The sequence below is a fragment of the Ceratotherium simum genome, chromosome 25 (genome assembly GCF_057802395.1).
Source record: "Ceratotherium simum simum isolate JZ-2026a chromosome 25, ASM5780239v1, whole genome shotgun sequence".
NCBI classification, from domain to species: Eukaryota; Metazoa; Chordata; class Mammalia; order Perissodactyla; family Rhinocerotidae; genus Ceratotherium; species Ceratotherium simum.
The window spans coordinates 12,041,545-12,102,492 of NC_141924.1; the positions used below are offsets into that span (position 1 = coordinate 12,041,545).

Here is a 60,948-nt window from a genome sequence, read left to right on the forward strand (position 1 = left end):
CCCCAAAGACAGAGCTGCAGTCGGGCAAGGCAGACCCCAAGCGGGATGGGCGCTCCATGGGGGAGGGTGGGAAGCCTCACATCGACTTCGGCAACGTAGACATTGGTGAGATCAGCCACGAGGTAATGTCCAACATGGAGACCTTTGATGTGGCTGAGTTGGACCAGTACCTGCCGCCCAATGGGCACCCAGGCCACGTGGGCAGCTACTCAGCAGCTGGCTATGGGCTGGGCAGCGCCCTGGCTGTGGCTAGTGGACACTCCGCCTGGATCTCCAAGCCGCCAGGCGTGGCTCTGCCCACAGTCTCACCACCTGGGGTAGATGCCAAAGCCCAGGTGAAAACGGAGACCGCGGGGCCCCAGGGTCCCCCACACTACCCCGACCAGCCGTCCACCTCGCAGATCGCCTACACCTCCCTCAGTTTGCCCCACTATGGCTCCGCCTTCCCCTCCATCTCCCGCCCCCAGTTTGACTACTCTGACCATCAGCCCTCAGGACCCTATTATGGCCATTCGGGCCAGGCCTCTGGCCTCTACTCGGCCTTCTCCTACATGGGGCCCTCACAGCGGCCCCTCTACACGGCCATCTCTGATCCCAGCCCCTCAGGGCCCCAGTCCCACAGCCCTACACACTGGGAGCAGCCAGTATATACGACGCTGTCCCGGCCTTAAAGGGGGCCCTGCCACCACTGCCCCCTGGCCCCTCTGGGTAGCGCATCCCTCCCCCCAGCCCTTGCGCCCTGTTCCTCGCCCATCTCAGGCCTGGTGGTGGCTGTGGAGGAGGCTGCAGAGGCTGACAGCTGAGGGAAGGCTTTCTGTCTGGCTCACTGCCTTTGATGACCCCAACCCATCCTATCCAGGCTCCAACCCAGGCAAAGCCCTGAGCTACTAGGCTGGGCAGAGGAGAAGGAGGTTGATTGTTGCCCCTAGACTGAAAGATGAGGGGCTGTACCTAATCCCCAGGAATGACCCTCGATCCCAGGACCTGAGAAGGACCCGCTCACCCTCCTCTGGGAGGAGGGGAAAGCATCCAGGGTCGGATGGGAATCGGAGGCCTTGCCACTCCTGTGCCCGTCTGCTCTCTCGTGGAGAATGAGGGGTCTGAGAAAATCGTGCCACCTGTGCCATGTGCCTAAGAGCAAGGCCAACCAGAGACCTGCATCAGTGCCTGGAGTGGGCTATGTCTGGCCCTCGGGGGCTGAGGACAGCTTTGAACAGCTTCGGGGGGCGTGGGGTGGGGTGGGGGCTCAGAAGGAGGTCTCCTCATCCCCTCAGTGCCCCCTCTCCTGAACACAGGAAGGAATTGGCACAGGGGCCCCAGGACCAATTCTGTGCCAATAACCTCATTCTTTGTCTTATTGAGAAAGAGAGCCCCTGTCTTACTCCACTACAACCTCCCAGACCTAGAGGGGCATCCCAGGAAGCAAGGAGGCAGGGGCTCCGGGAAAGGATTCGGAGACAATTCACAGAGCCTTTCTCCCAGGATCCTGGCCAACTCCCTCTCCCCTCACCAGGCTCTGTGGCCCCTGCTCTGTCAGCCCCAGCCCCTTGGGCTTCCCAGAGAGTTATAGCTGCTCAGGCCCAAACCCTCGGCTCCAGGAGGACACACAGGGCCCAGCCCCCAGGTTGCTGACAGCAGGCTGAAGACACTAAACTCCTGACATGTACATTCTGCCCTGGCCTTTCGCCCTTTGCCTCCCAGTGGTATCTGAATAAAGTATGTAGCTCTATTCTGCCCCTATTTTCCTGTTCTGCATCCCCCTCAACCCACATGTAACTCATTACTGCCCCCCTTTATTTATCTCGGTAGCTCCCTCTCCCCTCTCCCTCCCCTAGCTACTTCAGCCCCTACTAACTCTGCATTAAGCATTCCACATAATAAAATTAAAGGTTCCAGTTACCACTTGGTGGGCCTGACCTGGCCTGTCTCTTGGTCTCTTATCCCTGTACCTGGGCTTCCTCAAACATTTTCTGGAAGTAGCTAGGGGGGGAATGCAAAGGATAGATAATCCAAAGGTCTCCTCTCTCCCCTAAGAAGGTGGAGGTGATGCAGTGGGTTAGGACAACTGGCATCGCAGTGCGGTCAGTCTGTGCTCATGAGTGAGGCCTCAGATGGCAGCTCCCTCCCCCACTGTGTGCCCACACCGCAGGTGGGCCACTCGCTGGCAAGCGGGAACTCAGTGAGAGCGCCTTTCAAGCAGCCCCTGTGCTCGCCCAGCAGAGAGGGGACCTTGCAAAGAGTTCAAGGGACTGGTCCACTCCAGGATCTAGCTGAGACCTCAGAGCAGCTGCCAGTGTCTAGGTGTAAAGCAAGGATGACAGACGAGCAATCTAATCCTTCATTGCTTCCTCCCCAAGAGCTCTTTCCTAGGCAGAACTCCAACCTGCATTCGGGGGCCACAGGCCACTCCACCTCAGGGACAGGGTCAATCTCCATGGATGGACGGCTCTGGTTGTTGGACATCCTTCCTTATACCCGGCTCAATAACAGTAATAGCTGCCATGTACCGAGTGCTCCCTGGCCAAGGGCTTCATGTCATCAGGCCTGTGAGGGAGTGGGTCAGACCGTCAGCCCCAATTTCCAGATGCGGAAGTGACGCTTTCAGAGGTTGATGCTAAGTGCTGGTGCCGGAATTCGAAGCCAGCTCTGATGCCAAAGCTCGTGCTCTTAACCATCATCTCTTCCACCTGCCCATCGTTTGCCAGCCCTACTTATGCTTTTAATCTGAAGTGATGCCTCCTTCACTGCTCCAGATCAGCCTTGCCAGCTCCCTTACCCGTTTCTTCTATCTGTGGGCTCCCACCCCTCACTTCCTAGTCAGGACCTGGGGTGGGGTGGGGTGGGGTGGGGAGCACCAAGAACCAGCTGCGTCCTCCAGGGTGGCCAAACTCCCATCTGGAAGCTGCATCACGTGGGCTCTTCAGGCAACCTCGCCAACACTGCTGGCTGCCATGAAGCTTAGTGGTAACTGCAAACCCCTGCTCTTGTAGACGATATCTCTGCCAAGTCAGATCACCCTAAACTGTATATAAGCTGTTTTCTGGTGTTTTGTTTATTTTGTTGTGTTGTAGATAAATGCAGGATTTTATACTGATCTTTAACAGATTTCATCTTGTTGGATTTGACCATTTCCTCACCTGTATTAAATCTTTTGGAATTCTGAATCCAACTTATTAGCTCTCCTTCTGAGCTTTATGTATCTGCAAACTTGAATATCCTCATTCAAGTCACTAATAAAAAAGGTTGAATGAAGAGACAGACCCTGTGTACACCACTAAATACCTCTCCATCATCAATTCTATTATCTACACTCTTAGGAAAAACTGTCCAATCAATTATGAATCTATCTAATTATATCACCACAAAGTGCAAACTTCTCCATCAGAGCCAGATGGAAAGCCTGCCATCAAGATTCACTCCATCTGTGGCATTCCTCTGACCTACCAGACCACTAGCCATTGAAAAAAGGAAATTTGGTTCATTTGGCCCCATTCTTAGAAAGCCTATGCTAGCTCCTGGATCTCCTGTTTATTATTTTAAAATATGCAATAACCTATTCTGGAATTTTGTTAGGGATCAATCAGTACTAATCTTATTTGCTCATGATTGCTACAACCCAGCCTTTCCCCTCTACTGAAAAGCAGGACATTAGTCCATTTCCAGTCTGTTCACTGCTCCTGCTCTCAGTGGGATTGTGGACACGGAGCCAGCAGGGCAGGGGGAAGGGGCTACATCAAGATGAAACCACCACCTCCAGGATCCTGCACCTCATGAGACCCACTGGGATGTCACAGGGGATACAGGAGAAGGGGAAATGCCCCCGAGAGGACAAATGACCCCGGAGAAGTCAGAAGACCTGGCTTGTGCTCATCCCTTAGACCTAAGGTTCCGGATGTGCTCGGGCCTCAGTAAGGTAGTGGCTCCACGTGTAAAGAGAGAAGGGGCCAGGTGTTTCTGGAGAGGATTGAAGAGACTACGCCCAGGTCTGGCCAGCTGAGTAGCAAAGGACTGACCCCTGAAAAGGGAGCAGAATGGGAAGAGGGAGGTGAAAGGAAAACACCCCTTTCTCCCTCTCGTACACCCAATCCCCTAAGGGTTAACCCCTACGCCTCTCCAGCCCCTTCTCTCCTCCCCCGCCCAAACCCCATCTCCCTTTAATCACATCTGATACTGAGCAGCCCAGCAGGAACAAAGAGACCATTTAGAGAAACGGGGCCGAGAAAGTGACCCCCGCACTCTGGGGCGGCCGCCTGGATGCCAGCACAAAGGCGGCATTTCAGAGCTGAAATTTCAGCACCCAACTTGATTAAAGGATTCCACAGGCTTGGAGGAGGGTGGAAGGGGGTACGAAGTCCACTGCTCCCTGAATTAACCCTTCTCCAGGCCAACAAACACCCCTCCCATTCCTATGGATGCTCATCACTCCCACCCTGTCCAGGGTGCACCCACCCCAGGGACCCTGCCTCTTGCAGAGGTCCAGCAAGCCCAGCTCCTCCTCTTCCTGGAAGGGGACCTGGCAGTGGAATGGAAGTCAAGGCTGGAACATTCAGGGAGCCAATATTCCCTCTATCTCTGTTGGTGTCTATATACACCCTCTCCCTGTCGCCCGAGGGAGGGAGGAACCGTGATTGGTCTTACTGCAGGTTGGGTAAGCGGGGTGGAGAAGACAACAGGACCTATTAGAACCTAGGGCAGAGGGAGGGGAGCTCCAGTCCTGATCTGATGTCACATCTTAGACTCAGGAGCCCTGCTTCCCTGCCCACCATCATCCCAGCACCCATGCCAGTCAAGGCCTCGGAGAATCACAAGCCCCACACAGAAGGGAAAGGAGATCTTCCAGAGGGTGGGAAGGAGAGGGTATGGGTGTGGCAGACCAGAGAGGTGGGCCACGGAGGACAGTGTGTGGGCAGTGGCCTGAGGAGTGGGGACTGAGCGGACCAGGGGTGGGCAGGTGCTCGGTCCTTGCTCCAGCTGCTAACTTATCCAGCAGGGCTCTGCTTGGGGAGGGCAGGAGATCACTGCATCCCCAAGCTTCCTGCTGGGGCACTGCTCCTGAAAGGGGATCTGAGCCCACGATAAGAGGCTCGAGGCAGGTCCTTAGGAAACAATGGGTGACTTGATGAGACCTGCTCTGTGATACTCCTGAGAAGGGAGAAGCCCCTGAAGCCAGTCCCCACTGGAAAGGAAATTGGGGGTTTCCGTGGCAACCAGTTCCCTGGGCACAAAGGCTCGTCTGTCTGCTGGGAAGGCAGCTGAGGTGTCTCCCTGCAGCAGCCTTTGCTCTGGTGAGCGGGGAGATGGAGGGAGGGATGCGGGGGATCCACAGGGGTAAGAGCCCCTGGTGCTTCTTAAAGAGCTGACGGTCATGGGGCCACCGAGATGGGTGCACACTCCAGGCAGCATGGCAGTGACAGGGAAGCAACAGGTGGGCATCTCGGATAGCTGGAGGCAGAGCGGGGTGAAAGGCTGACTAGTTTATTTACATGCATGAAGAATGTGAGAACAGAAACTGGGGATGAGGCGTAGTCAGGAAGAGGATCCCAGCTCAGTCGGTGATGATGAGCTCGTCTACCCCCCAGTCTTCATAGCTCCCGTCTGGCAGGTAGCGGCGAATGATGATGGGGATCTTTCGGGCCCTGTGGCAGGGGAGAAGTCACAAGTGCATGAGAGCTGGTAACCTCAGCTCTACAGCAGAAGGGACAGATTGTGTGCAGAACGCAAGGAAAGAGAAGTCTTAGGAGCATCCTCTTGGGACTGTGAGTGTACTCTGTAGGAAAGGAATTACAATAAGAAGCAAGTTCCTGCGCCCCTGAGTGGGTCTGGGTCTGGAAGGGCTCTGCCACCCCATGGCTGAAGGGAGGAGGGGGAACAGTGGAGGAATGCTGCTAAGGCCATCTGCAGCAGGAACAGGCAGGTTCTGACAGACAGGAGAGGTCCATGTCTCATCAGTGCTGCCCCCTTTGCCTGCCCTCCTCGCCCTCCCTCCTCCTTCCTGGTAGGCTGATTCCTGAACAAACTACGGATCTAAAGGAACAAGAACTACACTTCCCCAGCCAGGGAAGTGGGGGTCGGGATGTGCAGCAGAGAACCCAAGGGAGGCCTCCCAGGCTCTGGAGCAGTGAACCATGATCTGGGCGACTTACTTGAGCTCTTTCATGGCGATGAGCAAAGGATCTGTCTCCCCCTCCAGCTCCACCATCACGGGGGCACACATCCTGTAGGTATAGGGACAGGTATTGGGGGAACTACAAACACAAGGAGAATCAGCATCCGGGTCGTCATCTAGGAAGGTCACCTTCTAGGCAGGGAGGCAGACAGGCATGGTGGCTGGGGAGCAATGGCTCAGGGCACTGACAGCGAGGGTACACGAGTGGAAGCCAGTAAACTAGACTCAAATTTTGCCTCCCAAGACACTGAATTTCTCAGTATCCCCATTTGAAAATGAAGACAAAAAGCCCTGCCTCACCTACACGACGGTGAAGCTACAACACTACAGGCTAACGAGCAAAAGCACACCAAGTGCCTTACGCTGTTCTCAGCTCTTTACACAGATGATCTCATCTGAGGTGAGAACTATTGTTATTTCCATTTTACTGATGAGGAAACTGAGGCACAGAGAGGTCAGTAATTTGCCCAAGGTCACACAGCCAGTAAGTAGCAGAGCCAAGATTGGAACCCCGCACGTTCCCACCCACTGTACTATAACACCTCCCGTTAATAAGCTGAAGATTCATAAACTTAAAAAGCTATTGTGCTGGGCCGGCCCCGTGGCTTAGAGGTTAAGTGCGCGCACTCAGCTGCTGGCGGCCCGGGTTCGAATCCCAGGCGCGCACCAACGCACCGCTTCTCCGGCCATGCTGAGGCCGCGTCCCACATACAGCAACTAGAAGGATGTGCAGCTATGACATACAACTATCTACTGGGGCTTTGGGGGGAAAAAATAAATAAATAAAATCTTAAAAAAAAAAAAAAAAAGGTATTGTGAATGGGATAGGTGTAAGCTTTCATCACAAGGCCAAATGACATTCATCATGTCAGCTCCACTGCCAAGGACCTTCCCCAAGGCCTATCACCGACTCCTGAGCCGAGCAGCCATGGCAGAGTATTCGAGCACAAAAGAACAAAAGGAAGGGCAGGTGCAAAGGCTGGCCCTTCTGACCACTCTAACCCAACCTCTTGGCCCTGCCTCAGGGCCCAGCGCACCTCACTGTCCCTCAGGGGTCCTGCTCTTCCAGCCTCACACGGGGCCTGCAGCCAGGCGCTCACTTACTTACAATGCTTCCATGATGCCCCACGACCATCAGGCAGAACCCAGTCTGGCCCCTGCTCACCTTTCTAGCACCTTCTCACCCTACATGCCTATATTTACCCCACGTTCCCGCCATACCAAACTACTCTGGTTCCCTGGACATACCCCATTGTTTCCTTTGTGTCCTCTTACAAGCTCCTCCTCTCCCTACAGCCTGAGAGAGGCTCAAACGTCTCCACTCTGGAAATCATTTGCTGAGTCCTCAGTGCCCTGACTCATTTCACATACGCTTCCCCCTCTCACTGTACTGTAACTACAGGTCTGAAGTTTTCACACGGACCATGAGCACCTGGTGGCCCAGGACCACACGCCCTAGCACAACACCTGGCCCACAGAGAGGCTCTGAAAACAAACCAGGCACAGTGCCAGTTGTAGGCCCACCTCCTGCAGGAAGCCACCCTTCATGATTCCAGCTCAAGTTTACACTAATGGATCCCAAACCTGAGAATCATCAGAATTACTAGGAGAGCATGCTAAAAATACAGGTTCCCAGGTCCTGCCCCAGACCCTCTGAACAGACTTTCTAGCGAAGGAGCCTGAGAACCTGCATTTGCAAAGCTCCCCAGGTGATTCTGGTAATCAGCCAGTCTGAAATCCACCAGTTTACATCAAATAATTTACTAACTTTATTACTAAATATTTTTATTTCTGTTCCTCTCAAAAGCCTAAAAATTTCCCAAGGGCAGAGACCAAGAGTTTACCGTTCCCTATATCCTCTATCAGTAAGTAGTTAAATTTCTCCCAAATTTAAAGCTTTAAAGGATGTGGCAAAATGCTTTTCCTGATCTGCATATGCCTTATTTCTTTCAAGATGAATAATTCAAGAGCATTCACTCACCCAGCCCTACTATGTGCATGCGATGTGGGAACATGAGCATGCCCTCAGGTACTCTGTCTCACATCACGGCTACGAGCCTTAGGAAGTGGCCGCCAGGTGGTGCTAATGAACCAGAGTGAGACTTCATCCAAAAACTATCCAAGAAATGTTTGTTCAGCACCTACTAAGTGCAGGGGCGCATGCCTACTGCTAGAGATAAGATACAGCCCCAGCTGAGCAAGGGCTTACAGCAGGCGGGGAACCGCCAGACAGCGTCCTAGCCCTTAATCAAAGGAGCACTATAGACCCGAATAAGCCGGACCGAGCCTTGCTCCCAAAGAAAAGCGGGACACTGGGACTTGGTGGTGGTCTGAATGTCTGCCTCCAAACTTTTAAGTGCTCCACACTGCCCACCAAATGCAGGCTAATCTTCTGAACTTGTCCCTCAAGGCACTAGTGACACCTTTTCCAGTCTTGTGCCCCAAGCCACTTGCCATTCCCCCACCACAAGCCACACTTGCTTGCCTCCACCTGGACCTTTCCTTGTGCTGTTTCTGGCAACTGGGATACCCTTTCTCTGTCCCCGCGTGACGTCTAATCCCTTCGTGAGGCTCTCCCAGTCACCCCTGCTATTACCCGCTTCTGTCCTTTTTTGTCCCTCTTGTGAAGCACCAGTCCCATCTGCCTCAGGTTCTGGGTATTTGTGAACAGGTGCAATTCTCCCAGCAGACTGTAAACACCTGGAGGCCTGGGGAATCGTGTCTTTTACCATCTTCACATCCCCAACAGGTGCAAGCGCAGTATCTTATTCAAACTTGCAAGACTAACTTGCATACAGTCTATTTGCTTGAAAAATAACTTACGAGTTATTCTTTCTGCTGGGTCACTTTCAGCAGAAACGAGCGAGCGCTGCCCCACAGAATGCTCTGCAAAAATGGAACTGTCCTCTACCTGCACCATCCATTACAGTAACCCCTAGCCACCTGTGCCTACTGAGCATCTGAAATGTGCCGAACACACAATTTTCATTTAATTTTACTTCATTTAAATTTAACTGCCCACATGTATCTAGCAGCTACCATAATTGATGGTGCGGGCCTAGAGGACCCCGACCCCTGTGATACTAAAATTATCAGAGTGAGTGCAGCTCTAATTTCACCCAGACCAGCAAGGAGTACAGGCAGGCTGGTCAGAGGTCTACTGCTACAGAGTGGATGAGGAACAATGTTGCCTGCCTACAAAATCCTTTATGAGGTGGAGCCGGTGGTCATCTCTACCCCACAGGACTGCAAGAGATCAAGTCCAATGCTGACTGGAAACGAGTGAGGGAAGGCACGGACTGAGCATCACTGCCCCTCCAGCATGCATGACCCCACAAATCTGGCCCCAGCTTTTCTTTCTAGTCGATTTTACACTATTCCCTACTTGGAGCACCCCCTCCTCCAGATACCCACCCTTTCCCACCCCAGCTTGTAAGAAGTTTGGGGTGGGAGCTCACTTCCCCAGCCTCATGTTTCCCTGGAGAGGACGTTCCATTAGAGTGACAGTATCACGCCTGCCCTCTCTCTGTCCCCCTACTCCCTCCTCCCCAGGAAGGAGGAATAACTTATCTGACAGGGGAGACTAAGTGGAAAAGCAGGTATCCATGGCCCAGCATCTTCAAGAGTCCCTGCTTTCTCAAAGCCACCAGCCTGCAGAGAGGGCACTTTCCAGTCTGTTCTCCACGATGCCCACACATTAGGAGGCAGGCTTGTCCCTGCAGACACAGCCCCTGGACCCTGCACTGCCTGAAAATGCAACTATCAGACATTTTGATCTCCAGTTGTCTACTGGTTAGCTCCTGAATCTTGTTATTCTTCAACTGGTTCCAAACTCGGGAGAGAAAGCAAAGGTTGCAAATTTCGAATCCCCAAAACCCCCCCCACTGCTCTGTGCTGTCCCATCTCTAGTGGAGCCTCTACCTGGAGGGCCTCCCACTCCTCTGGGCTGGCCACAGTCTACCTCGAGTCAAGAATCACCTTAAGCCCAGTGGCTGCTGCAGCAGTGCCCCCAACTAACTGGCCCACAACGGTCAGGGAGCTCTGAAGCCACACTCTGTTTTTCTTTGCTTCATTAACCTGACAGGCAATCATCAAGTTCTGTATTTTTATTGTTATTCTTCCATGTACTGTTATTTGACTTCTCAGAGGTTCATGTCCTATTTCTCCTATTGGACCACAAACTCCCTGAGGGCAGGGGTCTAGCGCAGTGCCTGGCACACAGGGACCGCACCACCCTTTTTAGAACATGAGGGCAGGGAGGGGCCAGGCTGGGCTGGATCAGCAGCTCGAAGGCTTGCTGTGGCCTGACCGATGGAAAGATGGGGAAGGGGCATGCACTCACGCGATCTGGAGGGCTCGGGTGCCCAGCACGCGGGCTCGCTCATACTTGGTCATGTATGGGGTGGTGATTCGCTTCTGGTTGGCCTGCGGTCGCTCTCCAGAGGGGAGGATCTCAACGTTCTCCTGGCCCTCCTGGACACCAAGACAGAAAAGAGGGAAAAATCTCAGGGTGCATTTTTTGGGGTGAGGGGGAGGATAATGACGACAATGATTATCACCACCAGAAGTAGAGGGCCTGGAGATGGGGCAGTCCCAAGAAGTCCTTGAGCACAGGCAAAAAATCACCCTAAGCACGAAGTGAGAAACAAGCACTCCATCTTTCAGATAGGGTAACTGAGTCAATGGGTCAAGTGGCTAAAAAGTCAGAGTGAAGGCAGAAATATACAAGCACACATGCACATATATTCATATATTTAACAATTACTTATTAAACATCTGCCATGAGCCTGACATCATGATAGGTGCTGAGACAGAAAGCTAAGAGTTTCTGCTCTCAAAGAACTCACGTCTAGGGAGGAGACAAGAGTAAACAAAAGAGCAGGTACTAGGAAGGTGTGCAATACTGCAACACAGTTACTAAGAAGGGGGCCCATCTAACTCATACCGGGGGATAGGAAGACAGTCTAGAGATGAGACTTGAGCTTGTCTAGAAGGATGAGAGAGAATGTACTAGGTTTGGACAACTAACTGTGGAGTATAATTACAGCACAAGATGTATATAGGATCATAGGCAGGAGAATAAATTCTATAATAAAGAATTAAATCAACAAATATTTATTGAGTGCTTACTATATGTCAGATAATGTTCTAAGTGCTCGAGACAGAGCAGTAAGAAAGATAAAAATTCTTCCCCCTAGAGAGCTTACATCATGATGAGAAGATATAAACAATAAACAAAATTAATAAGTAAAATATGTAGTATAAAAACAGAGAAAAAAGACAGGGAGTGGCAGGGTGGTGGTGTGGGAGGAGGGGGAGAATGCGGCAATTTTAAATAGGATGGTCACGGAAGGCCTCGCTGAGGTGACACTTGGACAAAGACCTGAAGGAGGTGAGGGGCAGGTCCTGTGCATATCTAAGGGAAAAGTGTGCCTGGAAGAGGGAACAGCATGATCAAAGGTCCTGAGCAGGGGTCTGCCTGACATGACAGGGACAGCTAGAAGGGGTAAGGTCACAGAGGAAACAGGCAGCCAGATCATGGAGGATCTTGTACGTCTTTTTGGCATTTACTCTGAATGAGACGGGGAGCCATTGGATGAGGGTTCTAAGCAAAGGAGAGACACAGTTTCACTTAAGATTTAAAAGGATCATCCTCAATACTCTGTTGAGAATATCCTGTAGGGGGCAAGGGTGGAGGCAGAGAGACCATTTAGGGAGACCAATAGTAATCGATCAGGTAGGCAGGTAAGAAAGATGACTCTGGCAGCAGGAAGGCAAACGCAGCAGACTGAAGGCAGGAAAACCAGTAACACAATTTCTGCAGTCACGTGGGTGTAGAGCAATGAAGATCTAAACCGGACTGCGGCACTAGGAATGGAGAAACGGAACAGGGCTGAACCACATGTAGGAGGCAGAATCAACAGGACAGGCATGGAAGGGACCAGAGGGATGGAGGAGGTTTCTGACTCAGTGAATAGGGACCTGAGAGTGCCATGCAGACAGAGGAAATCCAAAAAGACAGCTTCAGCTTCCTAGACTAAAAAAATTGAGGGATCACTCTCTCTCCAGGAGACACAAAGCACCTCTTCCTCCATCAGTCACACAGGACAGAAAGCCCTATTTTATTCATGAAGCTGGTAACCCATCCACCTAAATGATCAAGCCAGAAGGCTTGGAATCATCTTTGCCATCTCCCACTTTCTCAGCCCCACACCCAATCCACCAAAATCTCTCTTTCATGTTTTCTCATCACTGACACTACCAGCATCCAAGTCCAAGCTACAGGTCTCTCACCTGGAGATCTATGCAAGTCCCCTAACTGGTCTCTCTCTTTTACTCTTGCTCCTCCCCAATTCACTCCTCACTCTGAGGCCAGAATGCTCTTTCTAAAGTGTAAACTGGATCATGCCACTCCCCGACTCAAAACTGGTCAGTGGCTTCCCGCTACCCTTAGGCTACAATAGCCTGCCTGATCTGGGCCCTAACCTGTCCAGCTTTATCCCAGGTCACTCTCCTCCTTGCTCCTTATGTAGCCCCACCCTGCAGAGCACCCGGCACCTAATAAACATTCAACAAGTGTTCACTGACTTGCTCACCCCTCAGTGAACTAATTGCCCCAGAAGCCATGGGCTGTGGTCCAAGTGGACAAAAGCCTTCAGGACCACCTGTAGGGCTTCTCCACTACCCAGGACTGGAACTCTGCTCTAACTGGGGGGGCTTGTGGCAGGGGCCCTGACCATGAACAGGAGGGAGATGCATTCAGGCAATTATCACCGCTGGGCTATCTGGCAGCTTGGGCTGCAGACGCAGGAGCCCACAGCTAAATACTGACCTCCTCGGCCTTCTCCAAGTCATCTAGCCCTTCATCCTCCTCCACATCATCAAAGTCGTCACCATCAAAACTGTACGAGAAGAAGAGGCCAGTTAGTTGAAGCATCACTTACTAGAATCCAAGAGGACAGGGATCTGTGTCTCACCCCATATGTTAGAGGCACTCAATAAACACCTACTTAATGAGTGAATCAAACTTCTGTTCCATTTACTCCTTCAACTTTTCCTCATCAGCCCCTAAATTTTGCTAGGAGTCACTCATCATCACTGTTTCTCTCTCTACTGGATCATTCCCATCAGCATGTAAACATGTAGTTATCTCCCCATCTTAATAAACAAAACTCATTTCTCTATTCCCTCTCCACGGAGCCCTATTTCCACGCTCTCCTTGAGAGCAAAATTCATGAAAGAGTCATCCACCTCCACTGTTTCCAATTCTTTTCTTCCCATTCTGTCATAATCTCACTCCAAGAAGACTTGCACCTCCCCGGCTCCGTCAAAACCACTCCTTTCAAGCTCGTTAATGATTTCCACGTGGCTACATCCAATGGACTATTCTTGTTCTCATTTGGCGTGACCTGTCAGTTGGCACACTAGGTCACTCACTCTCGCTCAGTACACTCTCCTCATGTGACTGCAAGGACACCTCACTCTCTTGGTGTTCCCCCACCTCCCTGGCTGCTCCTTCTCAGCCTCCTTTGCTGGTTTCTCCTCTTTTCCCCCCCAGCACTCCATGTTGGAATGCTCTGACGCTCAGTCATCTCCTCTTCTCTACTGACTCTCCCCTGATGAGCTCACCTGTTTCTTCCTTCTGACTAATATACTTAGGCTGATGATTGCCCTATTTTTATCTCCTCCAACCCCCCATGTCAGGAAATCTTTTTGGCTCTAGCTTCAAAATAAACCCAGAATTCAAAACCACTTCTCACGACCCCTAGTACGCCACCTTCTCCCACGTGGATACTTCACACCTCCCAGACCTCTACCACCTCCAGGCCTGGCCTGACCCTCCTCTGGATTACCTCTATACTACATCTACTACGTAATCTCACGCGACCCCGTATTATCTGTTTACGGGCCTGTCCCCTCTTCTAGAAAAGAAGCACCTGGAGAGCAGGGACTACGCCTAATTCACCTCAATACTCCCATTACAAGACACAGAGGCGGGGTCAGTGGAAGTCTGCTGAAAGACACCCTTCTCACTGATCCTTTCTGGTCGTCGAGCCTGGGGCTTTCTGTGTCCAGCCTCTGGCCCGGTCTATGCTCCCGGTTCTCCACCCTTCCCTTCTCCAGCTCCGCGGGCCCTCAGCACCCCTAGCCCCTCAGACACTGCCCCTCGACCTGGCTCCTCGGCCTCCTCTGACCCAGGCCCCCGCCTCACCCGCCCCTTCCGAGACACCGCAAAGGCCACTTCGCTCCCGCACTCACTTGTCCTCGTTGTCTGACATGACGCCCGCGCCGAGGCGACGCGGGTCCGCACCTCAGACCCACGCGGCGACCTGTCCACAACGCGCCTTCTCCTCCAGCGGCGCCACGCGTTACTCTGCGCCTGCGCCGTGACCCAGAGGCAATCACTTCCGGGAGGCAAGCAGGAGCGATATATGTGCGCATGCGCCCAGAGACGCGTGCTCGTTACCATGGTAGCCAGAGCGTTTAGCTGCCGGCTCTGGTGCCAAAGATCTCCAAGTATTTTTGCGGGGCCCCGGTGAGGGTGCCGCGGTGGTTACGGTCTCTGGAGCCCGCGCCGCTCTCTGTGGGGACAGGGGCACCCCGCCGGGGTCTTACTTTAGGGTGAGGTTTCAGTTTTGGCGTATCACCCAATGGGCTCTGTCGTAACCACCGCTATCCTAATGCCCCCTTCCTCCTAAGAGGACTTCCCTGCCACAGGCGCCGGGTTCGGCTAAGGTCTCGGTTCCCGTGTGTGTGCATCTGCTTGTGTATCTGTTCGGGGTAAGAGAATCGGGCACTGTCACAGTATTGACGGGCGGCGTCAGGAGTCTCTTGCGGCCCGAACCCCGCTCCCAGACTTGGGATGGTGTTGGGGGATGCGGGAGCAAAGATTGGACCTGGGAGACATGGATGTGTCATTGCGTTTTCCCTCCTCAAGGTCCTCCCATGGCTTCCCAGGTGAGGGTGGAGGCAGTGACCAAAGGAACAGGCTTCTGGCGCTGCCCCAAGCCGGCCACTTACTCCCGGAGGACCTGTGAGCTGCTCAGAGGTCAGTGCGCTGAAGGACACAAGAAGAGCAGTGGTAACAGTTACCCTGTGTAACTCACTTCTCCCCTACATGACCTATGTATGGCTTAGCGATTGCTATTTTCGTTTTACAGATAAGAAGCCTGGGGTTCAGAAAGGTTCAGAGATCCTACAACTTGCAAGTGGCCAAAAGTCAAAGAACTAAGAATTTTAGAGTTAACTCCTATGCATCCCTTAGATCACACTTTCAGGTACCCCAGGGAAGCCTTATTTCCTCCCTATCCACCACCACCACAGTGGAACCCACTGTTATGTGCCCTCATACTACCAAATACCTTTTCCTTCATTGGGCTTAGTGCAGCCTGTGATCAGATATTTAGTGTGTCCATTAGATTAATATCCTTCTAACCCTCTAGCTCGTGAAATCCATCAGGGCAGGGATTGTGCCTGTTTTGGCTCCCAATTGTAGCTCCAGCCGCTGGCATGTGCTTAATGAATAATTGTTCATTCATTCATTCACTCAAGAAAAAATTTTTAAAAGGCCATTGTGTGCTTTAGGCATTGTTCTAGGTGCTGAGGATACAGCAGTAAAAAATTTTTTTAAAAAAACAGCAAAAATTCTTGCTCTCCTGGAGCTAATATTCTACTAGGAAGGTAATACATGATACGTAAAATATATATAACTTAGGTGGTGATAAGTGCTACAGAAAAAAAATGAAGCAGGAAAGGGAGAGTGGGAGTAACGAGGTGCAGAATGGGGGTAGGAGGTGATACAGTTTTAACTTTAAATAGAGGGAGACGAGGGCATCTGCCTACAGCCCAGGAGGCCTCATAGAATGCTTTATTTTGCAGTGATGATGAAGGAATCCAGACTGACTAACTTCCAACAGCGCCACATCATGGACACCATGAAAAGTAAGAGGCAGTCCACAGAGGCTTCCTGGGCAGAGGGGTTCTGGGCCACATTTTTAATACTCCTCTACATAAGGGGCAGGGGACCTCTTTAAAAAGAGGTCATTTAAAAAGACCAAAAAAATAAAATTGAATAGTATTTCTGACCCTTGCTCCTGGGGAATTGACCTTGTGGGACCTTTGCCTCTTCCCCAGACATGGGTCCTGACACAGCAAGCCTCCTGCAGTCCAGCTCTAGCCGACCTTCCCAAGAGATCACAGCCCAATAGAGACTTCCTGCCCAGCCACATAGTCTCAACACTGTCAAGTCTGCAATCTGTCCCTCCCTCCTACACACACACCATGTGAGTCCTCCAGGGGAGAGGACTGTGTGTGTCTTATTCATCATTTTATTCATTCATAGCTTAGCTAGCACAAACAAGGTAATTGGCAGAATTCCAACTTAGGAAAAATATGCAAAACATTTCCACAGCTCACCTCTGACCACATGTTGTATTATTTATTTTTAAGGAAAACAAAAAGTGGAATTCCATGGGCACAATAGCAAGCTGCCCTCTACGATCTTGAAAACAACCTTGCTTTCTGAGATTTAACTGAATCAACATTTAGTGGATCAGAACAGAGATCTGTAAAGTTGTCTCTTTTTTTTATAATTTTTTTTTTTTTTTTGAGGAAGATCAGCCCTGAGCTAACCTCTGTTGCCAATCCTCCTCTTTTTGCCGAGGAAGACTGGCCCTGGGCTAACATCCCTGACCATCTTCCTCCACTTTATATGGGTGGCCGCCACAGCATGGCTTGACAAGCGGTGCGTAGGTGCGCGGCCGGGATCGAACCCTGCGCAGTCAAAGCGGAGCGCGCGCACTTAACCGCTAAGCCACTGGGCTGGCCCTGTAAAGTTGTCTTTAAGAGAGAGAATGTCAGAAGGTCCAAGCCTGCTGAGTTTTACTTGAATCTACTGAAAGCTATTGCCTTCTCTCAGGAAGGAATGTGCTTATCAGGAGAGCATCTGATCAACCAAAGAAGCATAGGGAAGGGAGAGTCAGAGAGGCAAATATTGGCAGTGCCTTCCCAGCACTGGCTGGGGGAGGGAGGCTCCGTCAGGCCAGTTCAGAAGTCAGATCTCCTTTCTCCTTGTGGACAAGGACAACTCAGGCTGCCAGAGCCACAACACAGCCGAATCACACAACTCAATCTCCACACTCAGTAATGTACTAATAATCTGGTGTCCCCTGTAGCATGACTACAAAGAGAATGTGCTAGAAAGTCCACTAAAAGTAAATAGCATGAGACCGAGGACTGTGTCGGCCTTGTTCACCACGGTAGCCCCAGCTCGTAGGTGCTCGACATTTATTGAAGGACTAATTACATTAGTGGTTAGGCCAACACAAGTTACGGGTTCACCTGGCAGTTTTAGTCTCCTTAGTTTTCTTTTTTAAAAATTGCCTCCAGGGGCCGGCCCGGTGGCACAAGTGGTTGGGTGTGCGCACTCCGCTGCGGCGGCCCGGGGTTCGCCGGTTCAGATCCCGGGCGTGCACCGACGCACCACTTGGCAAGCCATGCTGTGGCAGCGTCCCATATAAAGTAGAGGAAGATGGGCATGGATGTTAGCCCAGGGCCAGTCTTCCTCAGCAAAAAAAGAGGAGGATTGACAGATGTTAGCTCAGGGCCGATCTTCCTCACAAAAAAAAAAAAATTGCCTCCAAGCACTATGTTGAGTCTGCTTTCTTCTCCTAGAATCCCCTCTCTTCCTCTCTCCTCTTAACCAAATCCTACTTGTTGTTTTGAGGGCTGGTTCAAATTCTGTTGCAAGCCACAAATTCCTCTCCTTCACCTAAGCTTCCAGAATTCCTCGGGCCATAATTATTTGCCAAGAATGGGCCAAAGGAAGAGGTAGCATTTGGCACTGGACAGCCAGAAATAGGGAGTGGACGGAGCAGGAGGGACATTCTAGGAGGCATGGCATCTCCTCACAACAGAGAGAGAAAGCTGTGGTGTGGCTCCAGGTAGAGGGGTGAGAAGGGGATGGGAGTGGGAAATAATGGCAGCTCCATCCTCTCAGTTCCTCAGGACAGACACCCCAGAGTCTTCCTTGACTCCGTTCTCTTTCTCCCAGACCCACATCCGACCCATCAGCAGTCCTGTGTGCTTGACCTTCAGACCATATCCCGCCTCTGACGCCTCTGCCCCTGCCCTCAACACTGTATTTTCAGCAGCAGCCAAAGGGGTCATGCCACTCCTCCGCTCAAACCCTGTGGTGGCTTCCCACCTTACAAAGTAAGAGCCAGTCTTTCTGGAGGCCTACAAGGCCCTGTACTCCTCTTGCCCCCCGTAACCTCTGACCCCTACTTCCACTCTGCTCCATCTTCCTGGCCCCCTAGCCTTCTGGCTGTTCCTCAGACACTCCAGGCACATTCCCACCTCAGGGCCTTTGCTCTAGCCTTTCCCTCTGCCTGGAAAGCTCTTCCCCAAAATATCTGCACAGCTGGCTCTTAGCACTTTTGGGTCTTTTCTTAAACGTTACCCTCTTCATGAGGTCCTCCCTGGCTACCCTATTTAAAACTGTAAATCCTGCTCTGACACACTGCTCCATCCCTGTACTGTCACCATCTAACATACGATATGTTTTACTTATTTTCCACACCCCAAATGTAAGCGCCACGAGGGCAGGACTTTATCTTACTCACCACTTTACCCCCAGTGTCCTGGGCCTGGCACATATTTGCTAGGTGGATGACAGAAGGCAGCTGGAAAGGTCAACAAGGTAGACAGCGGTGGATCAAAACAGGGGGTGGGGCCTGCTCTGAGCTGGGCTTTAGGGCAACTGAGAGGAGGGGCCAGTTAGCCAGGTAGGAGGGGACACACTTGGCTGGCCTGGGGGAGGAGCCCCAGATCTGGGTCAAGGCAAGGGGGAGGGACAGGAGGAGGGATTGGTGTCTATCACCATCAAACCACCCCTCCCTGCCCGTGGACCAGGCAGGTTTCAAGAATCCATCTACAGAAACAAAAGCACCAGTAGGAAGGCTTGATGTACGAGAATGTTTATTGCAGCGTTGTTTAAAGTAGTAACAAAAATGGAAACAGCCTGAATCTCCGAAACTAGGAGACTAGTCGAATAAATAATGCATCCATTCTAAGAACTAGTATGCAGCTATAAAAAATAAGTTATATATAAATAGAGTGATCTGGAAAGATGTCCATGATAAATTGTTAAGTGAAGAGTCTATTATAGAATATAAGACAGTATGATCCAGTGTTTGAAAAATGAATCTCATATATGCACATCTATCTTTGAAGATGTTTGTAGACGCATCAAAAAGTATGGAAAGAGACCACCAAATTGTTATCATTAATCATTGTAGAGGCGGGGATTGGAGGGGAGAAAGGAAGACTTTTCTGTGCTGTTTGACTTGTTATAACAGGCAGGGATCACTTTTATAAATCAAAAAAAAAAAACGCCAGGTGGACCCCTGCCCCGACCCTTCCTTCCCCAGGAGGAGACGTTCTGCCCCTACAGTGCAGCCCAACATCCAGCCAGAGGGGCTTGCCCTCCAAGCAGCCGGCCCCAGCCACCTACCTGCCTCCCATCCTGGCAGCCCGTTCCCAGCTCCGGCCTGCCAGCATGTGCCAAGCCAACGGGGCCTACAGCCGCGAGCAGTTCAAGCCTCAAGCCACCCGTGAGTGAGAGGCCCTGATGAGAGCCCCTCCTCTACCTCCCTCCAGGAGGGGGGCGACAGGGGTGGGGGACAGGCAGCCCACAGGGCAGGTGTCTAATCAAATTGTTTACAGCAATGCTCTTGAGCTTTGGCACACGTTAGCTTGGGGATGTTCAGGGTACAGGGGAAACCATTAGGTGGTCCTTTTGAAAAATTTTCCCAGAACTCTCTAACAATTAACTGGATTCTGTCAATCTCTGAGGAATCTTTGGCTGTCAGGTCTCACGGCCGCTACTCGCTCAGGCTCACACGGGGCCTCGAACCCAGAGCTCCTCTGCACTCCAGCCTACTTCACGGAGCCATTCGTCCCCGTTTCCTACTTGGCACCTGACGTAAATCTTGGCCCCTCCTACAGCTGCATGCTGCCTCTACGCACGGGCTGCCACGGCGGCGATCACTGAGTTTCCTTAGCCTTGCTCAGCACCAAAGAAGTATGTGGATTTTGACCAAGCTCTCTTCTTGGCTTTCAACCCCTCCCCCTCTGGCCTATCTGGACGTGACAAGCTCAGGAGCACCCAGGGTAGAAGGTGCTGGGTTTGCAGAAGCCCCGTCCATGTTACCAGGCACCCTGGAGCAAGCGTGCCCAACTAGGGACACAGACCACGAATGGGGAGTGCCCTGCACACCTTAACTAGGCTATTTATGGGCCTTACAGGAGATCTGGAGAAGGAGAAGCGAAGACTCCAAAATATCTTTGCCACCGGGAAGGACCCAGAGGAACGGAAAAGAAAGCGCCCTCCTGTGCAACAGGAGGACCCAGCCCCTGAGCTGGACCGGTTTGAAGAACGTAAGTCACTGATGGGCCAGCGATGCTGGGGAGGGAGTACACGTGGAGGGGACCCAGAATCAGGGAGGGAGGGTAATCCCCAGGGGCCAAAGAGTGAAAAACACTGACCACAGAACTGCTTCCTCTCCCCAAGAGAGGCAACCCGCCGCCCCATCACCCCTCCCTGGAGCCTGTGGCCCCCACTGCCCTGTACACTGACGGCCCTTCTCCCTGTCCAGTGGTGAAAGAAATCCAGGAGAGGAAAGAATTCCTGGCTGACATGGAGGCGCTGGGGCAGGGCAGACAGTACCGAGGGATCATCCTTGCTGAAATCTCCCAGGTAGGAGAAGCAACAGAGGTTGAGCCAGAGGGGAGCTGGCTGTGGATGAGAGGGAGGGGAGGCGTCCACCAGGAGTGTGGAGCACGAGACGTGAGTAGAAAGAGGGGCAGCTGTGGCCGAGGGTCCAGGAGTCTAGCTCCAGCCTCGCATCCGTGTGACTCCTAGAGTTCCCACCTTCAGACCCAGCTCTCCCCGATGCCCTGTTTGCAGAAACTTCGGGAAATGGAAGACATTGACCACAAGAGGAGTGAGGAACTTAGGAAGGCTCTGGCCTCTGCTTAATCTGTCTCCAGAGACGGGGGTGGGGTAGCCCACCCTCAACCACTGGAGCCCACCCCCTTGCCAAGCAGGGTCATCCCCAGGTCAGCCCACCCACCCTGGCCTTTAACCACGTCAAATGGTCGCACTGCCCTGGCCGAGGGTACCCTGGGCATACACAGTACCCTAGAAAACAGACCACATCTCAGAGAATGAGCTGATTCTTCTCGACACTGCCCAGGGATCCTGGGTCAGCTGAGCCTCTGAGACCCACAACCACAGATACACACACACATATACACACGACTTTGAGTCTTTCTTGGGGAAGGAGCCCCATACACAGTGAAAGCAAGGCCCCCGTCTCAGCACCTTGGGCGTGTGTCTAAGGCATCCAGCGGGCCCTCTGCCCACCACCTGCACCCACTGTGTCCTGCGATGCCGTTTTCTGGACTCAGGAACGAATATGACTCCTTTCTTCCTACCTGTCTTAGGACCTGCTTCTTTGACTTCTTACAGCCTTGGGCAAATGTTTAACTGCTTTGATTAATTGGCCAATAAAACACGTTTAACGTGGGTCATTACACACTGTTGTTTTCAGAGGAATAAGGCTTATTTGTTCAAGGAGTTAGAATTTTTCAAGCACAGGTGGTTTCTAGCTGTTTGCATATTTCAAGTGGAAATGGGAACCAACACTTCTTGAGCACCCCATGGCCGGGCACTGTGGTAGGTGCTGAATGTCACTCTGAGTTAATTCTCCGTAAACCTCTCTGATGGTTGGTTACTCCTGTGTGAAAACTGAAGCTTACCAAAATACTGTAACCAAAGTCAGTTAACTAGCAAGTAGCCTACTCAGGATTAAAAGTGAGCTTTATGTCTTCCCACTAACCCTGCAGCCCAGAGAAAGAAACACACAGGAGGGGGAGGGATCCAGACAGAAAGAGCCCTGGCGTTGGAGTTCCAATCCCGGCCCGTGCTCTGTGCGCTTGGGCAAGACCAGCCTCACCTCCGACTGCTCGTCTGTGAGGCCCTGCCTCAAAGGGCTGCTGAGGAGACATCTGACCACAACAGCAGCCCCTGGGGCCTGGCAGACAGTACACGGCAGTCCCCACGTCTTCTGACAACCACGAGCCCTCCGTTTTCTGGTATTCTGTTATTTTCCCATCCCCATAAATCAAAATATTTTGGAAATTTCAACCATCTCTGCCACCAGGAGGGATTCATATAATCCCCCAGGCCACATGACCCAAGTTTTGGTTTGCAGAATAAACATACCCCTGCAGCCTCAAACAGATAAGCAGAGAGGGCCAGATCAGAGGCTGGCTCAGGAACATTCCATCAGGAGGCTGTGTCCACAAACTCTCCAGAACCTGAGGGCAGGGGGCGCAGCATGGTGAGGACAGCCATCCTCTACCTCAAAGACCCCAACACATGGCCCAGAGGCAGCAAAATGGAGAACACCAGGACAAATTCAGCCCACCCGTGACAACACTGCCTACCCTTGATTTAAATTCAGACTAGTTGCCAATGTTTACAAATCACACACACACAATCTGGATTTCTAGCTTCTTTTGAAAAATGGAAAGATCTGGCAACACTGGGCCCGCATCCCCATAGGCTACAGTTGACTTAAGTGAGGAAGAACTTCCCCCTCTAGTTGTAGCATAGACACCCCAGTTCACCCCAGTCCCCACCACCCGAGTCTCCTGACACCTAGACAGCCTGACGGAGCCATCCCTCAGGTTCCACCCAGCCCAGTTCATGTGTGTTACTTGCTGGGCCCCTGAGAGGCTCTGGAGTGGGTGACCCCAGTTCCAGGTCAACAGGCACGTTTGGAAGGAAACTGACTGCCAGAGGCTACACAGGTGTGGGAGCCACCGCTCCCTGCAGAGGAAGGGGGTCCTGCCCAGTGGTAGGCAGTGAGGCCAAGGCCCCCGATGGCCCTCCTGGGCAACCAGAGATGCCCGGCCACAAGGCGCGGTGGAGGCAAGGAAGGAGGCAGACCTGGCTGAGGGAAAAGCACCCTGAGGCTGCAGGGCAGGCAGCTGAGGTTGTCTCCATTTATTGTCGGTGAGGAAAACCCCGCGAGTTAATAGAGTGCGATCTTTCCCGAGAGGTGTGCTGAGGCGAGGGGCCCTGGAGGCCCCCAGAAATAGCTTATAGCAACAGTGCTTCGACCAAGAGCTGCTGGACACATTCCCGGGGGGAAAGGCGCTGTCCCCTCAGCTCCTCCTCTCCCACAGCCATCCCAGTGGGGGAGTGGCCGTCAGTCCTTTGGTGGCAACAAGTCGGGAGAGAACAAACAACAGACAGGTGTGAGGAGACAATAGGCCCCCCATCCCCGAGCCCTGGGGTGGTGAGGACAAGCCTAAATGAGGGGCCAGACTACAGTGTGTTAAAGAGCCAGGATTAGCACCTACATGAAGCACGGCCCCTCAGCTGATCAGGAACCAGAACTATAGCTGGGGGCCTGCCACCCAGAGGCCCTCTCTGGGGGACTCAGCACAAGGGCACCCACCCACCCAGCACGCCATCACAGTCCCGTGTCCTGGGACGTGAGGTCTTGTTCCTATGGAACCAGAGGAGGTGAGGCAGGCACCTCCTAGAATGTGCAAGGACAGAGGAAGGGTTCTGTCCATCAGGCCTCTTCGTGTCTGAGGACACAGTGACTAACTCAAACTTAATCAGCGACTTCATAAATAGAGCTCCTGAGTGCAGAGAAACAGACTCAGGGCCACCTGCCCTAGAAAGGAAGGCAGGGACTCAGAGGCAGGGCTGGGGCAGGAAGAAGCCAATGCAACCAAGCCCTGCTTGCTGGCCTGCCAAGGGGGCAGAACCCTAGAGGCAGGAGACCAGGCCAGAGGCCAACCAAGGACAGACCTCGCGCCTTGGAGGACCTTCGGGTCAGGACTTTGCCAGCTAAGAATCCCGTCTGGATGTGGGAAGAGGGAAGAGGGACCAAGGAGCTGTCCATCACAGCAGGGGCTGGGCAGGACGAGGGGCAGCTGTGCTCGGCTGCTGCTGCCCCCTGGACTCAGGACCCTGCCTGCTCCTTGGGTCAGTCACAGCATCTGGAGTCGTCAGAACCAGGCTGGGCAGGGCTGAGCCTCAGCTGCCTGTGGCTCAGAGAAGAGGGAAGAAAACTTTGGCCCAGACCAGCCAGAGGACCCTGAGGAGGGAGAGGCCACCCAAAGGCTCCCTCCCCGTAAGTCATCTTTCCTCTCGACTGATCCTGAAGGGAAGCAGGTGCCCCCCGGCAAGCACAGCCCGGGATCCAAGACAGGACGGGTGGGAGTCCCCGGCTGGCGGCCCTCGCTGTTAGCTCTTGTCCCCGGGGGACTTGCTCTTGGTATCACGCTTGTTTCCTAGCAGCTTCAGCACCTTCATGGTCTTGAACTTCCCCTTCTTCTTGCCCTCGGGTTCAGCCTCCTTCTGGAACTCTGGAGAGCAGAAAGGGGAGCCCATCAGGGCAGGCCGGGGGCAGAAATGAAGGCCTGGGAGTGCCAGCCGGCGGGCTGGGCCCGGGTCCACCACCTCCTCTTGTGGAAGCTCGGGCATCACTTCACCTTTCTGAGCCTCTGGTTCTTGCCTATGGGATGGGAACCACACCCTCTCCCAGGGTTCCGGCAAGGACCCGGAGATAAACGGATTTCCCATTCTGGGAAACAATCTGGGAACTCTGAAGCGTGGCATAAATTTATCTTTAAAAGGCTCCATTCTCCTAGGCTGGGGCTCACAGCTCCGTGGGTTACAACACAAACACTGACTGTCAGAGTTAGAAGAAACCTCAGAAATCATCTGTCCTAGCCCCTAATTTTATAGACAAGGAAAATGTGGGTTTTGAAACGGACTAACCCCAACTGAGCTCTCTGCAGGGGCCAGGCCTGGGGCTAAGTGCTTTACACACATTATCCCAGCAGTCCTCACTCAACACACGCCTGAGGGGGGTGCCCCTATCACCCCCGTTCTGCAGACAAGGACAGTGCGGCCTAGAGGGTGACGTGGCTGGCTCAAAGTCACCCAGCTGGTAAGCGCCAGGGCTGGGGCTGGAATCCTAGCAGTCTGACTGGAGTCCAGACTTAACCATAAAGCCACAGAATGAGTCATGGGTGGAGCCAAGATTAAGCCCAGGTCTCCTGACTCCCATCCAGTGCTCTTTGAACCAGTCCAGGCACTATCTTGTCCCCGGCAGGCACTGCTGTTTGAGCCCGCAGACCCCTCCAAGACCAGCAGCAGATCTCAAAGAGGAACACAGAGCCCAAGGCAAACCACCCTGGGAGAGTGCTCCCCATGAATCACAGTCCTCCCTGTGGGGACCAGGGCATCCCACGCCCACCTTCCCAGCCCCGGCCACGGCCTTCTTGGCTGTAGACTGGCCTGCCCTGCCACACACGTCCTTCCCAGCAAAACAGAAGCTGGGAGCTTGCACACACTATCCCTGCAGCGCCCACTCCAACCCTCTGTTCAACCTGCCCCCACCCTCCAGGAGTTCAAGTGGACCAGAGCCCCAAGAGGCCTCACCTTTCTTCCTGATCATGGCTTCCAACATCTTGTCCTCCTCTTCCTCCCTGAAACGAGAAAGGGAAGCTGAGTGTCCCACAGGAAGAAGGACCTTCCAGCCTCTGAGTACACACCGAGTTGAACAAGGGTGCACTGGGATCGCTGGCAGTGACTGCAGGGCTGGCCGAGCATGCTCTGGGCCCCTCCCCCGAGGACCCCAGGGGAGCCCCTCCCCAGCCATGTCACCTCTGCCGGTCCTCGTCCAGGCAGTTGACAATGGCGTTGCGCTGCTCGATGAGGGTCACAAGCTCCTGCATCAGCACCTTCTCGCGGCCCCGGTCCTCCTCTGTCCAGTCCTTTTCTGCCCAAGGAGAAAGTTGTTGGGAGTGTGAGTGATGCAGAAACCCTCCTGTCTTCAGGAAGCCAGAAACCAGTGCCTAAGTGCTAAGGGGGCTGCGGGCCAGGCCCGGGCTAGATCCTAGAGGATAGGAAGGAGGGGCCCAGATGGGTGGGGATTGCAAGTTTTTGGAGAAATGAAGGTTGTTACAGAAGAGACCAAGGACACTAGGCTGCCTCCCAAAAAACCCTTCCAGGGGCCTTGGGAGGACCAGCACAACACGCGTCCTGAGAACAGAGACCAGCAGTGCCAAAGAGTTTCCTCCTTCTGTTTCACAAAGGTGAAACCCACCTGTTCAACAAAGGTTCACTAGGTGGGTTTTGGAGGAGGCAGGATTTGGCTGGGCCTACTCAGAGCCTCCAAAGGCGGCTAGCCGGAGTGGGGCAGGGGTGGGGAGATAACAGGGACCCCAGGGGTCCACATGCAGGAGAAGCAACATGACCCAAGTGGCATACTGGGGCATTCATCTAACGCTATGAAGGAGAGCAGACTAGAGGGGACCCTGGGGGCAGGGAGCCCAGCCAGGTGTCCCTGATGTCTCATACACCTGCTGCCCCTCCAGCCTCCTCTCAAGAACTCGAGCCTTCCCACAGGACCACCCTCGGGGGCCCACCTGCACCTTGTATTCCTCTCACCAAGCCCACAGGCTCCCGGCGGCCTTCCCTGTCAACATCTGCCACCACAGGCCTCCCCATCTCAGAATAAACATCCCGAGGCCCCCTCAGCCATGCCCCAACCCCCTCTGCCTCACCTTGCCAAAACTCAGGAACAGGTAGCCCAGCATAGTTCTGGGGACAGCATGGGCTTCAGAGTCACCACCCCAGTTCACAACCTACTCTGTCACTTTCCAAATCTGGGGCCTGGGTAAGTTATGTCCCCAGTCCAGGATATGCTGGCACCACACAGAGGCCTAGAGAAGCAACACAATAAGCCCAGGACCAGGGGCCGGCCCCGTGGCGTAGCGGTTAAATGTGTGCGTTCTGCTGGTGGCGGCCAGGGTTCCGATCCCGGACACGCACCGATACACCACTTGTCAGGCCATGCTGTGGTGGTGTCCCATATAAAGTGGAGGAAGATGGGCACGGATGTTAGCTCAGGGCTGATCTTCCTCACAAAAAATAAAAAATTAAAAAAAAATAAGCCCAGGGCCAGGCTGGCCTGGGGTACACGGGTGCTGCGCCCACTCTGGCCACCAGGTGGCACTGCGGCTCCCTCTGAGTAACTGCCACGCCCCCAGCCTCCAGGAGATCTGGGAGTGACTCATAGATGGCAGCAGAAGTTTGGGACATTCTGTGGTTTCCCCAGGGACACTCCGGCCTCCCAAGTTCCCCAGGCAATAAAGAAACAGGGCCACTGTCCCAGCGGCAGGAGGGCTGTGTGCACAGGGACAGACCTGTCAGAGACATGGATGGAAGCCCAGCTCCACCACCAGTGGGCAAGACTCCACCTCTCTGGGTCTCCATTTCCTCATCTGTTAAATGGGAACAACGATGCCCACCACCTGGGCCACAGGAAGTGGTCAAGAGCCCTGGCCCCCGGCTCTGGACACTCCACAGTCTGCGGCTTACTCCATGTCATGGCCACAGACCCCAGCTCAGCCACGTAATAACCATCAACCATACCATCTGCCCCTCAGAAGACACAGCGTTTCCACATCCACTATCTCCTCGTCCCAAGGATACCCTACAGGGTGGGTACCTTCATCCCGTCTTACACGTGAAGCCACTGGGTCTCAGTGAGGCTAAGAAACCTGCCCAACCTCCCCTGGCCTCCCTCCCCAGCACGTTAGCACCACAACACAGGACTGTGACTCCACTCGTCCCTCCCGCTGCCCCTCCACCATTCAGAGCTCGTCCGTCCCTCCCTCCCAGAGTCATTCTGAGCCATGCTGTGCAGGTGGTCCTTCCACCTCTCCCCCACCTCCCCACACCGGTTAGGTCCTGCCATGCTCTGACCTGATGGCCGTGAGCCCAGAGCTGCCTCTGGACAGGCATCACTGTCACCCACTCATCCGGGGCAGCCCTGGGCCCTGAACCCCTCTGCACTGAGGACCTGCCGACCCACATGTTCCAGGAGAGGGGGTGGCCAAAACGGGCTGGTCTGCTCCTGGGCCTGGTGCTCTCTGCGAGCCCGTCATCCCTGACACCACGTGTGTCCACACCCGCACCCTGGCCACGCTGTTCTCTCTCCTGCCATGGCTCGAGCCTATTTATCACCCATTACGACCCAGACGGCATCTCCTGGCCCTCTCCTCTGGCCCTGTTCCCCAAGTCTGCCTGTGCATCCTCATCAGGGCTCTGTCTGTCCGTCCACTCTGCAGCCTAGAGAAGAACGGGGCCCACTCCTCCGGGCCAGCAGGCCCTGGGGCAGAGGAGTGCACGTGGCTGCACTCACCTGGCTTATTGAGAAGGCACCGCAGCTCATACTCCACGTCGGCCTGGCGCTGCTCCAGGTGCTGCTGCTTGAAGCTAGAGGGTGGGAACAAGCCGACTATGAATTCTGTCCCATGCGCGGCTGCCCTGCCCTGTGCTGTCAGTGATGGGGGAAGACGGGAAAGATTCTCTGTTCTAAGATCCCGGATTCCCAGGAGGGGAGCAGGGGGCCGGGGGGAGGGAGGACTCACACATAGATGAGCTCCGACTCCCGCCGCACCAGCAGGTGCTTCTCGTGGATGAGCTTGAACCAGTCCACCAGCATGTCGTCCTCACGGCCCTCTGGAAGCCAGATGCCCACTGAGGCCAGGGTGGGCAGCAGTTCCCGCCCTCAAAGGAGCCGCCCCTAAGTCCCACCCTGCAGGCCCTCCCAGCAGCTCCCTCACCGTTTGCCCCGCCACGCAGCTTCTCCTCCAGCAGAACCCCACGGTGTTCCAGGGCATCCAGCTGGCGCTCGATGGTGTCCATCTCTCCGTAGATGTCCTCCTCGGGGATGTACTGGTCAGCCTGGACCTGCCCGACAACGCCCTGGTCACCTGAAGAACAGCCCACCTCTCCCACCTGCCTGCTGCTAGGAGCTTTGCCATTTCTCCGGCCAGCACTGGCCACCACAGGCCCAGGGCCCTGGCTCTGTCCCAAACCCCAGTGTGGCCAGATGCAGGATCCCAGTGTGGGGCAGAACTGGTTTGGGGATAACCTCCATGCCCTTGGCCACAGCGCTGACAGGCACACCCAGAGGGAGGCACAACTTCCTGTCTCGCATGGCAATCCCTCCCACTTCTCTGCCACTCCAGAAATGACAACACAATGTGAGCAAGTGACCCTATTAGAGAAACTTGAGAACACGCTAATCTGTTTAACTAGAAGTATATCATGTGAGCACTTTGATCCTTGAACTATTGCTAGTAACATGTTCAATGCACCACCCACTGCTCTTGCTGGAGAACAGCTGATCTAGGGCCGGCCCGGTGGCTTAGCGGTTAAGTGCGCGCGCTCCGCTACTGGTGGCCTGGGTTCGGATCCCGGGCACGCACCGACGCACCGCTTCTCCGGCCATGCTGAGGCCACGTCCCACATACAGCAACTAGAAGGATGTGCAACTATGACATACAACTATCTACTGGGGCTTTGGGGCGGGGGGGGCGACAAAAAAAAGGAGGAGGATTGGCAATAGATGTTAGCTCAGAGCTGGTCTTCCTCAGCAAAAAAAAGAGGAGGATTAGCACGGATGTTAGCTCAGGGCTGATCTCCCTCACAAAAAAAAAAAAGAACAGCTGATCTAATCGAAATCCCCCCCACAGCTGCGAATTAAACCTTCCAGCTGGGCCACCCAAGTGCCCCCTCTCCGACATCTGAGGGCAGCTGCCCAGACAGCCCATTCTCTCGAGAGTCCTGAGCCTAAGGCTGCGAAGGGCAGAGGCCCAGGCAGCTGGGCATCTGCGAGCTCCCAGCCAGTACCTTGCGCTTGATGAGAGGGAAGCCGTGTCCTGGGGCAGGCGGCCTCGCTGGCTTGGATCCCTTGGTGACCTTTGTGGTTGGGGATGCTGTGGGTGATGCCTTCCGGTTAAAAGGATTCTCCTTGCAGGAAGACTACAGGCAGGGAGACATGACAGAGGATAAGCCTGGGGACGGGGCAGTTAGACCTCAGCAGCCTGGATCATGTGGGACTATGGAAAACAGGCCTGGAGCTCAGGGCAGGAGGACTTGCCTTCAGAGGAGGAAGGCCCAGGCAGAGAGCATCTCCCAGAATTCAGTCTCTGATGCACTTAGCCATTCAACAAACACTCCATGTCTGAGCACCTCCCATGTGCGGTGGCTGCACCGGATACTCATACATTCTTATTTAGTTCTCACAACCACTTGGCAGGTGGGTATTGTAATGCCCATTTTACAGCTGAGTAAACTCAAGTTCAGAGAGGTTAAGTAATTGGCTCAAAGTCAGGCACTTCCCAAGGGCCCAAGCGAGGGTGAGAATCTGTTTCAGGGCTGGGGCAGCCATCCAGCCTTGGGGGCAGTGGTCAGAAGTTTAGGGCCAGACAGAGCTATAGTGGCTCATTCAGGACTCACAACCACCTTTTCCCAGCAGAGACTCTCAGGCTCAGAGAGGTGAAGCTCTTTGCCTAGCATCGCCCAGCCAGAAAGTGTGACAGCAGGGATCCTACCTTCCATCCAGCCAGCAGATGGAGAAGGAGGGTAGCTCCCTCCTGCCCAGGAAAGACCCCTATCCTCTGCTGCCCCCCCTCCATGCACCCAGAGCCCTACATCTTTCTGTCCCTCTGGGGAGACCCCTGCCCTCTCTGAGGCCAGCACAGCCAGGCAGCCCCAGCCCTGGGACAGGGCCCTGCCCACGACATGGGCAATGCCAACATCTTCCAACCACTCTGCCCAGCTCATTGGAAACAGAGGCCTCACTGGAGACCGGCGACTGCTCCCAGGAGTGTAGACCGCGCTTTCTCCCAGCAGCAGGCAGAGGCAGGATGGAGCCCTGGTCACTGCACCACCAGCGCAGCCCAGGGAGAGACTCCTTCAGGTTGGTAGTTGCTGGGATTTCTGAAGCAGGGTGAGTGCAGGGCCAGAGTCCGGCATGGCAGGGAGACAGAGTGTGGTTCACCCAGGGCAGCACCCAACCAAGACCCCTGTTTCCTGCCCCCACTGCCTCTGGGATTCTGTCCTAATCCTGGGGTTAGGGTGGGGGATGGGGGCGCCCAGAAGGAAGCCCACTTGGGGCTCGCACCCTCCTTCCACAATCACACCCCGAGGGGCCCAGCAGGACCAAAGAGCCCAAGCCCCAAGCCCCTCAAGGGTTTTCATCAGCCTTTTCTCAGCTACAGAACTTCAAACCAACCTGTCACACAGCCCAGGACAGGAAACAAGTGTTTAAAGGGAACTGCCTGAAGGGAGGGGTTGTCCAAAGTCAGCCCCCTGCCCCACCTCCCACCACCAAGGAACCCTGGGCCTCCTCAGAGCAGCCTGAGGCCCAGAGAGGGTGAGACCTCCTCAAGGTCACACAGCAGTGGGGTAGCAGAGCTGGACAGGAGGCTGTTGCCCAGGCCAGGGAAGGTTAAATGTCTCAAAGGCGTATGGGTAGGGGCTGGACCGACAACTCAGCCCCCTCCCCAGACTTATCCTCTGTCAGGTGGGTCAAAGCACGACTACAGCTGCCCCATGTGAGCTGTCCTGCCACCCTCCACCCAGGGCTGGATGAGCCTTGGGCCCTCAGAGGGCTGTAGAGCGCTGGGCAAAAGTGGACGATCAGAACCTGGTGGCCCAAAGGGGCTATGGCTGCAAGAGAGGCCCCTCGGGAACCAGGTGCCCAGAGGAATGTCCTGAGCCCTGGTGACCCCCAGCTCTTGACATGCGACTGAGAAACAAGTGCGCAAACAGTCCACAAAGGTCATCTGGAAAACGAGCTCCCTGGGATGGGCGCCCAGCCGGACCATCCTCGTGCCCACTCCACGGGCAAGGCAGGCCTGGGAGGGGGCCTCCGGCATACACGGGGCCTCAGTGGATGCAAGTGTGGACAGAAGGATGTGCACATGCAGGGTGGCTGGGAGAATGGGTCCCAAATGGGCACATGCACGGGAGAGGCAGGCAACCAGGTGCCTGGATGCATCAATTCACGGAGGGCCGGGGGTGGACAGGTGAGTAGAAGGATAGGAGGTCTGGCTGATGGACGGAAGGATGTGCCTCAATGGATGGAGCAGTGAAAGGGTACATGTATACAGCCAAGGTCAGTCAAGAGGTCAGAGGCCAGCAAAGATGGAAGGCCCTAGACATTCCTGCCCTGAGAGCAGACCCCCATCCACAGACAGGACAGCAGGGGTGAGGCACTCACCTTTACCTGGAGCTGCGGGGACGAGGTTCCAGGGGAAGGCACAGGGCTCTTGTCTCCAACCAACAAGAGAGGGGTGGGGGCAGCGCCACTGCGGGGCTTGGCTGGCTGGGGACCCAGGCTGCCCCTAGCATTGGGGGCAAGGCCAGGGCTGGCTTGCGGCGTCCGGTCCACACTGGGCTGTACCAGCTCCCCAGAGGAGGACAGGGAGGAGTTGGTGGAGAGGCTGGCAGAGGTCCCAGGAGTGCCGGGGGCATGGACAGCAGGGTCTGAGGAGCTCTTGGGCACGACTGGTGGCTCCAGAAGCTCCCCAGCAGGGGTCTGGCTGGAGCCCTCGGACGACAGACTCTCCACGCTGAGGGCTGGCGACGGGGTAGCCGAGGGCGGCTCCGAGTGGGAGAGGCGGGAGGTGTGGAGAGCTGTACAAACAGATGCGCAGTGAGCACCACGCGAGGGGGCACAGTTAGGGCTTCCGGCCTCACCTAATACACTCCACTCTCAATAGGGCTGCAGGTGGCCCTGAAACCCAAGTCCTTCCATGTCCACACGAGGCCAGGGCCCAGAGAACAGCAAATGCACGACAGGTCCTTAGTGGACAAACCATCAAAATCCACCCCGTGCTCTCTGGGCTCTGGCGTGCCACCTCGTGGCACATGGAGTCCTGTGTGTCCTTACCAGCCCTCACCCCCTCATCCACCGTGGTGCTGCCTCCACTTCCCCTCCAGGTCTCACCTGACCCAAAGCAGAGCCGAATTTAAAAGGCAAATCTGCCAGGGGAGGGGAGGGCAGGCAAAATCAAGGTTGGCCTCTCTGTCTCTGACCCCAGAACGGAGGTGGGAGGGAGGGCACAGGGGAAGGAGGAGCGGGCAGCCCTGCAGTGGCCAGCTCTGGGCCAGGACTGCCTGCACCACTTTATTTTTTTTATTTTTATTATTTTTTTTGTGAGGAAGATCAGCCCTGAGCTAACATTCATGCTCATCCTCCTCTTTTTGCTGAGGAAGACCGGCTCTGAGCTAACATCCATTGCCAATCCTCCTCCTTTTCTTTTCCCCAAAGCCCCAGTAGATAGTTGTATGTCATGGTTGCACGTCCTTCTAGTTGCTGTATGTGGGACGCGGCCTCAGCACGGCTGGAGAAGCGGTGCGTGGGTGCGCGCCCAGGATCCGAACCCGGGCCGCCAGTAGCGGAGCGCACGCACTTAACCGCTAAGCCACGGGGCCGGCCCTGCCTGCACCACCTTAATCTTCACGCGGATGACAGACACCATGGTTCAAAGTATCGCCATCTGCGTTTTCCAGATGAGGCAACAGACTCAGAGAGCAGAAGGCATGTGCCCCAGCACCGGCTGGGACTGAACACAGCCGTGTCTGACTCAGAGCTCATCCCAGCAGCTACATGCCGCACACGCCCACCACCTCCACTCGGCCGACCACGCTCAGCTGGAGGGTCCCGGGGCTCCAGCAGGGGCCGGAGCATGGACCCCGGACCCCTGAGCACCTGCCTCTGGTCATCTCTGACATGCTCTTGGCCCACTGTCTGAGGGGCTCCTCAGAGGTCTCAGAGGCAGCCGGACCCCAGCTGTGGTGGAAGGTGACCAGGCCCAGGGCTCAAGAAGATTGCAAGACACTGAGAGCCAAAAATACAACGTGCCTGGATGAGAGGGAGTGCTGGGCGGAGGGAGGACGCGCCCTGGAGCTGGCCCACCATCACCAGCTTCCAGACGGAGAGACAGGACGGACACGGAAGGAACTGCTCACAGGCACTATGCCTGTGTCACACACAGCCAGGCCAGAGCCCGGGGCGCCCGGCAATGGGGGACAGTGACGAGACAGGCAGGATTTGAGCTAACCCCTGCCACGTACTTTCTGCGAGCTCAACTCTGCAAAGCACTTCACCAAATAATGCATTTAATTCTCACAACAGCCCTGTGAATGGGTTATGTGGGGTTAAGAGTATGAAGTCTGGAGCCTGGGTTCAAATCCTGCCTCCGATGCTTAAGTGCTGTGAGGCCTTGGGCAAATCATTTACCCTCTCTGTGCCTCAGCTTCCTCACCTGCAAAATGGGGGTAGGAAACCTACCTCACAGGTTTGCTCTAGGATTAAATGAGAGGACACACGTGAAACACGTGGCCCTGACCTGGAGGGGATCCCGCTGTACCACATCCCCTTCCCTGGCACTGGGCTGACCCCAGAGTTCTGACTGCCAGGAGAGCTCCCAGGGAGGGCACTCACCGAGTGGGGACGCGCTGGGCGCGCGGGGAGCAGGGCGCTTCTTTGTCTTGGGGCTGCTGGTGGGAGTGATGCCATACCAGGGGTGCAGGGACTTGGGTGTGGACTCAGGGGGGGCCAGGCCAGAGCCAGGGGCCAGGCTGGGTGCAGCGGGGGGCTCCTCCTCCTCCTCCTCCTCAAAGGGGTTGTAGGGCTTGGGCTCTTGGCCAGCCGCCGCCAGGCTCTGTGGGGCCACCTCCTCCACGCCACCATCCTCAACCGGCCTGCTGTCCCGCCTTGGCGGCCGAGGGCTGCTGCTTGGGGGCAGGGGGGCGGGCTTCTTCTTTGGCTCTGCCTGCACCAGCGTGATCCATGGGGGGTCCTTCCTGGGGGCTGGTGTCCTGGAGGGAGGCAAGAAGAGGCAGAAACCATTAGGAGGCAAGGGGGGCATTGTCCTTCTCTGGACAGTTCTGAGTCCATTCCAGAGGGGGAGGATGAGAAACTAAGCCCTTCTCCTCTCCCACCCCCAGTCCAGGCAGGCCAGTCTGGGCCCAAGGCTGAAATGGACTGTTACAGTCACATCCCAACTGGGCCCCTAGATGCCCAGAGAGGGTGAACCTTCACATCACACAGCCCCCTTAGCCCAGCCCAGGAAAAGACTCATAAGGGCTCCCTGTGTGACATTGAGACAGTCACCTGCCCTCTCTGTATCAGTCTCCCGCCCCTGAAATGGGGACAAGATAATCCCTGCCTCACAAGGTCACTGTAAGGCCTGGCACAGAGCGTGTGCTCACTGAGCCTTAGCCACTATTACGGCTGTGCCCACCTCTCTCCCTCACGGACCACGGGGAAGCACGGCTCCCAAACCTTAGCTGGAAATATATGACCTCGCCTGGGATGCAGGGTTCCAGGGGTGGAGGATCTGAGCCAGGTATACAGCTGAGCTTTTCTGGGTCTTTCTATACTCTGCTGCTAATTCTCACAACTCCATGAGCGAGGCCTAGGTCTCTCACGTTACAGAGGCAGCAGAGGCTAGAGAGGTGAAGGGACTCCAGAGATGGCCGTCTCCACCAGGCACTGCTGCCCACAGGAGCAGGGATCCCAGGGGAACCACAAGGAACGAGATGTGGGCACAGTGCCCCACCCAGAGACAAGCCCTGCCCGTTCTCGGGAGGGTGTGCTGGTGGGTCACGTGTTCACAGGAAGCCTTGCCCGCCCTCCCCAGGCCCCAGGGGAACCCGTTCCAACCACCAGGGCCTTGAAAGCCTCTCAGGGCCCAATGTACCTCTCTGACAGCTTGGGCGTCCCTCTTGGCTTGGGGACGGGGGGTTCGTGCAGCTTTCCTAGATGGGAAAGGAGAGTGAGACAGGCCTTCATGGGCAGCTGGGCTGGGCAGCAGAGCGGGGCACCCAGGGAGCCAGCCAGAGTGCCTGCCTCACCACCAAGGATGCCCTTCCTTCCTGCCTGGCAGGTCATGGCCTCCAGGTGGCCTTGGCAACCTCACCTGCACCCTGGCACTCCCCAGCCCAGCACTCAGGGAGATTAGATAAGCACTGAGAGTGACAGGTAGAGAAGGTCACAGGGACAAGGCCAGGACACCTGGAGACCCCATCTGCATTTCAGATGAGAAGGGGGAACCCAAGTGCCCCTAAGACATTTTCCCAGTGTGGACAGGAAACATTGTCTCAACTCAGCCCCACTGTCACCTCCTCCTGGAAGCCTCCCCTGACTCCCAAGTGTCCTCCATGAATCCTACAAGAGCCTCTGCATCCCCCATCTTTGAACAGACTTTTACATCCTACCAAAATCCCTGCATCTATGCCTGTCTCCACGAGACTGGCAGCGCCTCGAAGGCACAAATAGGTCTGAACAGTATCTCTAACCCCAGTGCCCAGCTCAGGGCTGGGCCTCCTTGAGCGCGGAACAGAACTGAGCAAGTCCCAGAGGGAGAGCCTGGGAGCGTCTCTCCCCCAGGTCCCCACTGATCACTGATAAGGTTGCCCAGCACATCTCAGGTTACAAGGAGCCTTGTTTCCATGAGCTCATGGAAGCCCGGGTAGGTCATCTGGGAAGGTCTTGCAATGAGAGGCTGGGGCAGGGTCTCCACTACAGTTTAGACCAGGCTGGAGAGCCCTCAGAGGCCCACCTGAGCAGGAACACATCCTCACCTGTCCCCTGTCCCCAGCCCCTGAACTCTCCCTGCCAGACATCCAGACAAAGCCAAGCACATGGGCTGGGCACAGGAGGTGAGGTCACCTGGAGTGTGCACGCAGACTGGCCAGGACACACACAGTCCCAGAGACACTCGGGACACAGGCACTCACGGTGTGCACTCACTATACACCCCAAAACTGAAGCATACGAGACAGACACAAAAGAACAGCCTGACACACAGAATGGGCCAGCTGGGCAGGGACCTGTGTCTGTTTTACTCGAGCTGCCCCCCAGCATGGAGAACAGAGCATGGCACGGAGAGGTCGCAGCAACTATTTGTTGCACGAGGTAATAACCTCAGAAACACTAATCACAGCACACACAGGCACAGAGTGTGGCCCCACGAACGCTCCCAGTGCACGTGGACACTTAAAACGCCAGACACCCCCGCGAGCACCCAGCCCCGCTGGACTCTTGCTCACCATTCACCAGGCCACTGCTGCCACTCTGCTCCAAGTTCTCATGCTGCAGACTGGACCGGGGCCGGGGCGTGGGGGGTGTCGGGGCTGTGTTCTCCGAGGCCTTCCTGGGGGCAGGCGTGGGGCGGCTGGCCGGGGGGCTGGCCAGCTCCTGGGGTTTGCCAGGAACCGGGGGCTTGGTGGGGATCTGGGGCCGGGCCTCAGGGCTGGCCTTGGGCGTGTCCACCTTAACCCCTGCAGCCGCATGAGGGCAAGGACTGTCTCCCTCCACATCCTTGGCTTCTTCTGCAAGTTGCTGCTGCTTTGGCTGTCGAGGGGGCCCGAGCTTGGCCCCTGGCCACCTAGCCAGGCCCCGCCTGGCGCAGTGCTCCGCACACACAAAGGTGCCCTCCTCGGGCCCACTCCTGTAAGCTCCAGGGAGCAGGGTGCTGGAGCACTGCTGACACCTGCCAGGGAGAACAGGGGTGGGGGGTATTCAACTTGGCCAGACAACCCGGCCCAGGTGCTGGCTACCCCTCCTCCAGCAGCCCAGGCTGTTCCCTCCCTCCCCTCTTCCCAACTGCCAGCCTGGATCCTGTCTCAATACCCTGGGCTTCCCAGAGGAAAAGGAAAATGGTAACCATCAGAGTCACAGCAGAACAATAAAACTAAGTGAAACCAGCAACATGCATTGTGAAACATGCCCCCAGTGTGTGCTGCAGGAGGAAGTGAAGGGCCCCCCAGAGGTAGCATCCAGTGCGGACTGCACTCATCAGGGGCTCAGGAAATCGACTTGGTTTTCAACCAACCAGGGTTTTTTTGTTGTATTTATGAAATAGAATAAAATACAATATATCAGAGTGGATCACACTTGTTTTACGAAACTCTAATTCCAGTGTGCATCTATTTATAGAAGTTTTATTTCAGGGATATATTTACAACTGGTCAGAGTGTCAAATGTATTTCTTACTGGGAGTCACTGTAAAAAGGGTTTAAAACACTGCCTGGTGGCCAGACATGACCGTGTCAGCGTAATGGTTCCCTGCTCAAGAATTTTCCCCATGACACCTCAGCTCTGCCATCAGGTCCCTGGGTTCCAGATCCAGCCACCACACACACAAACACACCCTCACAAACACACGCTCACTAAACCACGATCAAATGCATGTTGTAACTCTCAGTCCCTGGCTTCCCTTGACTATTCAATTTTGTTTACTGATTTCTTTTTGGTAACATAGAAAGTGTTCATACCTTTTCTAAGTTATTTGTATTTTCTTTTCTTTTCTTTCTTTCTTTCTTTTTTTTTTTTTTTGGTGAGGAAAATTGGCCCTGAGCTAACATCTATTGCCAATCTTCCTCTTTTTGCTGAGGAAAATTTGCCCTGAGCTAACATCTGTGCCCATCTTCCTCTACTTTGTATATGGGACGCCGCCACAGCATGGCTTGACAGGGGTGTGTAGGTCCGCACCCCGGATCCGAACCCATAAACCCCGGGCCACTGAAGTGAAGTATGCAAACTTAACCACCACGCCACCGGGCAGGCCCAGTTATTTGTATTTTCTTTGCCTCATATTCCATTTTCTTTAAACTTCACTTCCCCTGGGAACCACACACTGAAAGCAAGACGTTATCGTGATTTTTTTTTTAAATCCTTTCTTTTTTCAACAGCTTTTAAAGCACCTTCTGCTCCTTGAACACCATCAGGTAGTCCAGTGCTGAAGGAAGAACCCCTGAGCTCCAGCCCCGTTTCTGTCTCTCATTATGTGACTGAGCAAGGCTTCTCCCCTCACTAGGCCTTAGTTTGCTCATCAGTAAAATGGAGATAAGCAAGATGCTCCAGCATGAAGAACCTGGCAAGGTGCCTGGCACACTGTGGCGCTGAATCCGCGGGTGCTCCCTCCCTTCCCCCAGGCTCCCCCGGCCACTCACCGGAAGCAGTGCCGGTGGTACAGCTTGCCCTCGGCCAGGTAACGCTGCACCAGGTGCACATGCTGCTGGCAGGCCGCGCATGTGCTGCTGGGGGTCCGGTGGGCGCCCTGCTCTGACAGGCTGCTGGGGGAGAGCTCCTCACCCTGCAGGGAACGGGGTGGGCAGATGGGGAGCAGAAGTGCGGTCACCAGTCCCCCTGTTCAAGAACACTCCTCCCCAATCCTCCTCAGGCCACTGTCCCCCAAGGTGGTAATGTGCTTCATCAGAGCCCCGGAGGAGTGGAGGATGGGAGATTGTCACCATTTGGCAAAGGAGGAAACTGAAGCCCAGAGAGGGGGAGAGACTTGCTCAAGGTCACTGAGTCAGGATGGAAACAAAATTCCTGACTCACAGTTTCTGGGACCCTCACCCCAGAAAGGCAGCTCCTGGCTACATAACCCTTTGCCTCGGCTGCTCTTGCCCCTCTCCCATCCCCACAAGTGGCCCCTGACGGGTCACTGTCCAATTAGGCCCACCTCATCTGCCTTCTCTGCCACCCCTCCTAGAGCTGCAGCAGATTTAAATCCCAGTTCCTCTACTTCTAAGCACCGTGACCTTGAGCAAGCTGCTGGCTCTCTGGGCCTTGGTTCCCACCTGTAACCCATCTCAGCCCCGTGCACGCTCACTGTGCAGCCCCCTGCCCGGGCTCCCTGGCCCTCAGGAGCTCCTGCAGCAATGAGCAGATGGGGGCCAGGTGGGAAAAGCTCTTTGCACACTGGGAAGTGCTGTCCAGATGTGAAGGGCTGGGTTACCCCCTAAGCATCATGGAGCAGGGGACTGGCAGTGTGGCCCCCACATCCCCAGCTGAGAGCCCTTGGACAAATGACCAAACCTCTCTGAGCCTCAGTTTTCTCATCTGTATATCAGGGCACGTAATACGGACATCCAGGGTTGCTGAGAGGATTAAACACAATCACGCTGGGAAGTTAAAGCTCTGTCTCAACAGGAGTCAGGGGGGCTGTGTTATACGGTGTTGTGGACTGCCCCACGCCCCCTTCCCAGGCCTGTATCTCCTGACCCTGCCCCCTGCCCTGGCCTAGGAAACTCTACATCCAAAGCCAACAGGAAAAGGACTGAGAACACCCTCTGAACAGCTGTCCCCCAAGCCCGCCCCTGCCCGCCCCAGGCATCTGCCTACCTGAGCCGTGTTTCCTGGTTCCGTTGGAGTAGGTGTTTCGGATGGCAGGGAAGAGGGTGCCAGGTCCTTTCTGGGTGCTGAGACACCAGCTGTCAAGAGACAGGAAAGAGACCTTGAGGCAGCTGGGAACGCTGGGGTCCCAGGAGGCCCCACCCTGGCCTATGACTGGAGCTCCGCAGCCATCACCTTTGGGCAGCCCACCCAACGCAGGGGGAGCAGAGCAGCTCCCGCTTCACACGGGCCAGGGATGCCTCCACTTCCAAGCTAAGTGCCGAGGGCAAGCAACTTCACCTCGCTGAGCCTCCACAGGGGGGACAGTGACTGCGCAGGGCAGTGTGAGCAACGAGGCAACAGCACCATCACAGAACTCACAGCGCCCTGAACGTGGCAGGACGGGCAGCTTCCTCCCACCAGGGTAAGGGGTTGGAGGGAAGGAAAAGAAAGGAACCACACGTGCTGGCCTGATGGTTCAGGAAGATGGGCTGGCTCCCTGGGGCCACAGGAGCTGCCTATGCCCCAGGGGGCACTCGCACCAGAGGAAACACAGCCCCCAACTGGGTGTCCTCTGAGACTCCCTCCATCATTACTGCAGTAAATATTCACCAAGCACCTCCTCTGTACCCAGTGATTAAAATAAAACCCCCAAATTCAGAAAACTGTACACCAAAAAAAGGGTTTTACTATGATAATTTATTTATTTTTGTTTGTTTGTTTGTGAGGAAGATCAGCCCTGAGCTAACATACATGCTAATCCTGCTCTTTTTGCTGAGGAAGACCAGCTCTGAGCTAACATCTATTGCCAATCTTCCTCTTTTTTTTTCCCCAAAGCCCCAGTAGATAGCTGTATGTCATAGTTGCACATCCTTCTAGTTGCTGTATGTGGGACGCGGCCTCAGCATGGCCGGAGAAGCGGTGCGTCGGTGCGCGCCCGGGATCCGAACCTGGGCCAGCAGTAGCAGAGCGCGCACGCTTAACCGCTAAGCCATGGGGCCGGCCCCTACTATGATAATTTAAAAAATAAAATCCAAGTTCCTTACTGTGGTCTAAAAGAGCGTTTACCAAACTTTGGGTCACAAGCCATTAATGGGCCCCGAAATCAATTCAGTGGATTGCAACCAGCACATTTAAAAGATCAAACAGACTAGAAAATATGTGCCCGCATCACATGAGGGGAAGGCTTGTTTCCTGAAACTTGTTTCAGTTACATACGTGTGCGTGAACTTGGACTGTGACGGGAAACGTATTTCTTACCGTGAGTCACGGTCAAAGATTTTGGAAGCCCAGCAGCCTAATCAAGTCCCACTCCCCTCGCCCCCTCTGTCCTCATCTCCCCCTTCCCCTCACTTCCCTGAAGCACACGGACCCCCTGCTGCCCCCTTGCCTGGAACATTCCTCCCCAGATCTTCACATGGCCTCCTTCTTCTCCCTGTTCAAGGCTTAGCTCAAATGTCACCTCCTCAGAGAAGCCCTCCCTGACCACTTACCTAGAGTAGCCACTTCCTCCTCCCACTGCTCTTCATCCCAATACCTTATTTTGTTTCCTTCACAGGACTCACCTGAAGTTATATTACTTATGACTTTGTTCTCTCTCCCTCCCCCATCCATCAGACTGCAGCTCTGTCTGTTCTCAGCAATCTCCCCAGCACCCAGCACAGTGCCTGGCACACAGTAGGGGTTCAATGAATATTTGTTAAATAATTTGTCAGGTGCAGGGGCTACGTAGCTGTGAACTAGACAGAGATGGATTGCAGGGGAAGAGAGAGGAGAATTCAAGATATTAAGACCAGGGGCTCACGTGTTCACCACTGGGCAGGGGCTACAAGAGCACCCGGAGTATATCAGGGCAGGCTGCTTGGAGGAGGCAAATGTGAAGATGAGAGAATGAGTAGAAAAGAATGTGCCAGGGGTGGGAGGGGAGGAACAGAAAATGGAGTTTGGGGCCGGAGGACCACCAAGAAGAAAGGCTTAGCAGTGGGCCGGCCCTGTGGCTTGGCGGTTAGGCGCGCGTGCTCCGCTGCTGGCGGCCCGGGTTCGGATCCCGGGCGCGCACCGACGCGCCGCTTCTCCGGCCAGGCTGGGGCCGCGTCCCACGCACAGCAACTGGAAGGATGTGCAGCTATGACATACAACTATCTACTGGGGCTTTGGGGGAAAAATAAATAAATAAATAAAATCTTTAAAAAAAAAAAAAGAAAGGCTTAGCAGTGAAGTAATATGGTGTGTTCAAAGAAGCACAATGTACACCTGAAATTTACACGATGTTATAAGCCAATGTGACCTCAAGAAAATAATTAAAAAAAAAAAGGAAGCAGATGAAATTTAGGACGACTGTGGTGGGGGCGACTGTGGTGCGGGCAGGGAGTGCTCAAGCTAAGTGGGGAGAGGCCCTCAGGGGCCCCACTAAGAAGCTGGACTTGGGGCCGGCCCGGTGGTTCAAGTGGTTAAGTGTACACGCTCCACTTTGGCAGCCCATGGTTTGTGAGTTCAGATCCTGGGCGCGCACTGACACACTGCTTGTCACACCATGCTGTGGCGGCGTCTCATATAAAGCAGAGGAAGATGGGCACAGATGTTAGCTCAGGGCCAATCTTCCTCGGCAAAAAAAGAGGAGGATTGGGGCCGGCCCCGTGGCTTAGCGGTTAAGTGTGCGCGCTCCGCTGCTGGCGGCCCGGTTCAATCCCGGGCGCGCACCGACGCACCGCTTCTCCGGCCATGCTGAGGCCGCGTCCCACATACAGCAACTAGAAGGATGTGCAGCTATGACATACAACTATCTACTGGGGCTTTGGGGGAATAAATAAATAAATAAAATTATAAAAAATAAATAAATAAATAAAATACACATGAGGGGCCGGCCCCGTGGCATAGCGGTTAAGTGCGCGCGCTCCACCGCTGGCAGCCCGGGTTCGGATCCCAGGCGCACACCGATGCACCGCTTGTCAGGCCATGCTGTGGTGGCCTCCCATATAAAGTGGAGGAAGATGGGCACAGATGTTAGCCCAGGGCCAGTCTTCCTCAGCAAAAAGAGGAGGACTGGCATGGATGTTAGCTCAGGGCTGATCTTCCTCACAAAAAAAAATAAAATACACATGGTGTTATCTATTCAATCATAATATTAATTTATATTGTTATGGGGAAGTAATAAGTTATTTTAATTTTTTTGCTTTTTTCTGTTCTAAATTTTCTATCATAAGCATGTTTTACTTTTAGTAAGGAAAAAAATCCTGACTTCATAGAATACTTTTTTTTGAAGAGATGGGGGAGGGATTGTCCATATGGAGGGCAGAGGCAGGAGGCAGGATTGAAATGGGAGAGGGAAGGGGCAGGGTGCCCTGAGGGACCCCCTCAGGTCCATGGACAGTAGTGACCCAGCACAGCTCAGGACACCTGGATCTCAACCCAGCCTATTTAGTGTTCCTGCTGTGTGACCTTGAGCTTCTTGCTTCCCCTCTCTGGGCCCATCTCTTTTCTGCAGAAGGAGAGGCCCAGTTGCCCCCAGGAGAGATTTCTGCATGGAGATTCTCCAGGCAGGGGGCTCAGTACACCCAGTGACCTGACTCAGAGCAGAGAAGTACCCTTGTAGCCCTCCCACCCCCGCCAACCACCCCTCAGTTCTCCAGCCTCTCAGTACTTAGGCCCTGAGGTCACTTCTGGGGAAGACACTGCACAACAGTCCCACAGGGCCACTTCCCTGCTGGAGGAAAAACCTCAGGGAAGCGTCTGCAAACAGGAAGTGAGGGTGGGTGCCAGAGAGGTGAACTCACACAGCGAATGAACTCGCCCTGCTCTGTGCTCTGACATTATTCTGCTCAGTTACTGCTTCCCGTGTTTGTTGTCTGTCTTCCCCACAGGACTGCGAGCTCCAGAGGGCAGCGAGCTCAGGCACAGCTGCCCCCCAGGCCCAGCACAGTGCAATTTTACTCAATAAATAGTTCAATGAAAGAAGGAATGATCCAGTGAATGAATGACGCCCTGCCTCCCTGGCTGCCTGTTTGCAGCTCAGAAAATAGTAGGACACATCCCCAGCCGGGTCCCCAGGGCCAGCCTCCCTGCAGGGCTGTCCCCCTCTCACCTTGGCCAGGGCTGGCGAAGTGGTTGTAATACTGGGACACGTAGGTCATGATGCTGAGGCAGTCAGGGACACTCATGGAGACCATGTCATTGGGGTCCAGGAGAGCAGGGATCCCCAGCTCCTTCTCAGCCACTTCAAAGGCCTGGGGTGCAGGAGTGGGGGCAAGTGTGGGGGTGGGGGCAGGTGTGGGGGTCGGGGGCAGGTACAGCGGTGGGAGCAGGTATGGGGGCAGGTGCAGGTGTGGGGGCAGGTGCAGGGGTGAGGGCAGGTGTGGGGGTGGAGGCAGAAGCAGCCACAGTGGGAAGAGGAGGAAGAGGCAGGGTTAGTGGATGCCCCTCAGCCTAGGCCCAGCTTCCCTCGGTGGGATGAGGGGGACCAGGGCAGGAGTGACTATAGGCTCCCCTCAGCTCTGGCCCCACATGACGACGTGGAGAAGGGGGAGGCCAGGTGCTCCAGGTACCAGCGGGCCAGAGGGAAGCAGGGGGTGGGCAGAGGAGCCGCCAGGGCCTGAGTGCAAGGCAGCTCCTCAGGGAGCTGGTCCAGGAGCCCCTTGCCTCAGCTCCTGCCCTGCAAGCCCCCTGCCCACTCCCACCCCACACACAGCCTCTTGGGCTTCCACCTGTCTGGGGACTTACCAAACGGTTATTCTCGAAGACATTGTCCTTGGAAAGTGAATCAAAATCTCTGCAAGAGGCAAAGTGGGGGAGGTGCGTTGAGGAGGTGACTGGGGCAGGGGTGTGGAGCAGGAAGGAGCTGAGTGGAGGTGACCTCATCCTAGCCAGCGGGGCCTCAGCAGGGGTGGGGAGGCGTCTGTGGACTGTCGAGGAGGAAACTGAGGCAACAAGCACATGCTAATAGACCAGGGCTGCCAGGCTGGGGCAGAGGATGAGCTCACGGCCCCCGGAGGCATCCAAGAAGAGGCTGGCAATCAGTCGGAAGCGGGGGCTCAAGTCTGAGCTTTCATGTTTAAGATCCCGTCCCTCACTGCAAGCCTGGACACCCTTCCCCAGGAAGCCGTGTCCTGAGTCAGTGGCAAAGACAAAACCAAGACCAGGACTAATGCTTGTAACAACAGGGACGTCCACGGATTGCTGGCACTGTGCTGAGCTCCTGTCTAGAATTGACTTTATTTTCACAGCAACTCTACGTGGCAGGTATCTACCCCATTTTACAGATGAGGCCTGGAGAGGGGAAGCCACCCAGCCCTGAGAATCTACATTTCTGGCCCTTCCACTGCATGTCACAAATCCGGAGAAGCCACACCAACTCGCTGAATCCCCAACCCAGCCCGAAGATGAATGGCTTTTTAATGGGGCCAGGAAAAGAAGAACGAGTCTGAACCAGACTGCAAACCATACATACTCCAGAGCTGCTGGCGCTGAACGACTGGCAGACCCCACTCAGCCACTCCTGGGGCAGCAGTGAAGGGTTTCCCAGTTTCTAAGCTGGGACAGGTGAGAGGCGGCAGGGCCCGCCCCAGGGACCCTGGGAGGGGACAGCTGGCTGGCCTGCTGGCTTTATTTATCCCCCTCTTCCCCCTCCGCACTCCAGGCTGCTGAGTGGCTGACACCAGCGGAGGCGGCCCAGCCTTCTTGCTCGGCAGCCTGCTGGGTGCACCCGCCCGAAGCCTTGCCCATCTATGGCTGAAAACTGCAGCCCTGACTGCCCCACACCGTGGGCCCAGGGGCCGGAGCAGGCAGCATCGCCTCCAAGGTCTGGGTCCCAGGCCCTGCTCCTCCAGGCCAGGCTGTGTGACCTTGGGCAGGTCAGCGATCCTCGTGGCCTTCATTTTCCCATCTGCAGACTGGGAAAAGCTCTAGGACCACTCCCAGGCTGCTGGGGAGGACTGGTCGAGTCCAGGCTTGGCAAAGGGCCGGCCTCACAGACCTAGGGAGTGGGCAAACTGCCCTCCTGCCCTCTACCTTCTCTAGGCAGAGTCCAGGTACAATGAACCGTGGGCAAAGGCAGGAAAGGGTGGCTTGAGAACCTGGAAGGAGGAGCTCCAAGGCTGGGCGGACTGGGGAGGGGAGGTGACCATGTTGGAGCTTCAGCCCCCTTGGCCACCTCTGGCCAGGCTGCTTCCTTCTCCACTCAGCTGGGTCCCTGACTCCCCTCGCTTTGCTACTGCCTGAGTATGACCCTAAGCCAGCTATTTAACCTCTAAACCTCAGCCTCCTGGTCTGTGACACTGTGAACAGGGGGACACCAGCCCAGCTCCCAACAAGGGCTTGTTCTGAGACCAAATGAGACAAAAGCAACTTGTCTCGGCTGTTTATTTCAGTCTCCCCAGCAGTGTTCCTAGAAGGCTGGGGTCACATTTTGTTCACTCTGTGCCCCCAACAGCCTACATAATTCCCGGTACCTAGTAGGCACTCAATAAATGTTTATTGAATGAATAAATGCTGGAAACAATGTGAAAACGATAAAGATTCCCAAGATACTACAGTTTTTCCTCCAGCTTCTTCCTCTGCCCCCACCTCTGTCCCCAATCCACATCGGGGCTTTGGTAACAAATATTTTCTGAGAGTTTTCAAAGGCCAAGGAAGTTCTATTTGGCTCTGGGGGAGATGAAGGGCACAACAATGAAACCCACATGGTCCCTGCCCTCAAGGGAGCTTAAAGATGCCTGGATGGTGGAGCCTGGCAATGAACTAGCCCCCTCAACACTGCAGTAGAACCCCACTCCCAGCAGAGGCAGGACCCTCAGCTCCAGGAGCCTGAAGCACTTTGGAAGATGATTCCTGCCCTCGGCCCCTACCCCGCCCCTACTGTCATGGACATCCTCCCCCCCCATTCGCTGAGGTCCTCTCTCTGCCCTGTGTGGGATGTGGGCCTCAGTTTTTCTCCTGTGAAATGGGCTGACAGCCCAACACTGGCCTGCCTTGCAAATGAATGTCTGGGCGTGATTCTGTATCTCTTCTCGGGGAGGGGGGGGGGGGAGCCACCCTCCACTCCACACCTCCTCCGGCCACATCCCTCCCCTGCTTAAAACCCCATAGCTCCCCGTGGCCCCGTCCACTCTCCTTAGCCAGCAAGAGGCCCTAGGCACTCTGGCCCAGCACGCCTCCTGGCCCTCCCTGCCAGGTGCTATGGGCTCCAGCAGCCCTCGCAGCTGTGTCTCTGCTCGGTGGCCCCCTCTGCCCAGAATGCCCTTCCCTCAGCCCTCACTTGGCTCCTGCTCTCTCCTGGAAGACTACAAGACGCCCTCGGATACAGCACTTTCCACGTGGAATTACCATCACTGCTGTACATCTGTTTCCCCTGTAGCTGTGGGAGACTGTGTGGGCTTCGTCTCTTGGCTGGCTGGTTGCTATCTGCATCACCAGGCACAGTGTCCGCACAGAATAGTAACTTGTCAACACTTGTTGAATAAATGAGGGAATAAGACACTTCCATCATCCCCCTACTGCCTAATAACACTGCTTATAGTAACTAATGTTAATTGAATGCTCATTACCTCATTTAACCCTCACAACGATCCTGTGAGGTAGGTCTTATTATTAACCCCACTTTACAGATGAGGAAACTGATGCCTGAAGGGGTCCAGGATCTACCCAAGGTCGCACACTTAGGACGTGGAGAAGCTGAACGCAAACCAAGCAGCCTGTACTTTGACGCTGACAGGCTCAGGCCCACCACGTGGCTGAGCTTCACACCTTCACGCACTGGCCCTGTCCCCTGCCTCCTGCCTCCCCACCTGCCCCCGCCCAGAACAGAAGACCCCTCGAGGCCTCCACTCCAAGGCATGCATCCAATTCGGGTGCCCTTCTCCTCCCTCCTCAAGCCACTGCTCCTGAGCCCCCTACCCCAGGCCTCTATCAGTGCAGATGTCACACGCCCCACAGCAGGCAGCGGCCCACCTGCGTCTCCACCTCATCTCCTTCACGTCTGCATCCACACCCCCACAACCCTCTCCTCCAGGGCCCAAGACAGCCCCACCCACCACCCAGACCCCGTACCACATGGCACCGTCGAATCCTTGAGACAACCCTCTCCCTCCTTCCTTCCTTCATCAAAGCCCGCCCAGGTGCTGTCTTTGGGGAGCGCAGGTCTCAAGGGGGGCCAGACACACAGAGACTCCAGAGCCTGCTAGGCCGCGGGAGCCCTGTTGGGGGCTGCAGCCAAGGCAGGCAAGGATCATGATTCTTGTCCCCGATTTGGAAGTGCAAGGAACCGCAGGCACCAGATACACTTGCACTCAATGCTTTATGAATGAATGAATGAACCAGGTTCCAGGGCCCACGGCAGAGGGAGCTGAGACAGAAGCTACAAGTCAACGGCTCTGAATAAATTTTCCCATGAGAACCTCACTGGGCAGCCGGGGGCAAGAAGAGGCCATTTCACACCCTGGAGCAGCTGGTTGGTGGCTGCCAGTGGAACCCTATGAGTCTTCCCAAAGCTGCTCCTCCTCAGTTCCACAGAGGATAGCAGGGCAGTGGGGCACACGCCTGGAGAGGCAGGGCTGTGTCCTAATTGGGGGGATCTTTACATCCACTCATCCAACCACTGTTAATGTAGGGTCCTCTGTGCCAGGCACTGTGCTGGTGCTGCGGAGAAAAGATGGCAGCAGGGAACAGAGGAGGGGTTCACAGTACTCAGAGCACGGGGGCCCCAGAGAGGGAACAGGCCTCAATGCCTCACGGGAAAGCGGTGCTCAGTGCGCCCGTTTGAGAGTTTAGTAGGTACAGGAGAGGCCTAGGGTCCCCAAAGAGGGCTCGGTGTCCCGTCAGAGTGAACGCCTTGGGGGGCTCAGAGTTCTTGGGCGGAAATCAGAGCGCAGTGGGCGGGGCCCGGTCCCTCGCGGAGGGACCAGCATGGGGGCGGTTCAGCGCCCAGTGGGCGGGGTCAGAGAGACCTGGTGGGGGAGGGGGCCCGAGTAGGGGGTCTCCGTGACCCGCGAGGCGTTCAAGGCCAGTGGGAGGGTCGGCGTCTGGGTCTCCGGGGGGCGGCGCCTGCCACCGCCCGGGCGCCGCGTCACTGAGGGGGGCGGGGGTCCCCGGCTCGGCCCACGCCGCCCGCCCCGCGCCCGGCGCGCCCGCCCGCCGCCCCGGCACTCACAGCAGGTCGGGCCGGTGCCGGTGCAGGATGGCGCAGAAGGCCAGGCCGTCCCGGAAGGAGCTGCTCAGGTCGCGGATGTCCACGCCGCGGTAGCCCTCGCACTGGCGGCGGCACCAGGCCAGCAGCGCGCCCCGCGGCCCCGCCATGAGCGCGCGGGGCTCGGGCTTCCCCCTCGGGCTTCCGGCTGCGGCCGCGGCCCCGGCTGCAGCTCCGCGCGGCCCTGCCCCGCGCGCTCCGAGCTCCGGGCGCCGACCGCGGGCGGCGGGCGCAGGGCGGGCCGGAGGCGGGGTCGCGGCCTCGGTGTCCGCGCTCGGGCTCCGGCGCCGGGGCCCGGCTCGGCTGCCTGCTCCCAGCCCGGCCCTGCCTGGACCTGCCCCAGCAGCCGCGCCCGCGTGGCCCGGCCCGGCCGGCCACCGCCTACTCACTGCCGCCGGCTCCCCGCGCTGTGGGCCGGCCGCGGGCGTCCCGCTGGCCTCGGTCCCCGCCCGCCGCGGCCGGGGAGCGGGGAGGGGGCGGCGGCCTGGCGCCCCACCCAGCGGCGGCCCCGCCCCCAGACTCGGGACACCTCCCCCCTCCCCGCCCCTCTCCTCGGCGATCCCAGGTCACCCCTTCCCCACGGGGAACGGGGAACGTCTCAGCTCTAGGACAGCCCCTGAACCCCTCATCCGCCGCCTACTAGCCCCTCCCCACAATGACCTTCCTCCACCCCGACCACCTCCACCGAGCTGCGCACCGGGAACTCCCTTTCTCTCATCCTGACTCCTTCCCACTCTTTGGCCTAAGGACCTGCAAATCCCCCACACTGACTTCTCTAAACTCTCCCACCTCCCTGGCCTGAAACTTTGAGGAGGCATTTCCCCTACCTCAGGGCAGTCAGGCAGTTCCCCTGCAGACCCCAAAGCACCCTCAGGTGGCCACCAGCTTCCGTCACCCTGTGTCACCATTCCAAAACACCCCTGACCTCCGGGTAGTTCTGTCTTCCACCATCCCCTCCCCCATAGCCTGCCAGGAAGACTCCATGCTCCCCCCACACCACCATCAGTCCAGGGGTCCAACAGTCCAGGGGTCCACTACCGTGATGTATTTTTTTTTATACTTTTTTGTGTGTGTGTGTGAGATCAGCCCTGTGCTAACATCTGCCAATCCTCCTCTTTTTTTTTTTTTTTTTTTTGCTGAGGAAGACTGGCCCTGGGCTAACATCGGTGCCCATCTTCCTCCACTTTATATAGGGCACCACCACAGCATGGCTTGCCAAGCAGTGCGTCGGTGTGTGCCCGGGATCCAAACCAGTGAACCCCGGGTCGCCGCAGCAGAGGGCTCGCACTTAACTGCTTGTGCCACCGGGCAGGCCCCCCGACTCGGTGATGTATTGAGTGTGACAACCGGTCCTCAGAGTTCTCCTGACCCCCTGTGTAGGCTCGGGGATCTGCTGCCTCCCCACTGGAGCCCCTCTGCTTCCACCTGATTAGGGTGGTGGTGGGTTGGGCTCCTGTGTGAGGGACCTATGGGAAGCGGCCCTTGTCTGGTGGGGCACTGGCCTTGGAACCTCCCCAGCCTCCTTCTCCATCTGCTCCCCTTTCAAGACCTGGGCCAGCGACCCTCCCCAGAGGCCTCTCCCGACCTCCAGGAGATGAATCAGCCTTCCACCCGGCTGCCATGACAGTGATGTCACTCTGACCAATGCAGTAGTTAGCTGGGATGGGTCTGTGCTCCACCCCCAAGGGAAGGAGCTGGGTCTTAGTCATCTCTGTCACCCCTCAGCTCTTGGAGGAGTGGAAAGAACAGGGGTTTAGGGGTCATATCAACCCAGGCTCGAATCCTGGCTTTCCCCTCTCACTCAGCCATGTGATCTTGAGTCACCCTCAACCTCAATTTGCACTTAAAAACTGGGATAATTCCTTTTTTACAAGGTGGTCGAGAGGATTAAGATGTAACGTGCTTGTCCCTTTGGTCACCACTTATAAATTCTAACTATTGGTACCTGGTACCTGGTAAACATACGGTAAAGTGGATTGAACACATTTTGTACCCAGCTTGTCACCTGAGCTTTTTTGAGTAAATTATGGAGGAGAGAGGCCGACTTGGGGAATCCCACCTCCTCAAAGGTTTACTGAGTCCCAGCACAGAACATACTTATGACCCAAGGCAGGCAACCCCAGCTTGCCAACCTGGGCCAGCCTCACACCCTGGATCTGTGCCAGGCTAGAAGGCCGCCATCTTGGCCCAGCATGTGGACTCCCAGGCTACCTAGGAAGGGGCTGCCATGGGCCAGGCTGCGTGGCCAGCCCCCCTGGCCCCGTCACCGCCCTTCGCTGCCACCTCTTGCCCTGCTTTCCCCCATGGGAAAGCAACTCCAGGAAGGGAGGGTTCCAGGTGCTCTCATTAAATCAGGGACAGGACCCTGATACCAGCATCCACCCCGGCCTTCAAAGACCACAAAGGCTCTTTCATTAAAACCTCAGAAGGCGGGCCGGCTCCGTGGCTTGGCGGTTGGGTGCGCGCGCTCTGATGCTGGCGGCCCGGGTTCGGATCCCGGGAGCGCCCCGAGGCACCACTTCTCCGTCCAACGCGAGGTCGAGTCCCACGTACAGCAACTAGAAGGATGTGAACCTATGACATACAACTATCTACTGGGGCTTTGGGGGGAAAAAACTGAATAAATAAAATCTTAAAAAAAAAAAAACAAAAAACCTCAGAAGGCTTATATCCCTGTCCTCACCAGCCTAAGGGGCTCCCTTTTGGTCCATGAAGACAGCTCCAGATCTGACCTTGATCCTGTTGCCATAATAACACCTTACACAGCCTTCTGGGCCCCCATTAGCCATTTGTGGGCTTTGTAAATCGCTGTCTGAGTCAGCCCACCACAATAGGCAGCAAGGACCTGCATGACCACAGCTGTGTGACCCTGGGGCAGATAACTCACCTCCGTGAAACCCAATTTCCTACCCTGTAAAAGGGGGGTAACAATCTTTGCCTTGCCTGCGTCCCAGGGTTGTAGGTAATCAGGTGAGATAATGGATGGAAAAATGCTGTGCAGACTAAATCTGGGGTTCAGGTAGAAGGTGGGACCGTGTTTACAGGTGAGGTCAGAAGCCACAGACAGCTAGGCAAGTCAAGCCACTGGTCCCAAGTCATGCCGTAATTTCAGGATTAGGACTGAGGGATTTAGTGCTTTTCTTTATTTTTTAACTATCAGTTAAGAAGTGAATACATTCCCCTTGTTAAAAATTTAAAAATAAAATAAAACTAAAGTACCCGCTTGACTGTCCCTCAATCCCAGTCCCCTCCTAAGAAGGAGCCACAGTTGTCACTTTGAAACATCCTTCCAGACCTTGTGCCTGCATTTATATTCAAACACGGATTCCACAAGTATTTGCTGAGCACCGGCTCCCCAGCTGGGGAACTCAAGGGAAGACAGGAGTGAAGACGTCAGGCTTCCTGCCCTCATGGAACAAACTTTCTAATCAGGAAGACAGTCAGTGAACAAGGAAACAAATCAGTGAAGATCATTTCAAATGGTGAGAGGTGCTTGGAAGAAAATAAAGCAAAGCGCAGTGAGAGAGAACCATGGGAAGAGACAGGGCGGCCAGGGAAGCCCTCCTGGAGGAGGGACATTTGAGCTGAGTGACACCCATCCCCCAAGAAAGCAAGTTGAATGCAAGCCATTGAGAGACGCCATTGCAGGTAGAGTTTGACTCCTTTCTAATTTATTCCAGGGGATCAGCTGCAGGCGTCCCGGCCCCAGGGGCTAGTCTGGTGAGCAAGACAGACTCCTCGCTACTCTGTCCAGCGTGACAAGCGGCAAGGAGAAAGGAAGCCCGAGGAACAACAGGCATCTGGAGGAGCCCCTGACCAGTTTGGGTCAGGGTGCCCTGCTTTCCCCTTACCATTCGTCCTGCCAACCTGCTTTGCAGGAGGGCCGTGGAGGGGGGAGGGGCAAAGGCAGGATGAGAAACCAGAACCCACTGGGGGTGGGAGACGCTAAAATTCGTTCCCATTCATTCTGGTGGGGATGAATGAGTGAATGAACGACCAGCACCCACAGTTTACAGTTATTTTCACATAGAGATCTCAAGGTAAGTTTCAGAAAGAGAAAAGGGAGAGGAACTGCCACGGAGGGGACCTGGAGAGGCTGTGGGATAAAAGAATTTCATCATTGCCACTGGGAACCTCTGGCTTTTGAGTCACCTGATTCTGCACCTGTTCAGAAGCCAGTGGGCTGCTTCTCTCTCAGAGCCAGAGGTTCATGTGTGTATGTGTTCCTGGGGGTGGGAGGCAATGCCTGGTGGGCCCCATTTCACCCACCACCTACTCTCTTTGCCACTGGACAAGGATGCCGCCTGTCTAAAGTTCAGTGTCAGCATCTATAAAAGGTGGGGATTTGCCCATGCTACGATGCAGCCTGTTTCTAGGATTCTGTTGTCCAGAAACACTATCCCAGGGGCCCCAAGATGTACATACAAAGATGTTGATTGTTCACTAATAGCAAAGTGCTGGGAACAACCTAGACTTTCGTTAGTGAGGGACTGGGTAATTAAGTGTCAACACAGCTGGACGACAGAAAACCACGCAGTTGTTAAAAAGAATGTCATGGAAATACATCCTCAAAAGAAGTGAAAAAAGCAAGCTGCAGAATAACAGGTATCTTAGGATCCCATTTTTGCAAAACAAAATGTATATATATTACATATATATCATCTACATTTATGTATCTAAACATTTGCATGTGCATAGAGATGGCATTTTAAAATGTCAGGAAGAAGGGATACCTGCCCAAATGCTGTTGGAGGTTAACTTTGGGAGTGAGATTGAGGGGGATGGCAGACTCACTTTTTACAAGTCATTATGGTTTGAATTTGTAACGACAGCAGGTGTAACTTTTTTAAATAACAGCTTTGAGATGTAATTCGCATACCATAAAATTCACTCTTTTAAAGTGCACAGTTCAGGGCCGGCCCTGTGGCTTGGTGGTTAAGTGCGTGCGCTGCAATGCTGGTGGCCCGGGTTCGGATCCCGGGTGCGCATCGAGGCACCACTTCTCCGTCCATCCTGAGGCCGAGTCCCACATACAGCAACTAGAAGGATGTGCAGCTATGACATACAACTATCTACTGGGGCTTTGGGGGGAAAAAATTAAATAAATAAAATCTATAAAGTGCACAGTTCAGTGGTTTTTGGTATATTCACAGAGTTGTGAAACCATTATCACTATTTAATTTAGAATATTTTCATCACCCCCAAAACTCTGGGGGTGTTCCATTGGCATGCGCTCCCAACTTCCCTCCCCCGCCCCGCATCCCCTGGCAACCACTGTTCTACCTCCTGTCTCTGTGTATTTGACTACTGTAGGCACCTCATATGCAGTGTTTGTTGTTGATTAATTTTTAGAGTCTTATTCTGGTCATAGTAGTAACCAGTCACTTGGAAAAAAAAAATCATGTTAATTTTCTCATATCAACACAACATTGTTTGCAGTTTAATTAATGCTGCTAGAAGCAAATTGGACTCTAATGTTAAAACAAAACCAGCCCCAGATGAGCAAGAGGAAATTTGTCCACACAGCAGCAGGGCCACAGGCAGACCCCTGGAAGACGAGGGTCTGGGTAAGTCAGGTGGAGCAAGTATAACTCTATAACGAAAACAGGAAAAGAGGAGGGAGTAGGACTTTGTGAGCTGGGCCATCCCTCCAGTCTGGACAGCCTGGAGCCTCAGCACCCGTGGTCTTCTAATTCTAGGATTCGTTTTCCCAAGCTTCTCTGGATGCCAGATTCTAGGATTCTCCAAGTTCCCTGTGGGTCTGACCACTGTGCCTTTCTGCCCAGGCTGTGCCCCAAGCATCAGGGCCCTGCCCAGGCCCTTGGCCCTGAGCTGCTCCCTGGGGCAGCCTGGCAGAGCTGTGGACAATAGGAGCATTGTGGGACCTGGGCAGAGGGGCCTGGGGGCAGCGGGAGGCGGGGGCGGGGGGGCAGGGGAGGCCGGGGTGGTGGGAGTGGCAGCCGCCTCGCTGCTCTCCTCCGACGTCGCTGGGCCAGAGGTGTGCCCTCAGCATGCCAGGACAGCGCCCTGAGCCCCGGCCCAGCCCGCCTGGATGAGGCCTTGGTCCCCTGGAATCCCACCTATGTCTGGGGATAGGTGGCTATTCCAAGCTGTTCTCCACAGGCCAGGCCGCTCCCCACACACACACATTCTAGAAAATCCATCCAGGACTGGGCAAGTGGGTTTGCATCCTTACCCCAAAACAGAACAACCCTTCAACTAAACCCTCCAGAACAGAGGGGACCACGTGCTGCCTGTCCCTGGGAGGGTGTTCTCTGAGCTGGGAAATACTCGTATTTTGCCTTCTGGGTCTGTTCCCGGAGGCGAGGCAGGTCAAAGAAGCCACTGAAATATCCAGGCTGGCAAGGACCCTTAGGGATTATCTAGCAGAGCCCCCTCAGCGTACTGAGAGGGGAGACTGGAGGCCAAGGAGGGGAGGTAGAGGCACTTAGAGGGGGAGCTGGGACTGAACCCCACCCCCCCGACCCTTACTCTCTGTGCTACAGGCTGCTTTCGAGGTCTCAGCCTGCCATACTGTCCCTCACCCCTTTGCCTGAAATGCCTATTCCTTCCAAATCCTACACAGGCTTCAAGGCCCAGCTCAGAAATCACCTCCACCCTGAAGCCTTTCCTGATAGGCCCGGACAGAAGCCACAACTCCAAGTCTTCTCACAGAATCCTACCCTTAGAATTAGAGGGAACCTAGAGGGGATATCCTTGCCAGTTTCAGAGAGGAGCTTCCACATGCCTATTATGGATGGGCTGGCAGACCAGTATGGAAGACAGATATGTAAACAATTACAATGAACAGTCACAGAAAGACCAGATAAGGATGTGATGGAGAGATGGGCAAAGTGCTCCCATAAGGAGCTGCTCATCTCCTGTCAGGGGACTGAGGGTACATCCCTGAAGGCTGCATGGAGGAAGTGGCATTTGAACAGCTGCTCACATTGTGTGGCATTATTTGTACAGATGTGTGTCTCCCCATTGGACTGTGAGATCCTTAATAACATTGAGAGCTCACCTTCACTGAGCACTAACCATACGCTTGGCATTGTGTGTGTGTTTTTCTTGTTAGTGTGCATCACCTCTTTGATTCCCCACAACAACTCTGAGCTTCACATGACGCTCATTTATGATGAGGACAAGACTCAGAGAGGTTAAGGCCCACTGGCAGCCACACAGCTGTCAAAGGTGCAGGACTATCGAGCTCTTTCTGACTTCACAAAGAACTTTCACCACAAGGATGTGTCACTGGCGTATTGAGGCAGCGTTGTGTCCAGTTCACCACTCACGCCTGGTTTCCACCGTGAATTCATTCACTGTTATGTGCCTGTGAGCTCCGTGCACAGGAACCCCCCGGGAGCCCAGGTCCACAGGCCCTGGAGGCCCGGCCCATAGTACTCCATCTCCCTTCCAGCTGCATTAAACATGACAGGTACTGGGATTCCTCCGGCAGGCTAGCGGGGTCAGGGCTGGGGTGCTGATACAGCATTCCAGGCCCCTACAGGCGGGCTCCTGTTGTTCCCCAGGAGGGGCTCAGGGGCAGAAACTTGGCAGGAAGGAAGGGAGGGAGACTAGAAGGCCTGACTTAGAGTAGGGTCTCCAAAGCCAGCCCTGCTTATGCTGTGACTCTTCAGGTTTGACTGGGGGTCCTGGTGGAGATCAGGGGGCCAGAGCCCTCCCAACTGCCCCTCAGTGTCATCCTGGCCTGCTCTGCAAGTCAACAGCAGGCAGAGTGGAAAATGATCTCGGAGCCTTCCTGATACAGGAAGGGCACCTCCTCTGAGGACCCAGTGACAAGGAAGGGGCTGTCGGGCTGGAGAGATTTCACTTAGCCAGAAGGTCAGACCAGCTGACAAGGCTGTCACACACTAGAAGAGGACTGTTTGTCTTCCTCTTACCTGACTATCTGCACGGAGCTGCGAGCAAGGCAGCCCTTCCTCTGAAACAGAAAGTGAGACTTCTCTGTGGAAGTTCTGAGAGGGCGCTGCGTTTCCTCCAAGTAGAACAGAGGTTAGAGAGGGCACGCCTCCTCTCCAGGTGACACAGTACACCTGGGACAGACAGGAGTAACACCAAACACTCGTATCACACTCGACAGCTTTCTATGCTGAGACTTAGAAGTGCAGGAAGGCAGGCAGGAGAATTACTCTCTCCATCTGACTGACGAGGAAGCAGAGAGGCTCAGAGAAGTTGAGCAATGCGCCCGAAATCTCCCAGTTTCTAAGGGGGCAGCGTGAGAACTGGAACCTAGGCCCCCTGCCACTTCCCAGCAGTGACCAGAGGGAGAAGTCCACTCTCCCAGGTCCACTGGCCCCCGGGAAAGATATGGGAGTGATGGTGGGCGCAGGAGGGAGGTACCTTGGCCTGGCTCAAGTAGCTAGATAGGGGCAGGGTGGGGCAGGAAGTAAGGACGAGCTCGGTTTTCAGCTGCAGGCTTGACAGGAATGTGGAGCCACAGGAACCAGGAAGATCTGCTGCTTCCCATCCGCTCCTCCTTCCGGAAAGCATCAGGAAATTGCTGGTCAGGCTTTGGACCTTCAAACTGGCCGTCCCCTGCCTCCCTCTCAGCCTCTTCCTGATGCCCCTCCCCCACACCGGAGGCTGGCTCCTGAGCCCAAGTGACAGCACACTCCAGCCCATCTCCAGTCTGCAGGGCAGGCTGGGGGTGGGGATGAAAGGCCTCTGTTAGAAGAGCCAGTGCAGCTATAGCCACGGTTTCATTTGCTCAAGACCGTGCAGGATAGTGCATATGTCATCATTTATTCATTCTGTGCCTCCACGTTCCAGAAAGGATTGAAGGCACACTCCATGACTTATTCATACACTTACATTGTTTCATTCAACCCTCATTCACTCACTTCCTCATGCGTTCATCATTCATACATTCATTCAACTAATTCTCTTTACTGCAAAGGTCACTGCTTCCAAGGCTGCCTCTCTTTTCTCAGGCATTCATGGGGCTCCTGGCCCGTTTAGATCCTAGGACGATACCCAGAATTCTGGAACTGGAGGGCTGCAGCCCTCAGACAACAGCTGGTCCCACTGCCTCATTTTGCAGGTGAGGAGGTGGTCAGTAGCCACCCAAGGTCAAGGCTGTACTGGAAGGAAAAGCCCCGTCTTGGGCTCACAGTCCAGTGTATAAGGAAGCCAGAGAGAGCAACACCGTGGAAAGGGCGCCAAGGCCACCAGAGCCTGGTCTATGTGCCGAGGAACCAGCTCTAGCCTTGGGTCTGAAGATCAGGCTTCCAGTCCCAGCTGTTCACTGCCTCTGCCCCAGTTCTCATGCCCTGGGCATCTCCACCCAGATGTCCCACAGGCTCCCTGAACTCCTGTCCGAACCCAGTTCACCCACCTGCACATGCCTCCTGCTCCAAACCTGCTCCAGCCACCCCTGTTTCAGAGTGGTTCCACTATCTCCCCAGCTGCAAAAGCCAGAGGACTGGGCATCTCCCTCCCCCTCCGCCCTCTCATCTGGCCAACTGCCAAGTCCTGTCCTCTGCAACCTTCCAAATCTAAATCGCTCTTGAATTCTCCCACCTCTCCCTGCGCCTGCTGCCGCCACTCTGCCTGAGGCCAGCTCCTCTGCGCTGGGCTACTCTAGACAAGTGCCTCAGCCTCTCTGTGACTCGGCCTCTACACCATGGAGGGATAGGGAGTGGAGAAATCCCCTGGGTGAGTCTGGAGGCTGCAAGTCACAGCCCCACCACAAAGTAGTAGGCATGCTGATCCACACATGTTCTTTCTGCCTCTATAACCATGACTCTGATTTCCAAGATCATGGCCAGCTAATAGTAATAATGGTCTTCATTATCTAGTCACACAGTAGGACCAGGTGCTGTGCTAAGTCCTTTATGTAACACAATCAACAGAACAATCCCGAGGCAGGTGCTGTCCCATTTTATATATGAGGAAAGTGAGGCACCGAGAAGCTAAGTAATTGGCCCAGGATAGTAGGTGGAGATTCAAACCCAGGTCTGGCCAAGCCCAGGCCCTCACTCTTTGCTCTGCTGCCTTCTCTTGCTGTGCAGGAACTTTTGGTAACTGGCACCACCCAGAGCTCCCCATTCCCTAACAAAACGCTCGCTCCCTTTATGCGCGGGGGTTATGAACCTGCTTCTTCCACTTGGGGCAAGCTGGAATAAAAATCCTGCAAGTTGGCTGCAGCTGCTGAATGCCCTGCATTCCTCGAGCGGTACCAGGCGGAGTTCAGCTGTGCCTGGCCCCTCACAAGGGCTGCTGGCTGCCCGGCGCTGCCGCTGGACCTGGACCAAGCCACTGGGAAATGGCCCCAAGCCAGGTGCTCACACACTGGGTCTGTGTGACCTTGGGCTCCTGCAATGGCCCGTCTCTTGGCAAAGAAGCCTGCTGAGAGGCTGTCAGACCCAGCCCACACGCCTTGACCTGGCATAATTTTAACGATGGAGACAGGAGACCCTGACATGAACTATGAGACTGTGGTGTTGAATTCAGAACATGTTAACCCAGTGGCTGCTCAGGTGGGTCTGAATTCCTGTGAGCCACCATTGCCAACTGTCAGGACCGGTGGTGGGTACAGCAGAAGAGATGGCGCTGGATAGGCCGTTCTTTAGGAGGCCGGGGAACCAGGGAGTAGACAGGCACGGGGAGGGTAAGGTGGCCTGGCACAGCATCCCAGCTCTGCCGCTCGTGAGGACCCAGCGAGGTAGCAGACAAGGAAGTGCTTGGAAAGCTGTCAGGAGCTCTATGAATGTTTGGACTTGTTACACATCATCAGAGAGGCTGCTTTTGTTTCCGTCCTTTGGGAGGTGGGGCTGCGTTGTGGGATGGCATCGCAGAGACAGCACAGGCTCTGGAGCTGGGCTGACCTGGGTTCAGTCTGGCTCTTCTTCAGCTCTGGAAACCTGGACGCGTTCTGTAACCTCCCTGGTGAAGAACAGCTTCCCACCTCACTCAGACGCAGGCGCAGTCCCCACGGTCACCTACAGGGCCCCGTGTATGACCTGGAGCTTCCCCCAGGCTCGGGCCCCTCCCCCTTGCTCACTGTGCTCCAACGGGCCTTCTCCTACATTCTCAACACTCAGCACACACTCTGGCCTCCGGGTCTTTCCATTTGAGGTTTCTTCTTCCTGCAACACTCTTTCCCCAGGTGTCTGCAATGTTGCCTCCTTCAGGTCTCTGTTCAAAGGACACCAACCAGTGCTGTCTTTTCTGACCATCCTATTCAAAACGCTCCCTACCCTTCCTTGATTTTTCTCCCTAACACATCTCCATCTAACATACTAAATAGGGTTTATCACCTGTCTGCACCCATTAAAGTTTAAGCCCCATGAGGCAAGGGATTCTATTTTTTTAAACTTTCAAAAAAAATTTTTTTGTGCAGAAGATCAGCCCTGAGCTAACATCTGTGCTAATCCTCCGCTTTTTGCTGAGGAAGACCAGCTCTGAGCTAATATCTATTGCCAATCCTCCTCCTTTTTTTTCCCCAAAGCCCAGTAGATAGTTGCGTGTCATATTTGCACATCCTTCTAGTT

General features: G+C 55.0%; 4 protein-coding genes across 5 annotated transcripts in view; 2 read left to right on the plus strand and 2 right to left on the minus strand.

Annotated features, from left to right (window-relative positions):
* SOX10 (SRY-box transcription factor 10) overlaps nt 1-1,219 on the plus strand; it is a 9,898-nt gene extending 8,679 nt beyond the window's left edge. The window contains exon 4 of the mRNA XM_004437845.3: nt 1-1,219. This exon is cut by the window's left edge and continues 33 nt beyond it. Coding sequence (XP_004437902.2) covers nt 1-671 — 671 coding nt within the window. The 3' untranslated portion in view covers nt 672-1,219.
* A 4,240-nt stretch (nt 1,220-5,459) lies between these two features.
* POLR2F (RNA polymerase II, I and III subunit F) lies at nt 5,460-14,547 on the minus strand. The gene is made up of 5 exons (XM_004437844.3): nt 14,426-14,547; nt 12,999-13,068; nt 10,509-10,639; nt 6,144-6,215; nt 5,460-5,636 (listed from the first exon to the last, which is right to left on the minus strand). Exons 1-5 carry the CDS (start codon nt 14,443-14,445, stop codon nt 5,546-5,548), a joined length of 384 nt encoding a protein of 127 aa, XP_004437901.1. The 5' UTR covers nt 14,446-14,547; the 3' UTR covers nt 5,460-5,545.
* A 95-nt stretch (nt 14,548-14,642) lies between these two features.
* C25H22orf23 (chromosome 25 C22orf23 homolog) lies at nt 14,643-21,765 on the plus strand. Of its 2 annotated transcripts, XM_004437843.3 has the most exons (7): nt 14,643-14,947; nt 15,105-15,215; nt 16,046-16,108; nt 19,597-19,779; nt 20,474-20,605; nt 20,824-20,924; nt 21,135-21,765. In XM_004437843.3, exons 2-7 carry the CDS (start codon nt 15,113-15,115, stop codon nt 21,204-21,206), a joined length of 654 nt encoding a protein of 217 aa, XP_004437900.1. In that variant the 5' UTR covers nt 14,643-14,947; nt 15,105-15,112; the 3' UTR covers nt 21,207-21,765. The 2 variants fall into 2 exon arrangements, with proteins under 2 accessions (XP_004437900.1, XP_087305057.1); XM_087448931.1 differs by lacking the exon at nt 19,597-19,779 and having other exon boundaries at nt 20,824-21,765.
* A 1,423-nt stretch (nt 21,766-23,188) lies between these two features.
* On the minus strand, nt 23,189-49,826 carry MICALL1 (MICAL like 1). Its single transcript, XM_087448930.1, has 16 exons — nt 49,397-49,826; nt 44,974-45,022; nt 44,339-44,480; nt 40,267-40,355; nt 39,090-39,232; nt 37,185-37,627; nt 35,834-35,891; nt 34,573-34,949; nt 32,344-32,759; nt 29,967-30,098; nt 28,895-29,021; nt 28,700-28,790; nt 28,471-28,544; nt 25,926-26,040; nt 25,701-25,747; nt 23,189-24,619 (listed from the first exon to the last, which is right to left on the minus strand). Exons 1-16 carry the CDS (start codon nt 49,540-49,542, stop codon nt 24,498-24,500), a joined length of 2,571 nt encoding a protein of 856 aa, XP_087305056.1. The 5' UTR covers nt 49,543-49,826; the 3' UTR covers nt 23,189-24,497.
* Nucleotides 49,827-60,948: the final 11,122 nt, after the last annotated feature.

Bases quoted from the DNA above. Each gene is read 5' to 3' on its own strand.
- POLR2F (XM_004437844.3), bottom strand. From the start codon at position 14,445: ATGTCAGACAACGAGGACAA. The intron at 6,216-10,508 runs GTGAGTGCATGC...CTATACCTACAG, and splicing joins ACCCGAGCCCTCCAGATCGC to GATGTGTGCCCCCGTGATGG. The intron at 5,637-6,143 runs GTAAGTCGCCCA...CCCCTGCCACAG, and splicing joins ATCGCCATGAAAGAGCTCAA to GGCCCGAAAGATCCCCATCA.
- C25H22orf23 (XM_004437843.3), top strand. From the start codon at position 15,113: ATGGCTTCCCAGGTGAGGGTGGAGGCAGTGACCAAAGGAACAGGCTTC. The intron at 16,109-19,596 runs GTAAGAGGCAGT...TTCCTTCCCCAG, and splicing joins CATCATGGACACCATGAAAA to GAGGAGACGTTCTGCCCCTA. The intron at 20,925-21,134 runs GTAGGAGAAGCA...CCCTGTTTGCAG, and splicing joins TCCTTGCTGAAATCTCCCAG to AAACTTCGGGAAATGGAAGA.
- MICALL1 (XM_087448930.1), bottom strand. From the start codon at position 49,542: ATGGCGGGGCCGCGGGGCGCGCTGCTGGCCTGGTGCCGCCGCCAGTGC. The intron at 32,760-34,572 runs GTGAGTGCCCTC...CTGTTTGTACAG, and splicing joins GCCCAGCGCGTCCCCACTCG to CTCTCCACACCTCCCGCCTC. The intron at 28,545-28,699 runs GTGAGTCCTCCC...CCCACCCTCTAG, and splicing joins GAGTCGGAGCTCATCTATGT to CTTCAAGCAGCAGCACCTGG.